Below are 69,842 nucleotides of genomic sequence, written 5' to 3' on the forward strand. Positions count from 1 at the left end.
TATATACCTTTAGTATCTCCAAGCCCCTAACTTTAGCACCTAGAGAATACCATTAGCTCCGCTTGCTGAGGGCTTACTAGGTACCCGGCAGGGTCCGTACATGCTTTCCCTTGAGTCCTCCTCAGAAACCTAGGAGAAAGATAGTAACATCCCTTTCAATCACAAGGAAACCGAGGCTTGGGGAGATGAAATGACTCTGCCTCTCACACCCAGAAAGTAGCAGAGTCAGGATTCAAACTCCATCTCTCCCCCACATGCAAGCTCCTCGCTGGAAAGTGTGCTATTCCTCGCAGCCACTCAGGGAGTACATGAGAGGAGGTTCGAGCCCAGCTCAAATAACAGCTCAGTGCAACCAAGTCCAGTTCCTGGATTTTAGTAAACAGCTGTCTTACTTGCCGGGCTGTTCTAACAGTCATTTCCACTTCCTGGCTATTGGCATTCTACTGGCAGAGATATATAATGTATAATATATATAATATATTATATGCTACTGGCAGAGATATATAATACATATATATTCTACTGGCAGAGATAATATATTATATATATTATATATTATATATCTCTGCCAGTAGAATATATATATTATATATAAATATGTGTGTGTGTGTATATATATATATATATATATATATATATATATTTTTTTTTTTTTTTTTTTTTGCTCTTTGCTTTTTAGGGCTGCACCCGTGGCACATGGAGGTTCCCAGGCTAGGGGTCGAATCAGAGCTGTAGCCACCGGGCCTAAACCACAGCCGAAGCAATGCCAGATCTGAGCTGCATCTGCGACCTACACCACAGCTCATGGCAATGCTGGATCCTTAACCCACTGGGCGAGGCCAGGGATTGAACCCGCATCCTCATGGATCTAGTAGGGTTCATTAACCACTAAGCCATGACGGGAACTCCTCTACTGGCAGATATTTAACTATGTATTGAATGCTTCTCATAACTGTTTCATCTCACCACAACTCAGAGACTATTTCATTTCTTTCACGATGGCCAACTGTTGGTGCTATCTGCTATTAAGAGACAACACAATTTTTTATAGAATTTATTGATAAAAACTGGCTTTACATGGAATCCTTTGCTCCCTAAATTATCATTACAGGTCCTGTTTTTAATAACTGATTATCTCAGACAATTTTATTCCTATATCTACACAAATTCTTGGATAAACAACTTGCCAGCTAAGACTGATTGGAAAGCATTTTCTGATCAGAGAACTGTGTGACATGTATTATGCATTTCAAGGAATTAACACATATTTATGCAGGTTTCTTTATGTGAAAATTATCAGATATGAGTAAAACTGCATCCCCCACACTAAAAACGGTTTGTTTGGGTTTTTTTTTTTTGTCTTTTTGCCATTTCTTGGGCCACTCCCTTGGCATATGGAGGTTCCCAGGCTAGGGGTCGAATCGGAGCTGTAGACGCCGGGCTACGCCACAGCCACAGCAACGGGGGATCCGAGCCTCTGTCTGCAACCTACACCACGGCTCACGGCAATGCCGGATCCTTAACCCACTGAGCAAGGCCAGGGATTGAACCTGCAACCTCATGGTTCCTAGTTGGATTCATTAACCACTGAGCCGCGACGGGAAATCCCTAAAAATGTTTTAAAAGGGAATCTCAATTCTTGAAATCTGCTGGGTAATAAAATCATGCATGTGATGTTCATGAAGATGCAAACACTGTCTAAATTTTTAAGAATCGAACGGAACCTAAATGTTCATCAATTTGGTTAAATATAGTACAGTACAATGAACTGGCAGGCAGCTACTTAAAAGTTTGCATTTCTAAATTAGGTACACAGAAAACTTTTATTCTAATGTCAGATGAGAGAACAAGATACAACACAATATCCATGCTGTGGTGATTACAACTCTGAAAGAATTACATGAATATGTGGACAAAGGCTTGGTGAAACAAGCAAGTGTTCCATTAGCTGTATCACCAAAATGGTCTACAAGAGGGTTTTTTTTTTTTTTGGGTTGTTTTTTTGGGGGGTCTCTTTTTTTTAGGGTCTCTGTTTTTAGGGCCGCACCAGAGGCATGTGGAGGTTCTCAGGCTAGGGGTCCAATCAGAGCTGTAGCCACTGGCCTACATCACAGCTCATGGCAACGCCAGATCCTTGACCTGCTGAGCGAGGCCAGGAATCAAACCCATAACCTCATGGTTCCTAGTCCGATTCGTTTCCACTGCGCCACGATGGGAACTCCTACAAGTGGTTTTATGACTGATTAAATATTGGATTATACATTTTAAAGTGTGAAATGAAACCCTATATTAAAAAAGATTTGGAATGCCTACGTGCTTAAGGGACTCAGAGTTTAAGCAGTTAATCTAGGTTTTAAAGCAATGATGAATTGGGTCTCACGCACTTGCTTATAGTACCAAACACAGCAGGCCACGTGGCAGGAAAAAAAATTCTTTCTTGGGAACAACTTGGGTTGTGAATGGGTCTCAGAGAGAAAAACCAGCCGAGTTAGGAATACAGAGGAGGTTGTCATGCTCCTTCGTTTCTTTACACGTCATCCTACAATTGTGCCTGAATTGCTGCCCTTGCTCGACCCTGGCCCTGTTTTTATCACTGCCATCTCTGGCCAACAATGACGAGCAGCTGTGGAGAGGAGATGGGTTTGCCTAGATCCACAATCTGGAGGCTACTGCTCATATCCTTGGGTCTCATCTTCATTGCTTTAGCTGCAGAGGTTTTTTTCATTATAATCCCATCGTAAAAATCATGTGCCTTTTAAATCTTGTTAGAACCCCTCCCCAAATGGAATACATGCTATACTTTTAATTCCCAAATAAGAAACGTGAACTTTGTGATCCCAAGCTGACACTTTTTGAGGAGTTTTTTAAGCCACAGAATTCCCGCAATTCAAATGTACTCTTTGACCTAATACAAGAAATACAAAAAAGTAAATAAACTGAATAAAAAGCACTAAGTTAATCTTGTCCAAGGCGGATAGGACATCTTCAGAATGATCTTTGCAATTATAATGATTCTCAAATTTTCCTTTAGAAACAAGAGGAAGGACATTGCTGCAGCAAGACTAAGGCTAAAGCACAACCACTGGTTTAAAAACGTTCATTTCAGCTAATAGAGTCAGACACAGCTACAGTTCTATTTGTTTTTGCTAAAGAATAAGAGTTTAAAACCAACCTCTGATCAAGCCACAAAATCGTGCCACCATTTAGGGCTTCTAAGAACAGTTTAATTATAGCATTGCATCCCTTGGGAGTGACTTAAAAAAAAAAAACATTTCGCCATTAATCTTACTATCTGGCAAGGTCTACCAGAACACAACATATGTGTATCCTTGACCCAAATTCTACTCCTAAGTATATACCCCCAAAGAAATACATGTTTGTTCACCAACAGGCATATACTAGAATAGTCACACGAGCACCATTCATGAGAGCACCAAACTAGAAACTACCCAAGTACCCATTAACAACATGATGGATAAATAAATTGTGGTTCATTTACACAATGGAATGCTACATAGCAATGAAAATGAGCAAATAAAATGCAATAAACATAACACTGAACAAAAGAAGCCATTCCTGGAGATCCCATCATGGCTCAGTGGTTAATGAACCCAACTAGCATCCATGAGGATGCGGGTTCAATCCCCGGCCTTGCTCAGTGGGTTAAGGATCCAGCGTTGCCATGAGCTGTGGTGTAGGTCGCAGATGCAGCTCAGATCCTACAATGCTGTGGTGTAGGCCGGCGGCTACAGTTCCTATTGGACCCCTAGCCTGGGAACCTCCATATGCCGCGGGTGCGGCCCTAGAAATACAGAAAGACACACACACACACACACACACACACACGAACAGTCTTACACGTACACACACACACACACACACACACACACACACACAAAGAAGTCATTCCTGAAAAAGTACCCACTACATGATTTGATCTATAAAAAGCTCAAAAATAGGCAAAGCTGATCTATGCTGATAGCGGTCAGTGACCTTGGAAGAAGAGCAGTGGTGGCTTGGGGTTTCAGGGGTACTGGCGAGCTGTTTCTTGATCAGGTGCTAATTACATGACTAGGTTTCGTTTGAAAATTCGTTAAGCTGGGAGCTGCCATTATGGCTCAGTGGTATTGAACCCAACTAGTATCTATGAGGATGTAGGTTCAATCCCTGGCCTTGCTCAGTGGGTTAAGGATCTGGCGTTGCCATGAGCTGTGGTGTAGGTTGCAGATGCGGCTCGGATCCAGAATTGCTGTGGCTGTGGTATAAGCCAGCGGCTACAGCTTCAATTCAACCCCTAGCCTGGGAACTTCAATATGCCACAGGTGCGGCCCTAGAAAAAAAAAGCAAAAAAAAAATCATTAAGCTATACACTTATGATTTGTATACTTTTGTGCATATCTGTTATACTTCACTAAAAAGTTTGAAAAATAAAACTATTTTAAAAATACATCCTCAGCCCCCCAAAGTCACCGTTTCGTGTATGTGTGTGACCCAAATACTTGGCAATACAACAAACTTAAAACATTCGAGTAACTTCGTTCCAGTTTCACATCTGTTGGCAACAGGAGCAAACAGGCATGAAATGAAGAAAAAAACAAAAACTGGAGGCTACATTTGAATTTTGTAACAGGATGAACACATCAATCCACAAAGACAGAAATCTAGTTGAAGTGATAAAAATGAGAAAGGAGGCGATTTCGCCATCAATAGCAGTGGGTCATGCTCTGCAAAGGACAAAGGGAAGGACAGGACCAGACAAAAGCAGGGAGAATAAAGACTCAAGGCCTGAGAAATTAGAGGCAAGCTCATGGCAGATTTGAAATCAACAAAGGGAATGCCTATCCACAGACACTGAGGTGACACAAAGATGGTGTGACTGTGTCCCGGGCCCTGCAACTGTGTATGTGACACTGTGACACGTTCATAAGGGGTGAGGCAGTGACAGACCCAAAAACCTTTGCTGAGCCAGTGAAAAGGGACAGATGGTGGCGGGAGGAACACGACACCCAATTCAGGATGTAAATATTCTCCTGTTTTGATTCAAGAGTCTCTAGTTGTTCCTAAAACCTCAACTTCACTTGGGCCAAATGATTACAAATTTAAATGGGGAGCCAGCGATACTCAGTGGCCAGAAAATCCTGTAAAATATCGTCGCAATCATTCAGCCTGTCATTCTTTCAGTATTATCTGTTGAATGCTTGCCCTCAGCCATATCTTATGTGGGAAGCTACAGGGATGAAAAAAGTGACCCAAATTCTATTTTAGACAAGGTAAGGGTCACCATTCTGTAATGGACTAGCCCATGGCTAAGTTCTTCCGTTTACTGTAAACCTTATACCCAACAAGTAGTGTTTAAAAGCACAGACTGGGAAGGTTAGTTTTTTGCTTTTTTTGTTTTTGGTTCTGTTTTTTAGGGCCCCAGGTATGGCATAGGGAGGTTCCCAGGCTAGGGATCGAATCAGTGCTGCAGCTGCCAGCCTACACCACAGCCCTAGCAATGCAGGATCCGAGCTGTGTCTGTGACCTACACCCCTGCTCACGGCAACACCAGATCCTTAACCCACTGAGTGATGTCAAGGATTGAACCCGAGTCCTTGTGGACACTAGTTGGGTTTGTTACTGATAAGCCACAACAGGAACTCCTGTGATGGTTAGTTTTGGGGTGTCAGCTTGGCCAAGCTATAGTTGTCAGTTATTCAATCAAACACTCATTTGTTGTACACCTATAAATTCACTAAGTAATTAAAAAATAACCAACATTCGGAGTTCCTGTTGTGGCACAGTGGTTAACGAATCCGACTAGGAACCACGAGGTTGCAGGTTCCGTCCCTGCCCTTGCTCAGTGGGTTAACGATCTGGCGTTGCCGTGAGCTGTGGTGTAGGTTGCAGACGCGGCTCGGATCCCGCGTTGCTGTGGCTCTGGCGTAGGCTGGTGGCTACAGCTCCGATTCGACCCCTAGCCTGGGAACCTCCATATGCCATGGGAGCAGCCCAAAGAAATAGCAAAAAGACAAAAAAAAAAAAAAACCCAACATTCATCTTGTGTGTTGCCGGGAAGGAATTTTACGGATGTGGTTAACATCTACAGTCAGTTAACTTTCAGGCGATTTTCCTCAATCATGAAGGTGGGCTTCATATAATCAGTTGAAAGACCTTAAGAGAAAAACTCAGGTTTCCCAGAGGAAGAAGACATTCTGTCTTAAGGTTAAGCATTATAAGGTCCAGGCAACATCAGCTCCGACCTGAAAGCTTCCAGCCTGCTGGCCTGCCCTGCAGCACATCAGACTTGCCAGCCCCCACAATCTCATAAGCCAGTCCTCACTGGTTCTGTTTCTCTGGAGAACCCCAACTTAAAGAGACCCTAAGCAGATTCTGGATTTGAAGCTTGACTCTGCCGCTTCTCTGGCTGGGTGGTTTCTGTACTTCTGTTGCTTCATCTGTAAAATGGGGGTAGTAACAGTACTTAACTTATAGGAACCAGAACCACACCTAGCATAGAATGAGTGCTTTCAAAGTGCTTGTTAAAAAAGCAATTCTGGGAGTTCCCATCGTGGCGCAGCGGAAACGAACCTGACTAGGAACCATGAGGTTGCGGGTTCCATCCCTGGCCTTGCTCAGCAGGTCAAGGATCCTGCATTGCCATGAGCTGTGGTGTGGGTCGCAGATGTGGCTCAGATCCCTCATTGCTGTGGCTGTGGTGTAGGCCAGCTGCTACAGCTCCAATTCGACCCCTAGCCTGGGAACCTCCATATGCCTCGGGTGCAGCCCTAAAAATACAAAAAGACAAAAAAAGCAATTCTGTGCTGCCACGTTTGTTTCTTAGCTGGAGAACTTGAGATATTTTTAATCCCCACAATTTGCCATCCACCAACCATGATCAGTCTTTCCTCCAAGAACAGAGGAGTCTCCAAACAACAGCACCTCACCAGTTACGGATGCCTGCTTGTTCCTTTAGATGGTGTAGGAGCAGGATGAGTTGCCAGGCCAACTTTATACCCAAGGATGATTTGGCAACGCTGGGGTCAGAGCCCTTCTGGAACATTCTTAACACTGTGAGTCCTCAGCTGCTGAAAACAGCTGTGTTTAAAGAGGCTCAGACTCAGCGCAGAGCTATTCCTACTATTTGCAAGAGTAGGGGCTTCAGCAAGGCATCCAAATCACTCTTTCTGTTCCCACTATTGATACCGCACAGCAGCTTGCTCTGGCCCTTTGGGATAAACGATTCAACAGGGAATGGGCATGCATTCTGGGGGGAGGTTATGATAACAGGTGCCAATGGTCACAACGAACACTTCTTGAGCACTTCCTAGGTGCCAGACTCCGCTCTCAATGCTATGCATATATTAACTCATATAAACCCCATCGTACAAACCCCCAAGAGAAAAAAAACTAACTCTTCTGGGGATAGATGGACAGAAAGTGGCAGAGTTGGGATTTGATCCCAGGCTTTCTGGCTCAGATCTAGGCTCTCCCTCCTGTGTCCCTTGCCTCTGAGTCTGGATTGGGAGAAGGGCGTCCAGGTGGCAGGAGAACAAAACTGAGCTGTGATGGGTGGGAGGGCATGAGGCTCAGGGGAGGCTCCGGTTAAGTCCATTTGCTTACACTGAAGACATGCCAAAGATTGAAACAAATCATACACAGTATTATTACATGAATTTCATTTGTGAAAGGATATAATGTGTCTGCTTTTATACATAAACCTCAAAGCCTATCAAAGATTTACATCAGTATTTGAACCTTTCATCTTCATATGAAAAATTTAAGACAAAGGGATCTGGACATTACTTCTTATTTATTCACTAGCAGGGCAAAAAAACCAAACACCTTCCCACTTGTTTTTCTCATTTGATGTCATTTTATACCAACTTCTCCCCTACTGGTTTTAACATGGACAAAGATCTCCTGTGTTATTGTTCTTCTACAGGATCCTGCCAGCTAAGTCTTAGAAGACGTTTCTGAAATATTTTCTTATCGTTTAGAAAACCAAAATGTATGAGCAGGTTCCGATTGTATCAGAATTTGGCTAGTTTTGACACCAGAAAGATAGATTGGGTCTTACATACTCTTTTCTAATAATACCAACTTCTCTGGCTCTCACTGTTGATCTAAATCCTAATTTCCCCCAGAGATTCGTCCACATTTGTGATGGCCTTTGGCCTGCAGCTCCCGGGAGCTGACCTCTGTGTTGGAGGAGCTATTATTAAGGAGGGCGAATTCTCAGATATCCATGGCAGAGAACAGGAGCAGTGGAGGAACCACAGATGAGGGCTACACCAGGTCCCCAAACCTAACTTTTGGCCAGGTGTGCAGGCTTGCCTTGCTGTGTAACTGTTTCCAGAGGTGAAAACAGTGCATTGAGAATACTGAAACTGCCTGGGCTCACGTCTGCATCTTGGAGAGGCTATGCCGAACATGGGCAGGTGGACATGTCCCGTGAACATGGGTTGTATACCTGGATAAGGTTGGTCCCCAGGGTCAGGGAGGTGGGAGTTAAGACTAGCTCCCTGGAATTCTGGGGACATAAAGTTCTTCTCTGGGGCCACCTGCCTCTCCCCTCTGTCTTCCAGGCATTTTCACAGGAGGCAGCAGGGAGATGCTGCTTTCTCTCTAGCTTCCCCATAGAAATGGGCTGGTCATAGAAATAAGGAATGCCAGCTCATCTATGGACTGACTCCCCATGAGGCAAAGATCGGGATGGACGTTCACACAGCACTTTAAGAGGATTACACCCTTTAATAAATCCATCAAGTTCTTTTAAAAAGAATAAACCAAAACATTCCCTCTTGAAACTTCCATGCCACAAAAACACATCTCCTGCTGGAGTTTTTTTAAATAAGAAAAGCCTTCAGTATCAGATTTTTGGTGTCCTGATATTGAAGTTCCTGGTTTTCACCTACTCTGGAGGTAGAGAGCTCTATTAATTTAGTTTAAAACACCCAATGAACAACACTCCAGCGACTCCTTCCAGACCAGTTTTGTAAATTCCGAGAGACACCTCCTAAAAGCACCACCCTTTAAAACCAACAGGATATAGTCAACTGCGGCTGCCACTGGGTACAGCCCAGACAAGAGAACTACACCTCGGCAGCCACCATTCAGTCTGAGCAAGAGCCAACAGGCACATCACAGCCCCTCACCGTTTGCATCAACCTGGGTAAGAAAGAAAATCCTGAGGTTTCAAGGCTGGGCTAAGAGAACCAAAAGGCTCATTTGTCAACTTTACGCCAAATATGTCACACTGGTTTGTCCTATGATGCTCTGTCATTTAGCCAAGCTTCCTCCACTCCTGGAATAAAAATGCTTCTGCCTTGCCCCCCCCCCCTTTTTTTTTTAAATAAATGACAATTTAAAAGTACACATCTATGCTAAAGAGTCACCCTTAATATCAGCTAGCAATTATCAAAGAAAACCTGTAAAACAGAATGCTGGGTTTTGACTGTTGCTTCCCATGTCAAGACGCTGCAGCCTGACATGAAAGATGCTTAGACAGCAAGCAAGACTCTGAGAGCCTGGAAAGCTCTGTTGAGCCCCTTTTTGTGTTTCCATTTCTGTCCATCTGCTTTCCCATGGGCGAGAAGACACCTCCTATCACAGAACTGTCTCAGTCTTAGGTCAGCAGACAATACTGGAGGAAGCAGCAAAGGCTGGATGCACTGGCTTGGGTGTGGTCACTGGCCAAGAGAAGCACTGGTCCCCTGGCTGCAGGTTCTAAGACGGGGAGCCGCACCCGTGGAGGGTCATCTCCCCATTTTCCCACAATCCGCACCAGCCCCGGCTGCTCCCTCTATGAACACACAGCAGACCGTGGATGTGAGCCGTCTACCCAGACAAAGCCGACCTCTCAGGGAACCCGCTCAGCAACGAGGCGACCTCCACAGGTCGTCCCCGACCGTCTCGGTTGTTGGTCAACAGCAAGGGGCAGGGGGCGGCGCCGCAGCCAGGAGGTAGCAAAACCAGGGGCGGCGTCTGTCTGCGGGTCGCACAGTCGGAGCGGACGCGCGACTCACACCAGGGAACTATCAGCGGGGCTTGGTGGCCCCACACAACCCCCAAGGGATGAGCACGTGCCCTGTGATTTCTCCGGGAGCATTTTCTGCCCCAGAAAACTGCACACTTGAGTTCGGGGGGCGGAGGGGGGGGGGGAGAGGGTCCTGGTTCGCGGTCGGGCGGGTACCAGTGCCGGCTATTGTTCTCCGGGTCTCCCGGGCGGGAGGCGTCCCCCGTCCCGCCTCCCCGGCGGCATCTGCCGCTGGACCAAGCCTTTCAGCTCCGCGAAGGCAAGGGTGTGCCTGCGGCGCTGCAGATGATCACGAAACCCTAAACGAGTCCCTACGGGCTGGTGTCAAGCCGGGAGACAAAGCTCCTCGCGGGGACAGGCAGCTCGGTCCCGGATCCGCCATCCTGGGTCCGTCGCCGGGTCCAAGAGCCACGCCCAGCCCGCCGCAGGCCCGCCAGGCCCACTGGCCGGAGCAGAGGGTCTCCAGGCCCGAGGCCCGCCCCCAGCCACCTGCCCCTCCCTTCCCCGGAGACCTCCCTCCCCAGGGAGACCCCTCCCCTCGCGGCGCGGGTCTCCTCCTCCCAGGCGCCGACCCTCCTCGAACCCAAGCAGTCTCCACCCTCCCGCTGCCCTCCTCCCCTCCGCGTTCTTCGTCAGCCCCAGCCTCGCCTCGCGCCACCTGCTCCAAGCGCCTCTCCTCCGTCCTCAGACCCTTCCCTTTCCTCCCCAAACCCTGCTCTCCTCTCCTCCCTCCTCTCAGACTTGGTCACCTGTCCCCACCCAGTTTCCCCACCTCCCCTCTTTCCTCATCTTTGGTGAAACAGAGGCCTCGTCCCCGCCTCTCCCCATCCCAGCTTCTCTCCAGCTCGGACGCCTGCCTCCTCCCCAGGTCTTGGGGTGTCGACATCTCTCGCCCGCCAACTCGATGCAGCCGGGAGGGCTCCTGCGCTGGGCTCCGGCGAAGGGACCCAGCTTGGCGCCCATTCTGAGCCGGGGAGGGGGCAGGCGGCCTTTGTGGTTCAGACAGGTGCCTCGGAGGCGGCAGGCGAATCGTCCTCGGGCGTCCGCTCCGTTAACCAGGCGGGTGGAACCGGCCGCTGGGTCCGGTCGAGACTGGGCAAACCCCAACTCGGAGGCGAGAGGGACAGGAGGGTGTGTTTGGGGGGGGGGGGCAGAGGGCCGAGCCCATCTAGGGACTCGGACAAGACGCGCCCAGGACCAGAGAAGCCCCCTCCCGGGCTTCCAGCCATTCGCTGCAGCTCGACGAGTAAGGGTGGGCGCCTACTGTGGCTAGGAGTGAACCCCCTCCAACCAAGCCGCCTTCTCACCTCAGTTCTTTGCAACCCCACAAGCATCTATCTATTAAACGCCTACTGTGAGCAAGGCATCATCGCACGGCGCCCTGGGAGCCCTGCGGACTTACAAAGAGAAACCGATTCGGGATCCCGTTTAGCCCGGGATGACCTCTTGCAATCCCAAACCATACCTCCCGGCGCGTCCCCAGCAGCGGGGCCCCTAGACGCACTCCGGCCCCCGCCCTATTGTGCGCCTCTCAGAGAAACAGAGACTGTGTGAGACGATGTCCCAGCCCGGGGAGAAAAAGCCCACCACCCGCCCCGCCATCACCCACTCCTCCGGGAAGCCGCGGCTGCGAGGGTCCGTCGGTGGGTGGGTTCTCCTCCTGTCTCGCCGCGGCGCGGGAGCTGCGGGTGCTCGGGGCGGCGGCGGCTGCACGCGCCCTCGCTCGCTCGATCGCCGCCTTGGCGCGCCGGGAGCTGGAGTCCGAAGCAGCGAGCAGGGGAGGGGACTTGGGTGAGGGCTGGAGGCGGCCTCGGCCAATCACAGTCGCGACGGCTCCTCCCCCAGTGCTCCCCACCTCGCGCGAGCAGGTTAGGGGGAGGCGGGAACCGGCTGCGCCCCGCATCCTCTGCGCCTTGGGACTACAACTCCCAACAAGCCCTGCTGCAGGGCCGGGGGCCGGGAGGGGGCGGAGGGCGCGGCCAGGGAACCCGCCGACCCCCTCGCGCCCTTCTCTGCATTCCTTTGGATTTCCATGGTGACTCCAGACCCTTCACAAAGCCCGGGCGCGCGGACGCGCTGCTGCATGCGTCCCCTGGGAGAGCCACCGCGTCCCCTCCCCCTGCAGAACCCCACCCGAGGGGCTGAAACAATGCCCCGGGCGCCTCTCCTCGGCTGCCGCCTGGCCGGCCGGTCCTTGCAGGCCCGGCTAGAGGCCGCTTGGTTCCAGTCAAGAACCAGTCCGACGCCTTTGAGATGGGTGCCCGGCGAGACTTCAGGATGGAGAGGGCGGGGTGTATAGTTCTGGGAAAATAATCTCAAGTACAGCGGGGTCGGCCACTCGGGGTCAGTGAAGTTCGCCTCTGTCCCCTCTAGGGCCTCGCACCTGAGGTTTATTCGGCGGCGCTGAGCTACGGCTTCTCCATCCGGAGCCCTTAGATCCAGCTGCCTGGGCTATTTCTGACACCTCCTTTAAGGGCATGGTGAAGCCTTCGGAAATGTATTTTTTTTAACAATTTACATTCGCGTCATCCTTTTTCTTCACGTTTTGAACGCCCACATAATTTAACAAAATCAACAAATCTTAAAAAAGGAGAGAGAATCACTACGCCTTTGTACCACCTCTCTGATCCCCTCCCAAACCTTTACTGTATATCCTTTATTTCACGTAGTTGTAATAACAGCTCGGATACGGTTTAGTAATCTGCCTCTTTTCACTTAATGTCACGTCAAAGGCGTTGCTATTCGCATGATGATAACATGCAGCATGGAGTCCTCACTACCAACCCCAAAAAGCGGTCCCTGGGGAACCCCAAGGGGCTGCTGCAGAAGCCCCTTCACTGCCAGGCCTACCGGGTGAAGATGAAGGAGTTCCCCTGGCTGTAGCCGCACAACCACGGCCCTGAGAGATGGTTTTCTCTGCAGTATATTTTCAAACAAAATGGTGCTTCACTACTCCGGAGGGTCCCCTCTCCCATCACAGCAAAATCTATCCGGACGTCTGGCCCCCACAGAACCAGTCGCAATGAGGTTGCCTTGGGCCACTTGCTCTGTAGCCCTTGGCAGTGGGCTTGGAGCCTTCCAGCAGCCCAGGCTGGCATTTGGGACTGTACTTCTGAATTACCCCCATAGAGTCTCCACTTCTCATGGGAGGAAGGCTTACTTCTCTGGCCCCCTCTCACATCCTGAACTTATTCAGGGAGCCCCCAAATGAGCCTAGGGACTACCTCAAACATCCCCAGACAGGAGGAGCCCCGGGAGGTGACTGTGAAAACTAGAGGGGCATGGCTCCTCCTTGCCACTGCTCCAGCTTGGGGCACCGCTCTAAGGATTCTCCCAGGCTGGCCAACTTCTGCGCAGACCAAGGAGTTAGGTAAAACGGGTTGAGCTAGAGGGAGGTGGAGTGGAGGGAGCCCAGACTTGGCTCACCGGAGCTAGGTCTGCGGGCACGTTCCAGGCTGCGCTTTTTGCCTAAGGGGGAGGGAGCCCTCTAGTGGCAGTAAGCGTTTTCTGCAGCATTTAGCGGACCGCAGGTTTGGACTCTAGCCTCTGCTTTTTTGAGCCTTTCTCCCCGCCTGTCAGAAAAGAGCTGCCTGGAGGTTATCTGTTGACTTGGGACATTGCTGAAAATTGCACCTAAACCTGAAGTTGCACAATGTCCCAGCAGTTGGTTTTAGTTGTATTTACTTATTTTTAATTTAGGTTCTCTCTTGGGAAGTAGAAGGTTTGGAGTCAATTCTAGGCTGGAATCCTTGCTCTGGTTTCTGGATAGTTGACCTTGGGCAATTTACTTCGTCCATCAGAGCCTTAGCTCCCCACAGAACATGGGAACCATAATACCTTCTTTTAACCTTGCTGGGATCATTACATGAGGAAATGCATATAAAATGCATAGCACACTCTCTGACATATAGTGTGCCTTCAACAAATGTAACTATTATTATTCATTTATTCAGCAACATATGGTTATCGAACAGTGTGAGGGCTGTAAGACTATGACACCCCCATTACAGCAGCCATAAAAGGCAGTATGTTGTGACTTTTATTATAAATCTCCCGTGACCAACTGGGGTGATGTGGAATGGGAATTCAGACAAGAAGAAATCAGTTCCGAGCAGATCATCAGAGAATGGAGGCATTGAATTTGGATGTCACCTAGATAATGATTTGCTGGATGATTCTAAAAGAGGTCTGAGATTCCAGATTCCAGGGTGAAATAAGAGTTTGTGAGTCGGGAAGCTGAGGGGTGTTAGGAAGACAGCTAAGAATCCCACCATCGCTTGAAAGTCAAGTCCATGAATGGGGGTAGTGGAGTTCCTATTGTGGCTCCGCGGTAATGAACCCGACTAGCACCCATGAGGACTCAGGTTCGATCCCTGGCCTTGCTCAGTGGGTTAAGGATCTGGCGTTGCCAGGAGCTGTGGTATAGGCCACAGATGCGGCTGGGATCTGGTGTTGCTATGGCTGTGGTGTAGGCCAGCAGCTGCATCTCTGATTCAGCCCCTAGCCTGGGAACCTCCATATGCCACAGGTGTGACCCTAAAAAAATGACCAATAAATAAATAAATGGGGTAGTGGGAAGAGAAGGGGGATGGCAAGGAAGGCTGGAGTCGGGGCCAGACTTCACAAAGCTCACGGGTTCCTGCTTTTACAAGCAAATGTGTTTGGGGTTCCAATTTGCCTTAACAGCAAGCTTCATGACAGTGGACAGGTAAAGGGCTACCATTAAAAGGGAGGGAGGGGAGTTCCCACTGTGGTGCAGTGGGTTAAGAGTCCGGCATTCCTGCAGCTCTGGCCTAAGTCCCAGCTGTGGCTTGGATTTGATCACTGGCCTGGGAACTTCCACAGGTGCAGATGAAAAATAAAAGGGGCGGGTGGGGAGGGAGGAAAGACCAGCATGTATTTGTAGAACACATTTGACCCCAACCCTGCACATAGTAGGTAGCACTTGCTCATTTCCTGCTGATGAGGAGAACCGAGCTCAGAGAGCTCAAGACCTGCCCAGAGAGTCACGTTGCTCTAAGTAGCAGAACCATGGCTCCAAACCCCATCTGCCTGATGCAAAGCTGAGCTGTCTCTGCTCCAGCACAGCCTCCCCTGCAGTCTGCCCGAAGGGGACAGACTGTGGTGACCATGAATGACTGAGTCTCCAGGAGACCCTATGCCAAGTCATTGGCACCCAGGTGTTCCTCCTGCCATTTCAACCTGTTCTTCCCAGCGCTGTCCCTGGAGAAGGGGTGACTTCTGCCACTGCCGAGGTCCGTGGTGTTCCCCTTCTTCCTCGGGCTTCTCTTTGGCCCTCATCCTTCCCCATGACAGCCCCGCTGGGGAGAAGGCCTCACGAAGTCTACTCAGCTGTTAAAAGAAATTGTGAGCCAGCAGTTAAATCTTTATAGTCAGGTCAGCACCACAAGGCAGGGGCCAAAAAGGAGTCAGGAAGACAGAGAAATAGACATCGAGAGAGAACAAAGCATAAAGAAGATCAGATAGACAGACAGGGACAGTGGGGGCAAAAGACTGGGAGAGTTTCTGCCCCCAGTGCTGTGGCCACCCAGCCTGACAGGGAGACACAGGAGAGGGGACTCGGGGAGACTGGGGTGGGGGTGAGGGGTGCTTGAGGTGAAAACAGCGAAGTCAGTTGCAGGGTCCTATCGCTACCCTTAAAATGCTGATGAGCTCTGCAAAAATGTAAATCTTTCCTCCTTGGCCTTGGAAACTTTTCTTTTCTTCTTTTGTTTTTAACTTAAAAATAAGGCCACACCTGCAGCACATGGAAGCTCCAGGCTAGGGGTCAAATCAGAGCTGCAGCTGCCAGCCTACATCACAGCCACAACAACACGGATCCGAGCCGCATCTGTGACCTACAACACAGCTCATGGCAACACGGGGATCCTTAACCCACTGAGCAGGGCCAGGGAATCAAACCTGTATCCTCATGGATACCAGCTGGGTTCGTAACCCCCTGAGCCACAGTGGGAACTCCATCTTCGTTTATTTTTAAATTTCAAAGTTAAGTTTTGAAATAAAAATTCGTCTCCTCTTGGAATCAGAATAGTCATAAACCAACATAAAGGAGGAATCACTGGCTGATTCCAGCTGCTCTGGCTCCATCATGGAAATCAACAATTTCAAATTTGCATTTATTTCACATACATATAGAGACTCTTCAAGCCAAAAAGAACCTAGAATTTGCATAGTTTCACATGCCAACATGATACAGATAAGGATAAGGAGACTTTGTTTTAAGCCATTTTCTCTTTGAACAAATAAAACTCATCTATATATTAGCCAGAGTCATAGGTCCAAGAAACACACATATATACAATCACCTTCAGAGAACAAGAGTTACCCTAAGAGCCAGATCTTTAATCATCTTTTGTTCCCCACCTGTCACACTCCACAATGCAATGCTGTTTTGAACCCCTGACCAGGGCTGAGGGGCTGAGAATATTGGAAAGACTCCCCTCACTCTGACCACCAAGTTGGGTTTTCGTTTATAAAAGGAGTCCAGAGAAATAATAAAATACCCGTTGCTGCCTTTACCTGGTTTCTTTTCCCATTAGTCTTTTTCGAAGCCAGCCCTTCTGTTGAGCTAATGTGTAGTGGCTATAATGAAAACCTATCTCAACAGGAATTACAGCAAATATTTATTGAGCATGGCCTGCATATTTTATGTATGTCATTCATTGAATTCTCACAGCAGAACAGGGAGAAATATATGAGAACGCTCACTTTATGGAAGAGGGAAACAGGATCTCGAAAAGCAAGTAACTTGCCCAAGGTCAAACAGGTCAAGACCCAAGTCTGACTCCAGGATCCCTGGTTGTTCCTTTAGACCCCACTGCCTGTTATCAAGCATTATTCGGTTCACATTCGCCCTTTTCTCAAGCCTGTGATGGTCAATTGGAATTCATGCTGTAATTGTCAAGGTGGTGACCATCCCACCCAGCTTGGAGGTTTTGTTGATTAGTTTGCCTCCCCAGTTTCAGGAGAAAAGTCCTGGTGGAGCCTGTGTCTGGTACCAGGGAACCATGTGTCCTGTTGTTTGACCTTACAGTATCTTGGAGCACGTGGAGGACATGGCCAATAGGTCAAGAGCCCGGGTGACCCAGGATGTGTCCCCTCTGCCCGCTGACTCTGCTTCCCAACTGCAGGGCAGTGATCATCTGCTTGGCTACTGTGAGGATAGAACAAGGCAGGATAAAAGCCCCGCCTTTGGATGGGCGGCGCACTTTTGGGACATCTGCCCGATTCACTCTTAGCTGGGGAAACAAGTGATGCTCTATCCCCAAGCCTCAGTGTCCTTTGCTGCACAAGGAGGACAGTGTAGGGCCTCCCCACAGGGTGCTCTTGGGGAGCAAGTGAGCTAATGCACATGAGGGCAAAGTTTTCCACCTGCGAGGACATGGCCATGTTTGTGGACGAGGAGAAAAGTCCTGTGAAGGAGCAAGAAGCTGAATGCAAAGGGGAGATAGTGGGGCAGGAGGATCGAAGAAGGTGAGTCCTGGGACAAAGAGAGAGGGAAAGGGATGGAGAACCCAGGGGAATACTCGGGGGAGCCCTAGGAAGGAGAAAATAGCAAGCCTGACAATGTTTGGAGGTACCAATGTGCAGCAGTGCATGATGGGCAAATCCTCACTTGGGAAAGGCACTCAGGCTCCCCGGGGCTCCCCATCTGTAAAATGGGATCAACCCCCCCACCCCCCGCACACATACCACCCCATCTATTTACTTCCCAGAGCGTGACTGAGGATATGTGCCAAAGCCTTTTGTTAAAACCTGCCGAATTCTAAAAATCTCAGAGGTTAGGTCTGATGTCAAGTGTAGCTCATAGGTGAAATGGCTTTTTCCCTCACTGCCTTCTTTCTCAAAAAAATCTAGAGGAAATTATTTTCAAGTGCTTTGATCTCCTTGGCAGAAAGATACCAAATAAATGTGAGATGTTATGGTACATTTAGTCTCTGCTCAGGAGCTGAGGGTGACCAATTGTATTCAATAGCTAGTGACAATCTGTCAAACGCTTAAACCACCAACTCCTAGCCCCTGAGACTACTGCCCCCCTGAGCCATCCTTGTGTACCTGTCCTGAAATAGGGTCCCTGTGAAGGCGATTTTAGGGCCAGCACCCAGTTTATGTGGCCATGCTCCTGGCTTGGTACCAGGGTGTCCAAGTCTGTGACACCACAGACTGTGTTTAAGCTTCTGCCACATGGCTGCTCAGCCTCCCTGAATGCATTGCTGCACAGAGTCCTCTATGATTTGGGGGTTTGGAACCAACTGTACATTCTTATCAAATGGTTTAGCCAATAATAACAATAGCTATTGTCAGCTGGGATTTAAACATAAATGTTGATGCTGAGTCTGATTTATTTTTCTCCCATGGGGAAGAGGAGATATCACAAAATTTGAAAAAATATTTTATTGAATGTTTAAAATCACAAAACTAATATTGTCATTGTCACATATCCTCCATTTAAGTCCTTTGCTCATTTTGAATTTTTTTTTTAGTTCTCAAATATATGTTCTATTATTCTCTTATCAGATATGACTTGCAAATTTTTTTCTTATTCTGATATTTGTCTCATTATATACATGATTATATATTACTTTTATATATCCTATATATTTGTCACCAATATTTGTCTTATTTGGCCTTTACCTGCACAGAAATGTCAAATTTGTCTTTTTCTTTTATCGCCTGTGCCTTTGGTGTCATATCCCAGAAATCATGGTCAAATCCAATGTGTGAAGCCTTTGTCCTCTGGCTTCTTCCCAGAGTTTCATAATTTTCACACTTACATTTAGGTTTTTGGTCCATTTTGAGTTGCTTTTTCTATAAGGTGTTAGGTAAGGTTCCAACTTCTTTCTTTTGCATGGAGTTATCCAGCATCCCAGAAACACTTGTTGGAAAGACTGTCTTTTCCCCATGGAATGGTCTTAGCATCCTTGACCAAAATCACTTGACCGTATATGCTGGGGTTTATTTCTAGGCATTCTATTCTATGCTATGCTAGGCTAGGCTATTTCTATTCAATTGATCTATCTGTCTTTATGCCAGTGGTCATTCAAACCACTCTCCTACTGAAAACAACTAAAAAAGTTGGACAAATATATTTATTTTTCTTAAAAGTATAAAGCTGCTAACAAGATAGTGATTACTAGGAGTTCCCGTCACAGCTCCACGGTAACAAACCTGACCAGTGTCCATGAGGACGCAGGTTCGATCCCTGGCCTCATTCGGTGGGTTAAGGATCCAGCGCTGCCATGAGCTGTGGTGTAGGTCACAGACGAGGCTTGGATCCTGAGTTGCTGTGGCTGAGGTGTAAGCCAATGCCTGAAGCTCCGATTGGACCCCTAGCCTGGGAACTTCTATATGCTGCAGGTGTAGCCCCCCCCCCAATTTTTTTTTAATTAAAAAAAATAAAGAACCCTTGTAAAGGGGATGTTCCTTCAAAAAAAAAAAAAAGAAGCTAGTGATTACTAATTAGTAATTACTGATCCAAGATCAAAGATAGGATGGAAGTCTAAAGATGAATTTAACGGCCTATGGGACCTAACACTTTCTCGTGGGGATGTTTGCTGATCCTAAAAAAGTTGCTGAGGAGTGAGCTATGCTTTTGGTAACCTTTGGGGTTAGGGAGACAAAGGCTGGCGTACAGGCCTGCCAAGGGGAACCTGATAAGCTGAACTTGGGAGGGCTCTTGGACTTTAGGAATAAAGTGAATGAGAAGCAGTTCCAACCTGACACTGCACCTCGGCTTTGAATCGTCTGGGTGGCTTGGAGCCTCTCAAGCTCTCAAAACTGAATTAAGGTGGTTCTGAATGTACTGGGCCTCCAGGCACCTGGCAGAAAAAGCCGTCCATCCTCTCTTTAGGAAGGTACCATTCCAGGCCTCAAATTATTTCCTCATATAGATGTGTCAGGCATACTATCAAATGCAATCAACACCAAAGAGAAAAAAAAATGAGACTCAACAGAAACCACAAATAGAAACAGATCCATAGGGAGTCCAAATATGAGAGTTATCAGACACAGTCTGTAAAGCAACTATGCTCACTATGCAAAAGGATTTAAAAGCCAAGCTTGACCTTTTCAGCAGGGAATTGGAAACTATAAAGAATGACATGACAATTTGGAAGAGAATCAAAAATTTTTAAATTAAAAATACCATAACTGAAATTAAGAAAATGGTCTGGTTGAAAAGTAGATTACACATAGCTGGGGAGTTCCCATTGTGGCTCAGCAGTAACAAATCCGACTGGTGTCCATGAGGACTCAGATTCCATCCCTGGCCTTGCTCAGTGGGCTAAGGATCCGGTGTTGCCATGAGCTGCAGTGTAGGTCACAGATGTGGCTCAGATCTGGTGTTGCTGTGGCTGTGGTGTAGGCCAGCAGCGGTGGCTCCGATTTGACTCCTAGCCTGGGAACTTCCATATGCCACAGGTGTGGCCCTAAAAAGCAAAAAAAAAAAAAAAAACAAAACCCAAAAAACCCACAAAAAACAATCCTGAAAGTTAGATAGCTGATGGACAAGTAGGAATTAACTTCACAGACCCAAGAGAGTGGAATCTGAAACTAGCAGTGGCAAAAGCTGAGAACCATCACAACCTACATGGCAAAATCTTCATGAAGCTCAGAAACAAAGCGCATCAGGTGCTTCCGCACTGGGTGTGAGGAGTGAGGGTTGGCAAAAATAAAGAGGATTGGTTAGAGGCTGTTTAGGAAACAAGTCTTTAAATGTTCCGCTCCGACCACTCAATCCCTGGGTGGCCCTCCTTCCCTTTGGAGGCTGATTCTCAAGAGAAGGGGGCGGGGGGGGGCAGGGTTTGGGGGTCCAGAGCCAGGGAGTTTAAGGAAACTCCTGCCCAGGGAACTTTGAATGAGGATCTCCTGGCCGCTCCTCCACTCAGCTCCTAGACCCACCCTGCCAGGCCTTTGCTGTCCGGGCACTAAAGGCTGGAGGATTCTCCCCTGGGGATCTGGCTGGCCTGAGAGAGTAGGGGCTCCCCAACAAAAGACCCACATGGCTATCCTACAGTAAAGCTCCAGGTCAGCGGGACCCATCGACCTGCTCAGAACCACCCATTAGGTCTTCTGTCTCCCACTCTTAAACATAAGCCTTGTGAAATATCAAAGGAAAACCTTCTAAGTGAAAGGGAGGCTAGAACAAACCAGAAATACAAAAACAACCCAGAGGAAACATGACAATGAAGCAAAAAGAAAATAGAAACCAGTAACAGGAGTTCCCACTGTAGGTCAGCGGTAATGACACCAACTAGTATCCATGAGAATGCGGGTTCGATCCCTGGCCTCGCTCAGTGGGTTAAGGATCTATCGTTGCCATGAGCTGTGGTGTAGGTCGCAGACAAGGCTCGGATCTGGCGTGGCTGTGGCTGTGGTGTCAGCCGGCAGCAGCAGCTCCAATTTGACCCCTAGCCTGGGAACCTCCACATGCTGCAGGCATGTCCCTAAAAAGACCAAAATAAAAATAAAAATCATAATAAATATCCTCAAATGGTATTGCACCCATGAAACCAGATTGGGATTGGGTGCTGGCAGCACACATCCTGCAGATTAGGTGTCTTTCGGCCCATGAAGCTCCTCCGTAACAAGGGGATGAGAGGGCAACTGCTGGGTTCCCAGACTCCCCTGCAGCTGCTCTGGCTGGCTTCTGCTGATGGCAAATGCTGGTGGGGACTGGAAGGTGGGAGGAAAAGGAGACATTTCTCCGTTGTTTTGGTAGGGCCTTCGGCAGCCAGAGCAGCAGCGGATGACAGGAGCCACCTCTGTGCAGCAGTGGCAGCGTCCTCTCTTCCCTGTGGCTCTTCCCTCCCCCAATGTCATTTAACCAATTCCTCCCATTACCTTCTACTTAACTTGAACTAGCTAGATTGGTTACCTGGTTTTTTGAGTAAATACTGACTGCTTAGGATGCTACAAAAAAGAGATTCAAAAACAAGAGAGTTTCTGGATATTAAGAAAGGTGAAAACAGAAATAAGCTCAATGGAAAAGCTAGAAGCGAATGGTAGAGGAGTCACCCAAGAAAGACGAGAAGAAAGTAAAACTCCAAAATCATCAGCAACCGTGAGTGCTGTTTACAGTCAACCGCAACAGCAAACAACACAGGCAACAGCAACAGTCACCCTGTGAATCACTTATTCTCATGTTACCGGATACTCACGGTGCTGAGAGCATAAATCCTGCCTGCATCTGAATGTGACACGTGACCATGTGCTGCAGGGCTGTCCTGGCTAATACAATTTTAAGAAAACAGAGAAGTGTCGATTTAAAGAAAACTAGGGGGTTCCCATTGTGGCTCAGTGGGTTACAAATATGACTAGGATCCATGAGAATGTGGTTTGATCCCTGGCCTTGCTCAGTGGGTTAAGGATCCAGCGTTGCTTTGGGCTGTGTGGGTCCCAGATGTGGCTCACTTCTGGTGTGGTTGTGGCTGTGGCTGTGGCCGGCAGCTGCAGCTCCGATTTGACCCCAGCCCGGGAACCTCCATATACCAGCCGCCCTAAACAGCACAAAAGAGAGAAAGCAAGAAAGAAAACTAGAGGAAGAGAATAATCTTCTGATTAATAATCTCTGACATTAAATATATTAATGGACAGAGAAGCTTTATTCAAATGTCTACATCGAAGTGAGTTGAGGTTGAATAGGAAAAGGTTTTTCCAAAGGGTTAAAATTTACCAAACAACAGAATCCAGTGGTTCCCTTTCGTTGGCTGACACATGATCGCTGGATTGCTGGTATCTGCCCCTCACGAATCATTTTTACCACACGCAAAATCCACAAAAATCTAAAAGTCTTTCTTGGCTGGTACTTCCATGTCCCTGGAAATCTCTTAAACCGCTTTCAGTCACAACAGAAAGGCCAGGTTTTTAATCTGCTCATACTCTTGGCCAGTGGAGGCCAAAAGCACCCCCCCCCCGTCCCCAGTTCTCTTGTTTAAATTGCAGCCGTTGGCAAACAGTGTCCAGGCGAAGAAGGCAGCGCTACCACGAGAGAACACAGTACAATCGCCATAAAACAGTAGCACCGCTTTCAATTTTTCTCATTAAAAAATTTCTTTTATTATTATTCCCTCTCCACAAAGAATTTATAAAAAAAATACCTGTAAAAACATCGCAAAGGCACTTTAAAATCCTGGAATGAAACATTCTAACGTATAAACTATGATATATCTTCTCTGATTTTTCAAAGGAGAGTAAAATTCCACGAGCGCGAATTTCTGAATGATTTTGATAGAAATTTACCAGAAGGAGCCAGGACATCAAACCTGAACGATTTTCTATTTTCATCCCACTGAGTTTTTTGAAAAGCTACGATCTGGTGACAGGCACAGTCCACAGAGGAAGTGGCTGCTGCCACTAAGGATGAAATCAATCTGAAGGACAGAAAGTTGTATGCTACCTGAGCCAGGCTCTTCCATGCAACTGCCTGAGGTGGTCTTCTTTTATCTTTTCCCTTGTGTTTTAAATAAATGTAAATAGACATATGGTAAAAAAAAAAAAAAAAAATTACATGGTACAGAAAGATCTAAAATAATCAGTAAATATTCTTTTCTCCCATAACCTAGAACACCTGATGTCTTCAAAAGCATCCAACAGTCACATGAGTAATTTTCAAAGTGACATCAACCTTGGAGTCTCTTCATCTGAAAAATTTTTCTCAGGACTTGTGGAATGTGTTGATTCTCTCATACCTCACCTTGGTTACAGAGGAAAGCCATATGGTCTTCTCCACCTTAAAAAAACGAATTACAAAAGCAATGCGTGCACACAGCTCTGGGACAGCAAGTCCAGACGGCATCTCACACGTCCTCCGCGGATCTGGTCCTGCAACGGGCAGAGTCCTGGGTATCATCTCTGAAATTCAGGAATCACATTTATTAACAAGGCATTAAAAAAAAAGAACTTTCTTTTAATCAAAATGAGGTCATCTGGTCTTTGTGAAATGGAGAGGATCACCTCTGGCAGAGATGCACGTGGTCTGGTCATAAAGTCAAGGAGAACGATCTTTATTTAACATTGTACAAAAGAATCCCAAGCACTCAAGTTAAATCTTAGTCGGACCTTTTCCAGAGAACAAAGGGCAGGCGGGGCAGCAAAGGACCAAGGATGGAGAAGGCAAATTCCTTCGGAGGTGATGGGAAGCTGGGTGGTTTTCCCCCAAGTGCACTCACTCTCTGGGGGGGGCAGGGGAGGCTTCCAGCGACACCGGCGGCGGGAGCTCAGCCGAGCCCTTCCTGAATGCCTCGGATCCTCCTGGCCAGCTGGATGTCCTTGGGGAAGAGAGTCACGCGGCCGGCGTGCAGGGAGAGGAGGTAGGCGTCCTCAAAGAGATGAACGAGAAACGCTTCTGCCGCCTGGGGACAGAGAGGGAGGTAGAAAGGCTGAGGGACGGAGGCGGGCAGGGGGCACCTGCTAACTGAGTCTCTAAGGGCTCAAAGGACCGTGGGAGAGACTGTTCGCCAGCCAGCATGAATCCACCCTTCAACCCCCGGGTGTTCCCTGTTGCTCTTTGCAAGGAGGTGAGGCGTTCCTTTGTGGCGCAGCGGGTGAAGGAGCTGGTGTTGTCACTGCAGCAGCCTGGGTCACTGCTGTGGTTTGGGTTCGATCCCTGGCCCGGGACTTAGGAACTTCCACATGCTGCAAGCGGGGCCAAAATAAATAAATAATACATGAATAAAATAAAATAAAAAATAAAGGAGGTGAGATTCAGCGCTGCCTTTCTCCCACATGCACCCCTCACCCAACTGGACCTGGGCCCCCTTCTCACCTCTTGTAGGGCCAGCAGGGCCTGGGCTTGCCAATTGAAGTCCACACCACGAGTGAACTGAACACATATTTCTCGTGCCTGGGAAAGACGGGGGATGGCGAGCAAGCGAGAAGGGGAGCGGGGAGGAGCAGAGAGGAAAGGGAGATTCAAGAGAGGACAGCCTCTCTCCGTGAGGCTCCAGGAATCTCCGTTTCCGCTTTTCCTCCCCGGCCCTTCGTCCGAGGACCTGACTAGTGGCTGGGGTCAAGTCCAGGGAGCCTGGAGATGGCATGTCTCTTCTTGTGGGGGGTGGAGCGGAGGAGACCATGTCCCAGGGCGGGGCAAGGGATGAAAGGGTGGCTGGATGAGAGGGTTCGGGTTTGCATAATCAAAGGACATAATGTCTCTATGAAGCTGGATTGTGATGTCATCGTACAGCATAAATGTAATGAATTCATTGGGTAATAAAAAAAAAAAAAAAAAAAAAAACCCCAAAGAACATAATGTCAAAGGTGGTGGGGGGATGAAATCAATTCCATAAAGAACTGGAAGGTGCCCCTTGCGGGGGCCCATATCTTCTGAAGATGAAGATGGTTAGAGGAGTGGTTCCTTGCCCTTTGGGCAAGAGACGATAGGGCCCCAATACCCGGGACATTTAAAGAAAGGAGGCGGCAGGGGGGTGGGTGGGAAGCTCCCTGGAGCTCACCAGGCGGCAGAAGGGGTTCTTCCTTAACAACAGGTGCGTGCTCTTCTGAAGAATTCGGATCTCCCTCAGAACGCGGTGTCTCCGGGGACCTAGTTGACGGGAGGAAGGGCCTGAGCAAATAGAGGCGGGTCACAGGGTGAAATGCAGTGGAAAACAGGTGGCGCGTTGCGACCTGGCTGTCAAACTGCCAGATCATAGATGGTAAGGGGACCCACAGAAGAGGGGTTTTTGTCGGTAGCATTCCCTGCGGTTCTCTGCAGCAACGGGAGAACAGCAGAGACACGCTAAATAAATATTTGTTAAACAAATGAACAAATGATCCTTTGAGGGTCTTATTGACCTTCACAGTGATGAGCCTTTGAGGGTCTTATTTTATTTTATTTTACTTTGTTATTTTTTTTGTTTTTTTGCCTTTTCTAGGGCCGCTCCCGCAGCACATGGAGGTTCCCAGGCTGGGGGTCTAATCCGAGCTGTAGCCACTGGCCTACACCAGAGCCACAGCAACAGGGGATCCAAGCCGTGTCTGCGACCTACACCACAGCTCAAGGCAACGCCGGATCCTTAACCCACTGAGCAAGGCCAGGGATCGAACCCGCAACCTCATGGTTCCTAGTTGGATTCGTTAACCACTGCACCAGGACGGGAACTCCGAGGGTCTTATTTTAAATATCAACTGTCGATGCAGCCTTTTCTGACTCCCATTCGCTTTCAAATCCATGGGAAGGGTCGGCTGCCTCCTCTGGGCCCCACAGCACTTTGTGCACCTCCTCTGCCCTTCCCACCTAGATCAGAAACCCAGTTACTTTGTTTTGAGGTCTTTTTTAAGAGCTGGAAGGATCTGAGAGATTACCTAGTACAGCTCCCCTGTCTCTGTTGTCCCAAGGCCCAGAGAGGGGAAGACAGTTGGCCAGAGCTCATGAGCGGCCAGGTGTGACCTCAGAAGGGGCAAAACTCAGTGCCAGGCCTTTGGGCAATGGAGTCAGAGCCTTTGGTTCGAAGCCTCATTCCAGCAACAACAAACAAGAAAAGAATCTTAAAAGCATTCCCCAAAGTAAAAATTGAAAAAGTCAAACTCTCTGATCAGAAATTAAAAACACAAGAATACAAAAAATAAAAAATAAAAAATACTTCTAACGCTCATGTTAAACTTCCCTAAAATTAGACCAGAAATGAACAAAAATAAAAAGTCTACGAGTTCCCATTGTAACTCAGGGGTAACAAATCTGACTAGTATCCATGTGGACGCAGGTTTGACCCTGGTCTTGCTCAGTGGGTTAAGAATCTGGCGTTGCCGTGAGCTGGGGTGTAGGTCGCAGACATGGCTCGGATCTGGCGTTGCTGTGGCTGTGGCACAGGCCAGCAGCTACAGCTCTGATTTGGCCCCTAGCGTGGGAACCTCCATATGGTGCGGGTGCGGCCCTAAAAAAACAAAAATAAATAAATAAAAAGCCTACATCTCAAAACTTATGAGATATAGTCAAATAGTACTAAAGGAAAATGTAAAGTCTCAAGATATATCTGCTAGATAAAAGATAACTTAGCTGAGTGTTCAACTCACTTATAAGGAAGAGACATTAAAATAAACCATAAGAAAGTCGAGTAAAATAAATTTTAAAGGTAATAAACGAAGTTAATGAAAAAGAGCGTGAAACAAAAAGCAGGAAAGTCGCTCCATAAATTAGACCAAGGACCAATAAAAACAAATGAACTTCTGATAAGCAAACAAATAAAAAGAAAAAAACACCAAAACGAACATTTTTGAAGAATAAAAATCACTTCAGAATGTTATTCAAGGTCTAGCCAAGAAAGGAGAATCCACAGCAAGTAGCTGAACAGAAGGAACTTTAAGGAGTTCCCCTGGTGGTGCAGCAGGTTAAGGACCTGGCATTGTTACTGCTGTGGTGTGGATTCGATCCCTGGCCTGGGAACTTCCGCATGCCACAGGTGTGAGCAAAAAGGAAAGCAAAATTTAAAAAAGGAGAGAAGGGATTTAATACAATGAACTAATTACCAAGCATTAGAAGAGTTGCAAGAGCAAATGGGGACAGAGATGCTTGGCAGTGGAGACTTAATCTCAAAAGCAGCAGGGGACTTTCTAGGAGAAAGAGGAGAGGAAGGCACTATACCCAGGAGATAAGCTACAGGCACCTGGCGCCCTCCTCACCGCCAGTGTGCAATTCACAGTGGCTGGAGGCAGCCTTAGTGATCAGCAGAAAAAGTAACGCTGAACACAACCCAAGATTACCAACAATTTAATAAGGCCAACACCATGAAATGAAGGGATCAAACTCAAAAAATATAATAACCAATTCCAGATTTATTAGAGAAAAAGAGAGAGAAATACACATAATAACTTCAGAGGGGTGAGGGGAGGTGTGACGTCTGTGACCAAGAACAAGCGCTTATGCCAAGTAACCACTGCGACATCACGGGGAAGAACTGGGGTTAGGCGTTCTATGGTTGGGTCTTGGAGTTCCTGTTGAGGCGCAGAGGAAACGAATCCGACTAGGAACCATGAGGTTGTGGGTTCGATCCCTGGCCTCACTCAGTGGGTTAAGGATCCGGCGTTGCTGTGAGCTGTGGTGTAGGTCACAGACGAGGCTCAGATCCAGCGTTGCTGTGGCTGTGGTGTAGGCTGGCAGCTACAGCTTGGATTAGACCCCTAGCTTGGGAACCTCCATATGCCACAGATACAGCCCCAAAAGGACAAAAGACGGAAAAAAAAAAAAAAAAAAGTTAGATCTTGAAATGCCAATGTACGGAGTAGGGATATAATCGGAGGGGAACGGGAAGCAGGAGGGATGATCCACTTACATTTAAAGATCATTCCAGCTGCTGTGTAAGGAGAGACCTGAAAAAGGACAGGAGTGGAAGAGGGTCAGGGTGCTGGGGGCTTGGACACGGCTGGTGGGCATAGAGGAGGCAACGAGGGGCATGATTCGGGTGCCATCTGGAGGTAGAACTGCCTGAGCTCACATTTGGATTAGATGTTACGTGGGGTACGATGAAACATCGCTCTCAGGTTTCTGCCTTAAACAACTCTGTGCCATTTACTGAAATGGGGAAAACTGGGAATGAAGAGGCCGGAGGGGAGTAACCAAAAGTTCACGTTTTTTAGGGCCACACCTGTGGCATATGGAAGTGCCCAGGCTAGGGGTCAAGTCAGAGCTGTAGCTGCTGGCCACAGCCACAGCCACATGGAACCTCAGCCACGTCTGCAACCTACACCGCAGCTCACGGCAACGCCAGACCCTTAAGCCACTGAGTGAGGCCAGGGATTGAACCCGCGTCCTCGTGGATACTAGTTGGGTTCATTTATTACTGAGCCATAACAAGAACTCGCCAAAGTTCGCTTCTGGGTGTGTTTGGTGTGATGTGCCCAAGAGGCCTCGGGCAGAAAGGCAGTTGGACATAGGTGTGCGGGGTCAGAGGTGAGATCTGGGCTGGAGCTGTTAGTGTGACAGCCGTCAGTGTATGAAGTGCTATTAGAGTCACCGGGAGGGATGAGCCCACCTGGGAAGGGGAAAGAAAGGAAGAGGAGACCCCGGAAGTCCAACGTCAACTTGCAGAAGAGAGGTGGCACAGGCAGTAAACGACGAGGAGCAGAAACTGCAGAGCGTGTCTCCTGGAGCCAAGGAGATGGAGTGTTTCCAGGAATAAATGGCCCACTGTGTCCAGTGCTTCTGAGACAGGGTAAGGACACAGGCATCTCTCATATATTTGGCGACACAAAAGTAGCTGGTGACCTCGATAAGAGCAGTTGGAGTGCACTAGAGGTGGGGTAGTGACTGTGGGGAGTCAGGCTGGAAGAGGCTGGAGGGTGACTAGGAAGAGGGGAAACAGACACACGTGTGTAGACTTAAGCCTGGCTATTTGAAGAAGGGTAGGTAGCTAGGAAGGGCACCACAGAGGAATGGGGGAGTATGACAAAGACGGGGGTGTGGGGACAAGGAAACACCCCTGCCCTTTTCTTTAGATCAGAAATGGCAGAGCGCCTTTGCAGAATGTCAATGTAAGGGGTCTGAATTTAACTCTAAGCGCAGGCGGACAAGGTAACAGAAGCGACAGAAGATGCCCCAAAGCTCAAACATATTCTCTTCAAAAGGGGAAGTGGCTTTTGAGGGCAAGAACGACACGCAGGATCTCTGCTGTGAGAAGATAAAGGGGAATCCGATCTGCAGGCTTCTATTTCCCCAGTGAAGCATGAGGCAAGGTGAGCATCGGCTGGGAGTAAAGCAGGGGCTGGAGGTGTAAAGATGCTTCTACCTCCGGAAGCGACAGCGGACATGATCCCTAATACTAATCCTGTTAAAATTACAAACGAGACCAAGACGACCAAAACGTTGCTCTTATTGCAACGTTTCGTCTCAGGGCCTCACTAAAGTACGATAAGAAATAAAATGCATAAAAATGAAAAGAAGATTCAAAAGTCATTATTTGCAAACGGTATAATAGCCCATTTAACAATTTCAACTAAAGTAACTAAAAGACTACTAAAATTAACAAGAGAATGCAGCAAGTTAGCTGGATGCAAAGGTCCTGTGCATTTAGGAAAGAAAAAAAATCCCATTTACTACAGCAACGTCATCTATAAATAACCTATAGTGTTTTCTTCACCCAGCTCTTGGCTACGTAGTAGAAGACAGGTAAAGCAGTTGTTACCACAATGTACTGTTCTTGTTTGTGGCTCTTCCACGCACCAGACCACAACACAGAAACTGAAGACCACAGACCACTCCCGCCCCGCACATCACCTCCAGAAGGGAACAAGGTGAGAGCACTCCTTGAGTTAGAGCCCAATAGAGCCACTCACTGAAGGAAAAAAGAAAAAACCCAAAGCAGACCAAAAACCCTCCAAAGACCTGGAAGGGCACCTTCTAAAAGGAGAATTATTGTTTGAAATGGTCGCAAAAAGCAGTCAATAATTTTGCAATTTAAAAAAGCACAAACACTAATTAAAAAAAAAAAATCCCGTGTCTTCCAGAACAAGCTGTATGACCTTGTTCAAGTTCGCATGTCTGTGCCTCAGTTGTCTCATCTGTAAAATGGGCACAATATAAAGTCGAGTTAATTCACGTAAAGAGTTGAACACCATGCCTAGTTGATGGTCGGCACTCAATACATGGGTAGTAGTATCAAGAACTCCTCGGAACTGCCTTCCCCAGTCCCTTCCCGGCCTTGGAATTCGGAGCAGAGGCTGGACGGCACAATCCGCTTTGGCTCCCTGAAGAGGAAGGCCAGCTGACCGGTAGTTGAGAGGCTGGGGCTAGATCTCAGGCTCAGCGAGCGAGCCTCGGTTTTTCCGTCTGTGAAGTGGGCACGCGGACCCGGCCCTGCCCACCTCACAAAGAGGCTGCAAGGACCCCGGCTTGGAAGGAAAGGGATCGCAGTGGGTTACCTAAGGAGGGGCCCCGCCGGGGGGCGGCGGGAGCCGGGCTCGCGGGGCGCCTCCGTGGAGTTTCGGGCTTGCGTCTCTGGCGGCGCGGGCCCATGGCGGGAGCGCAGGGTTGCGGCCCCGCGGCTCCTTCTCGGCCTTCAGGGCTGAGCGGCAGCGGCTGGCGTCCAGGGGAGGGCCGGGAGAGCCCTGGCCGCGTGCCCCTGCTGGAGCGTTCAAATTGCCCGCCCCGCCGCTGATTCACTGCCGGCGTGTTTTGAAAACCGAATCCAGCGACTCCCAGTGGCTGCCTCTGGAACACTGCTGGCGCGAGCGACTGCGGGGAGGACCAATGAGAACACAGGCAGAGTGGCTAACGGCGGCGGTGATAGGAGGAGACGGTGAGGGCAGGGGAGATAGACGGTAGGAATCGGCCAATGGGGACTTGGAGAAATAAAAGGACGGGGAAATGCTCCTGCCCCGCCGCTCGCGGCGGGGAGGTCCCCATCTAGGATGGATTGTCTTCCCCGGCCTTCTAGCCGAAAAAGGAAAGCTCCATTCTGATGATGACGCGTGTGTAGTATACGTTTCTCTGGAGGAATCGCTTTGCGCAAACATTTTGTGTTTTGCTCTATCAATCCTGAAGTGGCTTTTAAAGATGAAGAGACAGACCTACGGAGAATGTGACTAAACCATGGCTCGCCTGTGACCAGGAACACTTAAGAACATGACTCAGAAGTCGGCTTAACTGCATGAACGTTTTTGATGATTAGAGTGGTGGAACAGGCGTGACGGGGGGCTCTGATCTTGAGGTCAGGCAGGTCAAGCCTCAGCTCTATTCTTGGATTACACTCTCCCCAGCATTTCAATAGAAGCATCCCAGGGAAATGACGCCTTCCCTTCCAGTTGGGGATAATAGGCATTGAGGTCACATGTAGAACCGGTAGTTAGAACAAAGGAGATTTTATTTTTTACACTTTGCTTTTTTGCACTTTCTAAATGTTCCATAGTTAATGTGTACTGTAATCAGGAAAAATGTTACAAGTCGGTGATTTTATGGAACCTTGTTCACTGCTGGTGGGAATGCAAAATGGTGCCTATGCCATAGTGGAAAACAGTATGGCGATTGGTCAAAAAATTAAACAGAGTTACCATCTGATCCAGCAATTCTACTTCTGGGTATATAGTGAAAAAAATTGAAAGCAGGGGCTTGAACGGGTATTTGTACACTAATGCTCATAGCAGTGTTACTCACAATAGCCAGAAATGTCCAAGTGCATGAATAAATAAAATGTGGTATATACATACAATAGAATATAATTTAGCCTTAAAAATAAATTTTGATACATATTATAACATGAATGAATCTTGAAGGTGTTAATTGAAATACACCAGGACTAAAAGGACAAATACTGTATGATTCTGCTTATATGAGATACCTAGAGTAGCCCAATTCATAGAGACAGACAGTAGGATGGCGGTTGTTAGGGGTTGAGAAGGGCATTCATGCTTAATGGGTACAGAGTTTCAGTTGGGAAGATGAAAGAGTTCTGGAGATGAGTGATGGGTGATGGTTGCACAACAAATGTGAATGTACTTAATACCAATGAATTGTACACTTAATTATGGTCAATATGGTAAGTTTTATACTGTGTTTATTTTACCACAATAAGAGAGAAAGGCAAAGGAAAGGAATGTTTGATGGAACCCATTGAGAGACAGTCCAATCAGGAAGGGTGGTTGTTTTTCAGGGACACAGAGGCAAAAAGTCCTGCTACATTTGTCCTCAAGACTTGTTATCAGACAAAGTAAATCTTCACTCACTAATTCTGCTTTAGGCATAGAGCACCTTCTTTGCTCTATTAGGAGTAGAAAACAAGATAGAAAATAGAGAGGATTTTTTTTTTGATTCTACATGTAATTGAGATCGTATGGTATTTGTCTTTGACTGACTCATTTCACTTAGCATAAGGTTCATCCATGTTGTTGCAAATGGCAAGATTTCATTTTCTTATGCCTGAATAATATTATATAATAATAATATAATTATATAATAATAATATATGATAATATATAATTATATATTACTTTAATATATATATTCTTTATCCATTCATCCATTGATGACCACTTAAGTTGTTTTCAAATCTTGGCCATTATAAATAATGCTGCAGTGAACACGAAGGTGCGTATATCTTTTCTGGTTAGTGTTTTTGTTTTCTTTGAATATCCAAAAGCGGAATTGCTGGATCACATGGTAGTTCTGTTCTTAATTTTTTTGAGGAAGCTCCACACATTTTTCCACAGTGGCTGCACTAATTCACTCCCACCAACAGTGTACAAGGGTTCCCTTTTTTCCGCATCCTCACCAACACTTGCTATTTCTTGTTTTTGATAATAGCCATTCTAACATGTGTGAGGTGATCTCTCATTGTGGTTTTGATTGCATTTTCCTAATGATTCATGATGATGAACATCTTTTCATGTACCTGTTGGTCATCTGTATGTCTTCTTTGGAACAATGTCTATTCAGATCTCCCGCCCATTTTTAAGTCAGATTGTTTGTTTTTGCTATTGAGTTGTATGAGTTCTTTATAGATTTTGAATATTAATCCCTTATCAGATATATGGTCTGCAAATATTTTCTCTCATTGAGTAGGTTGCCTTTTTATTTTGTTGATGGTTCCCTTTGCTGTGCAGAAGTTTTTTAGTTTGAAGTAGTCTCACTTGTTTATTTTTGCTTGTGTTGCTTTTGGTATTAGATTAAAAAAAATCATTGTCAATACCTATGTCAAGGAAATGACTGCCTATGTTTTCTTCTAGGAGTTTTGTTATAGTTTCAGGTCTTATGTTCAAGGATTTACTCCATTTTGAATTAATTTTTGTGTATGGTGTAAGATAGTGGTCCAGTTTCATTCTTTTGCATGTTGCTGTCCAGTTTTCCCAACATCATTTACTGAAGAGACCATCCTTTCCCCATTGTGTATTCTTGACACCTTTGTCTGGCCTCTTCTATTTCTTTCTGGAAGAGTTTGAGAAGTACTGATATTAATTCTTCTTTGAATGTTTGGTAGAATTCACCAGTGAAGCTCTCTGGTCCTGGACTTTTTTTTTTTTTTTTCCTTGGGAGATATTTGATTACTCATTCAATCTCCTTACTAGTTAATTGATCTGTTCAGATTTTCTATTTCTTCCTGGTAGGTTGTATATTTCTAGGAATTTATTCATTTCTTCTAGGTTGTCCAATTCATTGGCAAATAATTGTTCACAGTCATTTCTTATGATCCTTTGTATTTCTGTGGTATTAATTGTAACATCTTTCATTTTTTGTTTTATTTATTTGAGTCTTCTCTTTTTCTTGGTGCATCTAGCTAAAGGTTTGTCAATTTTATTTATCTTAAAGAACTAGCTCTTAGTTGCATCGATCTTGTCTATCGTCTTTGTAGTCTCTATTTCAGTTAATTCTGCTCTAATCTCTGTTCTTTCTTTCCTTCTTCTAATTTCGGGCTTAGTTTATTCTCTTTTCTAGTTCCTTGAGGTGTAAACTTAGGTTGTTTGAGACTTTTGTTTCTTGAGGTAGGCATTTGTCACTGTGAACTTCCCTCTTAGAAGTGCTTTTGCTAGACAAAGAAGAAACAAAAACAAAAGCTTTTGCTGCATCCCATAAATTTTGGTGTGTTACATTTCCATTTTTGTTTGTCTCAAGGTATTTTTTCCATTTCTATTTTGATGTCTTCTTTGACCCATTGGTCGTTCAGCCGCATGTTATTCAATCTTAAAGTGAGAATAGATGTTTTTGAAACCCGAACCCACACACTGACTATGATGATCATTCCTTATTTATTCTACTCAAAATCTTTGAGCTGTATGGAGGCAAGGCAGGGAGATAACAGATAAACTAGATTTAGTCCCTGCTCTCTCAAGGTTTTATTGTGTCTAGTACCGAGGTCATTATTTAAGAAAAGAATGCATTCTCAAACACATAAGAAAGTCAAATGTACGCAAGTGGAATGATAACCATAGGTGCTATATGGGGGGCTGGGGCCAGGGCTGGATTTCACTCCTAGACAGTTGAAAGATATTGAACTTTTAATCTCCCCTTGCTTTTTAGATAGTGTTTGTGGATATATTCCCAACATGTCATCAGTAGTCTTCAATTTTGTTGTTTCATAACTGAACACACAGTGGCTGGTTTCAGGGAGTGTCTTGATTGAAGCTCAAGAAGGGTCCCTGCCTTCAAATAAACTGGAAAAGAGATGAATAATGACTTAATGACGAGGGAGGAGTTCCTGTTGTGGCTTAGTGGTAACAAACCCAGCTAGTATCCCTGAGAACATGGGTTCCATTCCTAGCCCTGCTCACTGGGTTAAGGATCCAGTGTTGCCATGAGCTGTGGTGTAGGTTGCAGATGTGGCTCAGATCTGGTGTTGCTGTAGCTGTGGCACAGGCCGGCAGCTGTAGCTCCGATTCGACCCCTAGCCTGGGACCTTCCATATGCTGCAGGTGTGGCCCTAAAAAGAAAAAAGAATAAAGAGAAAAAAAAAGACAAGGGAAAAACAGCCAGCCCTTCCCATACTCACAGATCCCTACTGGGATCTCAAAGAAGGGGCTTGAGAGATGGAAGCTAGAAGATTCTTTCACTTCTTTTCCTTTGGTGATCCTCCCAATGCCAGAAAGAGCTTTTGCCCTGACAGCTCCTGGCCTGTCCCCAGGGAGATTGCTAGGAACGTGGAGGAGTTACCACGGCATCTTAATGGAGCATGAGCTGAGGACTCACAGGGCGTGGGGCCTCGGAGAATTGGTGGTTGTAGACAAGACCAAAAAGAGCAGCAGGGAATGGAGACAAAAGCCTTTTTTTTTTTAAGCTCCTAAAAATTCCAATTTTGCATTCAGTGTCTAAGCCAGATGAACATTTGGACTGCCCCAGGGAAAAAACAAACTGAGTGTGCAAGAGAGACAAGTTACCTAATTGTGAGGTGACCCAACCAGCATCAAAGCAAGGATCAAAATGAGCATCAGGACCATTATCCTGAGAGCAGGGTCCAGCACTGCTGGCAGAATGAGAGGCTGGCCTAGGTTAGAGACTTCTGGTTTCTGGACCATGGGGCTCAGGCTGGCATCTGGCCAGGTCTTATCACCCTTCTCACAGTAAGTGACGGGATGCTGAGTGAACTCAAAATGGCCTCATTTTCTTTGGGCATTAAGGTCAGTCGTGAACACCAACCACACTCCTGGGTGCCTCTTCCTGGTCAGCTATGGAAGGATCTCTACAGACAAGTAGAGACAAGACCATGGACTCCTGGGACACCCGGGAATATATGTGGTTCACTTGCTTTATCTATGGGACAAGGAGACTGATGCCTGGGAGGGGAAGGGGCTTCTCAGGCCACCAGTTAGGGTCAGATCTGGAACTCTGGACTCACGGTCAAAAACTACCCACCGCATTGAGCTGCCATAGAGTCCGAACAGTCTAACTCAAGCCTTTACCTTGGATTGGAGGACAGAACCTGAGAATAATACACTGCATTGCCTTTGGTGGCCATTTCCTCTCCTTCTATTTTTCTTACAAGTAAAAGTGAACCCTGTTTTGTACTGATGACTTTTGGATGATTCTGTGATGCCCATGATAACAGGCCCTGTAGCTGTTCCAGAATTCTGGTGGGAGTTCCTGCCTATCTCAAGAAGGTAACAACTAACTCTCAATAGTGGGCCCACTGGATCGAAGTGGGTCTCCAGTCCTGTAAAGCAGAATATTTGCTGGCTGGAGCTGTGCTTGGGGATAGTCAGCAGATCCGCTAGCGATGGGGGTAAGTGAACAAGTAGTCTGGTCCAGAAGGCCCATTCTTTGGTTGCAGCTTACACAACAGAAGATCCTCCAGCCAAATGCTCTAAAATACAAGTCTGCTCTTAGACAGGGAATGGCTCTCATATTCATCCTCTGTGCCATTTCTCTAGCTCAGACCCTGATTAACCAAAGGTGGTTTTACCGGTCTCTGCCTTTAGTACCTCCCAATACTAATCAGACCTGTCTCTATACAACCAAGTGATCTTTCCAAACAGCAGTTTGGGTCACGCCACTTCCTTCTTAAAACTCTTCATGGGACTCTATTCCCTAAGGATAAAGTTCTGGTGCCCAAGCAAAGCCTAGAAGGCACAGCACTACCTGGGTACCTGTGCCCCTACTCTGGCCTTGTCTCTTGCTACCGCCTGTGTTGTACGCTCATTGCCAGCAAACCAGTCCACTTACCCGCAGTCCTTGAATGCATTCCCTGGTTACACACTTGCAGATTTCTGTGTTTTTTACAAGCTGTTCCTTCCTCCTAGAATATGGCTTTCCTCTCCCCGCCTCCCAGCCTGGAAGACGGCTTAGCCTGCAGTGTGGGCTCAAGGGGGGCTGATGGCTCTGGGCGCTTAACCACTGTCTCCTGCACCATACAAGGCCCCTCTTTGCACGTTGTGTTGGGCCGGAATCCTTCTTTACACATGCGTCTCCCCTGTTTCCTCCGATGGATCCAGTTCTTAGAGCACTTCAGTTCTCAGTAAAGTTTGCTGAAGTCTGAAATAGAGATCCCTTGGGTTTTTTTTTTTTTGGGGACAAGAGTTCTTAATGAAGAAACGGGAGTTCCCTTTGTGGCTTGGCGGTTAATGAACCCGACTAGGATCCATGAGGATATGGGTTTGATCCCTGGCCTCGCTCAGTGGGTTAAGGATCTGGTGTTGCCGTGAGCTGTCGTGTAGGTTGCAGATGAGGCTTGGATTCGGTGTTGCTGTGGCTGTGGTGTAGGCTGGCAGCTGTAGCTCCGAGTTGACCGCTAGCATGGGAACCTCCATATGCTGTGAGTGCAGCTGCAAAAAGCAAAAAAACAAAACAAAAAAAAACCCTTTATGGCTACAGAGGGAAACTTCTGCTGATCTTGGGTTCTTTTTTTTTTTTCTGAGGCATGTGGAAGTTTCCAGGCCAGGGACTGAATGCGAGCCGCAGCAGTGATAGGGCCAAATCCTCAACTGCTAGGCCACCAAGGAACTCCTGTTGGGTTCTCAAAGGAAGTAGCCAACAGAAGGCCAGAGGGCTCTTAACCAAAGGAATTGTGCAAGAATGGCAGCAAGCCGTGGGCCCGTCAGGAACGCTGAGACCCTCCTTTGTGGGCAGCCAAGATCTCGAGAGGTGCCATCCCTTGTCCAAGGTCACCCAGTCAAGGGAGAGGTGGGGCTGAGGCCAGAGCTCTCGGACTCCCGCTTTGGCTTCTTTCCCCCACACCACGTGCCCATTTGCCCCAATCCTACTGTCCTCATTAGGGGACTCTGACCTCCTGGAGGGCTGTTTGCTTGTTCAAGTACAGAGCCCTTTGGACAGAGTGAAGGCAATCAGAAGCGCCTGGCATGGTCCTAAATCTCTCCTGTGGGCAGCTTGCTGGTGGAGGGGAGCCTGCGGCTACTCCACAGCCTAGACAGCCGTCCTGGAGAAAGCCCCAGCCTGAGAGGTCCGGGGGGAGGCAGGCTGGGGCAGGGGCTGGTCCGTGCACTATAACGCAAGTGGTCTGAATCACCGATGTTTACACGAGTCTGTTACCAGGCAACTCTAACTGGGGGTCCGGGACCCCCTTCCTTCACTCAGAGCAGAAGGCCACGGTCAAGAGACATTGCTTACCACCCTCTCGACTCAGCAGGAAAGTGATCGGCCTTAAACACCACCCTCCCGTTGCCAGCATGACACAGCACAGCCTCTCAAACGCACCCTCCGAAGCAGCCCTGACAGGCAGGTTAGACTGAACACGTGTCCGGGGTCTGGATGGGTACCTGGGGCCAACATAAAAATTCCACGAGGCGTCCTGTTTGATTGTGTCATCAGTGTGAGATTTACTCCTTCCTCCACCGTGGTACCTTTTAACAAAACATTTCTTCCCCCCCAAGCAAAACTGATGCTCCACCCCAGGGCTCTGCTGGGACTTCTGAGCCGACAGGTGCCCCCGGGCAGTGGGCCGTGCAGCCTCCGGGACACTCCACTGCCCGCTGGCATTTACAGGGGCTTTCCACTTACTATCTTAGGTGACGCTCACACCCATCCTGGGAGGTGGAGGCTGTCCTGTTTTAAAGAGGCGAAGACCCAAAGCTCCAGGGGTACAGCAACTCGCCTGAGCGGGTGGTAGCCCTGATCATGAGTCCCCCTGTCCTCTCCGTGCTCTGCCACCTCTCGCCACTGAAGGAAGTCCCATTATAATCCCCCCAACCCTCTGATGTTAAAATCCATACCATCGCCTTGGCAGCACCGAAACAAAGGCCAACAGCTTCCCGGATGCCGTCTTAAGCGTTTTGCACACTTGAGCGCACAGGCTGGGGCAGCCCCTGCAGAGGGCCAGTCCTGGACTCTTGGTTTGGAATCCTGGCTACGCTCCGATGGGAAAGTGGACCGGACAAGGACTGAGGACCTTTGCCAGACCTAGGCTGGGTGTCCTTGGGAAGTTTTTTTCTCTCTGGGCTTTACTTTCCCTGAACAAGGCCAGGGGGACTGGGTGGCTTCTATGCTTTGATACAGTGGAGCCTTTTCTTTTTTCTTTTCTTTTTACGGCCACACCTGTGGCCTGTGGAAGTTGCCAGGCTAGAGGCCGAATTGGAGCTGCAGCTGCTGGCCTATGGCACAGCCACAGCCACAGCCACACTGGATCTTGAAGCAACACTGGATCCTTAACTCACTGAATGAGGCCAGGGATCGATCCCGCATCCTCGTGGACACTCTGTTGGGTTCTTAATCCCTTGGACTACAATAGGAACTCCCACTGGAGCTGTTTTTATTCCAACATTCTAGATATTACATTCAGGAATGTCCTCACCCTTGTGCTCCTTCCCTTTCATTAAAAGAAAAAATTGCTAATTTTCCTTTTCCTTTGAAAAATAAAGCCCTGAGAAAGGCCCCAGTTGTTAGGACAAGGCAGCTGCAGGGCCCATGACCTTCGCTTCACTTCCTCATTCCTGTGATACACCTTGAGGTCCAGAGGAGCTGTGGCCCCTGGGTCTGGGGGATGGAGGATCTGCTGGATTCTCACAGCCCGAGGGTTCTGCTTGTCAGAGATCCCTTCCCCCAGGATCCACTTTAAGGAAGTCCTCTGGAGTGTGGATTTATGATCGTGCCACCCAGGAAAGTGGTCTGAGGCTCCACAGAGGGGCAAGTACTGGAATGTAGGGCCCCTCAGCTCCCTGGGGCCCCTGATATCAGTCCCTCTTCCGGGTGGGGTTACCTGGAGGACAGCAGCACAGGATACCTTTCTCCCTGCCCCAGAGAGTGCCCCCCAAAGACTTCAAAGAGACCCGGGGTGGAAGCGGGGGAAGCACAGGTTTGGGATCAGGCAAACCCAGCCTGGACCCTGGCTCCACAAGGAAGTCACTTAACGTCTGGGCGACATTTTTCTCCTCTGCACCCACCTGCACAGGTTGTCCTGCAAGAGGACAGCAAAGCACCTAACACAGTGCCTGCGATACCAGCGCCACGCTGAAGGGTTAGACTCCAGCTTTGCCCATTGCCCCGTGCGGGGGCAGGGGATTTCTGTCGAGTTTGGCTGCTGGGGGTAGGGCCGAGGCACGGAAAGTCCCTCTTGCCAAACAACTTACCACTCTGGGCCTCAGTTCCCTCATCTTTCAAACGGAAGGTGAAGAGGTCAGAGAAGCTGTTATCAAGGCCTGGGGTTCCCCGTAACCAGGGCAGGGGTCCTTTCCAGCAAACAGGCTGGCACACCTTCCCCAGGTTGGTCAAAACCACAGGCCCACAGAAGGGGCCCAACTGGGCTGGAAGGCGTGGAAGCCGCAGTGGTGACACCTCCCACAGGGTAGGATGCCCAGACCCGGGGCGACCGGGTACACGCTGAGTTTGCAGCAGGGCCCCGGCAGAAACCTAGGTCTCCAGACAGGGCTAGGGGCGATCTTACAAGTTTTAGAGTTGACGGAGCTTCGTTCTTTGGAATCTGCTCAGTGACCCTCCTCCTGGGAGAACCGCATCTGGCATCTGATTGCAGAGGGAACCCAAGGGCTGTCAGTTCCCGCAATTCCATGCCATGATTTAGTGCTAGTGTTATCGGAGGGGCTGGGGGGCCTGGTGAGGGTCTGTCACTGCACTCAGGTCTTTTGGGGGCTGGATAACACCTCTCTACAGGGGGTGGTGACAAAGGAGGACCTGGGCATTGTCATCTTCTCTGGCAGCAGCTGCCCAGGGCGGGGGTGGGAAGGGTGGGGGGTGGGGGGCGGGGATTGCTGGGAGGGGGCAGGGCGAGGCCTTGGGGACCGGGCACTTGAAGTTCACCAGCCCTTGTGGCCTCAGCCTTGGGGTGAACAAGGAGCGTCCCGGTGGCGGCAGAGGCTCAGCTGGCATCGTTGATGGCAGTCCGAGAGCCCCCTAGCAGTCTCTCGTGCTCGCCCTCCTCTGCCAGGGGCCGGCCCCTGGACAGACGGGCCAGCAGTGGGCGGTGCAGCCCATTGTAGAGGGCGGTGCCCGTCAGGAGGATGAGGAAGCCGAGGATCTGCAGCGGGTGGAAGGCCTCCCAGCCCAGGGCCAGGCTCAGTGCCCAGATGACGATGGTACGCAGGCTGTCCAGCACCATGCGGGTGGTGGCGCTCAGCTCCTTGGTGACGCTGATGCCCGCAAAGTTGAAGAAGGCGATGCTGCTGATGTTGCCCAGCAGCGCCAGGGCGATGAGCGGCTGCCGGCCCACCTGGCAGAAGGCATCCAGCACGTCCTCCAGCGTCCCGCGAGGGTTGCCACTGAAGGAGCCGGCGGGGATGTAGTACATGGGGACCAGCAGCAGGGAGAGGATCACGAAGCCGAAGAGGCCTGGGGGGCGGGGGGAGGGAAGCAGGTCACCTCAGGGCTGGGCCCCAGCCTCCAGCCCGCCCTGCCCGGCAAGGGCTCCACCGATCTCCTGGCCGCCCCGCACACCAGCTCCTTCCTTTCAGGTCCCTGAGCCGGCTTGCCCATCAGGAACTCACGATGGCCAGTAGAATGGGCCGAGGCTGCCCCTTTTCCACTTCAATCTGCCTTTTCTGACCAGGTCAAGAAATACCTTTTATATTGTGCCCAATATATATATATATATATACAAACCTTCATGAAACAGCAGCCAGCTTTACGACGTGCAATGCTCTCACACACATTTAAGTTCGATCCTACTCATTTACAGCAGGATTGCTGGCTGCAGACACTACCCTGCTCTCTCAAGGGTGGAAAACACAGCTCTCTAATTCAGTGCTATTGGCCTGTAAGGAGCAGGACCAGAATGCAAATCAACGCACTGAGTCCCTCCAAAAGTCTTGCTGGAAAAAAAAGAGTGGAAACAGACGGTACGCTTGATGATGAAACTGACTTAGGTGGTTCACGTTCTGCTGCAAGTCCTCAGCTCACAGGGGACCAGGCACAAACGGCTGCCTGACCAGTCCCTAGGTCACACTTGGGGAATTTCCACTGTGGTGCAGTGGTTTAAGGATCCGGAGTTGTCTCTGCAGTGGCTTGGGTCATTGCTGAGGCGCAGGTTCCATCCCTGGCCTGGGAACTTCCATATGCCATGGGTGTGGCCAAAAAAAAAAAAAAAAAAGTCTCATAGGTTACACTTTGGTAGCACTGCTCTAATCCACCCTGTGAGTTTCATATACAGACATATTTTGCTTTTTAGGGCCACACCTGACACATATGGGGCTGAAACGAAGCCACAGCTACTGGCCTATGCCACAGCCATGGCAAGGCCAGATCCAAGCCGCATCTGTGACCTACACCACAACCTGTGGCAAAGCCAGTTCCTTAACCCACTGCGCGAGGCCAGGGACCGAAGCCACATCCTCATGGATACTAGTCAGGTTCTTAACCTGCTGAGCCACAACACGAACTCCATTTTCATACTTTTAAGGCGTAGTTCTGATTTACTTCCCACTCAAAACCCTTTGGTGGTCTTTCCTTGCCTGTCACTTAAAGTCCAAATCCACCTGCCTGATGTTCAAGGGTCTCCATGCCATGAACTTGATGTACACAATTCCTGCCTGCTTCCTCCACATCGAACCTGTACCTGCCCCCCAAACCACCCTCAATGGCTTCCGGACTCATGTCCAGCTTCCCACGTCTCCTCTGTGTCTGGAGGTCCCTCCTTCCCACTCCTGTCTGTTGAAATCTGCAGCTTGAAGGCCACCTTCCCTGGGCCATGACACTCAGATTTGCTTGGCAGTAAAAGTGGTCTGAGCTAAAAGGCACTGCCGGTTCCTTTCTTGCGGGCCAGTCCCTTTAGAGTGGGGCTTGCAGCTCCCGCGTCCTTGTCCTTGTCCTCGTCCTACCGTAGCTCCTGGCCGCGTGCACAGCAACTTGGCCACACGAACGTGGTGAAGGGAGGAAGGAAGGCGGGCGGGAGGCTCACCCCTCCCAGCGGCCCCGGCCCCACGCCCGCACTCGTGCATGCCCTCCACGTGCCACGCCGAGGTGTGTGCCGCCCGCCACCCCACCCCCCAGCCCGGCGCCCCCGCCAGCCCTGGGCTCACACACCCTCGGTGCCGACTGCCCGCAGCGGGTGCACGTTGTGTTTGTAGACGAACTTCTCCTCGAGCACCATCTGGATGGAGACGATGATCTGGGCCATGATGATCAGCAGGTCCCCTGTGGGAAAGGAGGACCCCCGGGTGAGGAAGACGGCCCCGCGGGGACGGGAGGGCCCCACGGCCCCCGACTCTGCAGTCACGAGGCCTGGTCATGACAGCCCCGAGCCCCATCTCCCGGGCCCCAAGGGGTGGGGCAGGCCAGCAGCGCAGGCACGGTCAGCCTCTCGGGGCTGAGGCTCCAGAAGGTCCGGGGGCCTGCCTGGGGCTGAGGGCTACCGGGCCGGGGTAAGCAGCTCTTTTGAGATGCAACAGGCTTTGAGACGGACGTCTCTGGTTTCATCCGGCCTCTGAGGGACCAGGGTGGCCACTTCCCTGTAAAACGGGCTGCGGTGCTGCGTTTCTGGTGCTGGGGTTGGGGGGGCGGTGAGGACAACACAGTACGCGGCACGGGCTGGGCGCTTGGTAGGTGCTCCATAAACACCCACTCCTTTCGTCTCCCAGATGCAGCAGCCTGTGCGGCTGTAAGCAAGTCGCGGCACAGGCCCCCTCTCGCCCCCTCCCTCATGCTGCTTCTCCCCCTCTGGTCTTCCTGCCCTCCTTCCATCACCTCGAGAGCAGGTGCACGGCCACATCAGCTCCTCCCCCAGGGCTTGGCAGACAGCAGGCCTTGTAAAAGTTTACTGAACGAGGAGTTCCCGTCGTGGCGCAGTGGTTAACGAATCCGACTAGGAACCATGAGGTTGTAGGTTCGATCCCTGGCCTTGCTCAGTGGGTTAAGGATCTGACATTGCCATGAGCTGTGGTGTAGGTTGCAGACGCGGCTCAGATCCCGCGTTGCTATGGCTCTGGCACAGGCTGGTGGCTACAGCTCCGATTTGACCCCTAGCCTGGGAACCTCCACATGCCGTGGGAGCGGCCCTAGAAAAGGCAAAAAAAAAGACCAAAAAAAAAAAAGTTTCCTGATGGTGCCGGGATCCCCAACTCTGGCCTCACCTGTGATCACCTCGCTGAGCTTGTGCTGACTGTCGTGCTTGCTCAGGAGGTCAGCCAGGCCCACAACCACCAGCCCTGCGATGGTGGCGAGGATGCCCAGCCACTGGCTCAGCACCAGCCTCCGTCCCAGGAAGGCCACCGAGAAGAGGCCTGTGAATATGATCACTGCTCCCCGCAGCATCTGGAAGCTGGAGGCACTGGTCATGTTCAAGGCTAGGAGAAGAGACGTGGATGCCATTAGTTCCTGGGGGCCCAGCCTGTCTGTCCCCTCAGGGCTGACGACACACTTGGCACTCAGTAAACCCAGGTTGAGTGTGTGTGGCAGAGGGGTGGGGTAGCTGGGGGTTGGGGGGGGTGGCTCTTTCCTCAGCAGCCCCCCCTGGGTCCCAGGTTTCGCTGAGCCCTTCGCAGCCTGGCCTGGCGACGTACCCACATACATGATGCTGGTCCCGGTCATGTCGCAGAGGGCTGGGGGCAGGAAAAGAAGGGGGTTGAAGGGCTGCTGGGGATCCGCGTTGGTGTCTGGGTGGCCCGCAGCCCTGCACTGGAGCAGGTAGAAGGCGGCCAGGCAGGAGAACTCCCCCAGGAACATGCCCACTGCCTGTGGAGATGGAAGCAGGGTTCAGAGCTGAAAGCAGCATCATCTGCAACTGAATTTCTCAAACACAACCTTTCTTTGAACAAAAGTTCACTCATAAGTCCAGCACGTAAGACAGACAAAAGCAGAGCTGCTATGTGTGGCAGGCCAGGTTCATGCCTAAGCCCCCTACACCCCTCAACACAACCCCCGAGGCTGTGGAGACCCTGGTCAGAAAACCCACCCATTTAGGCCGATCCTTGCTCAAGTTCCGATGGAGAAACTGAGGCCCCGAGAGGCGTGAGAACTTATTTAAGTCGCAAAACAAGAAGCCGGGCTGAAATCAGAGTCTCCTGCTTCCCAGTCTAGCCACAAGGTCCCTTCCGTCTATGGCGTCTGTCCTGCCCCAGGAGGGGTGGGCTCCTTGTTTTATTACAGGCTTGATTTTTCCAAGTGCCCAGGGTGTGACCATTCATCGGGGCTTGTGCTGGCCTCCTACAGGGGACTGTGCCCTCTGCCCCCTCCCAGGGGCCCCTCACTCCCCAGTCTCTGTTCTGGGGAGGGAAAGAGAGGGGCAGGTGGCTCTCCAGGGAGCCAGGGAGGGCTCCACTTCTGGGTCCAGAAACAGCAGGGCCTCAGGGGTGCACCTGCCCCGAGGCCTGGGAGGTGGAGGGGGTTGGACAGGGGATGGATACCTGGAGGAAGGGATGCTGGAAGCTGTGTGCCTGGCTTCCTCCGCACCCTTGGGCCACAAAGTTGTCCGCCCACCTGTAGCAGAGAGAGAGTGACGGTCAAACCCTACAGCGTGGTGGGCTCGCCCCCTTGTCCTGGGGCCTGTGGGGAGCTCATTCCTCCCCACGCCAAGAGGCCAGACTTAGGGGACTCAGCCCAATGTGAGGCTCCCTCTCAAAGAGGCCAAGCTCCAAGGCAAGGAGACGTCACCTGGGTGTGTGGACAGAACATGGGGGTCTGGGAATCTCTGGCTAAAATTTCATGAACTGCTAACAGAAATTTAGCATCTCCTCAAATTCTGAATGGAGGACTGCAGGACCTGGGACTTTGTCACCTATGGAAATCAAAGCTATTCTCATGATCACATCAGAGTCACTGCAGATATTATGAAGTATCGTTTACACTCAATCACTACTCCGAAATTACTGCCATTCAACACACCGCTTATCATTTCAGGTGTTAAAGTGTGTGCACGCATGCACAGCGCCTATGGTATAATTTTACGGCTTTAAAAAAAATTTTTTTTTTCTGTCTTTTTGCCATTTCTTGGGCCGCTCCCACAGCACATGGAGGTTCCCAGGCTATGGGTCTAATCGGAGCTGTAGCTGCCAGCCCACGCCAGAGCCACGGCAACGTGGGATCCGAGCCGCGTCTGCGACCTACACCACAGCTCACGGCAACGCTGGATCGTTAACCCACTGAGCAAGGGCAGGGATCGAACCCGCAACCTCATGGTTCCTAGTCGGATTCGTTAACCACTGCGCCACGACGGGAACCCCGCATCTGCACATTTTTAAACATTATTCTAGATGTCACCAGACTATCAAAGGGACTCATGGCACAGAAAACATGGAGAGTCTCTGGTCTACGAGGTCGCACGGGCCCTGGGAAATGGCCACCTGACACAGCCCGCCCAGTCACCTTCAAGCAACCAGAAGGGTCTGGAGGCTCCTCCTAGCCCTGGCTCTGAAGCAGGTGGCAAGTACATGGCACCTGGGGGGTGGCATGCCAGCCAGCACCCTGGCAGATGGGCCTAACTGATTATGGCAAGCTTCCCCAGAAGCTGTCACAGCACGGTGCCACCACCAACCACTCTGCACTGACCAACGTCTGTCCCTAAAGCTTCCGCCCCGAATTCCATTCTTGCTGGGCTCGGTGACGTCCGTGGGGTCTAACCCCTCTTTCACTTGAAAGCCCTTCATATATTTGGAGACTTGCCCACCTTCTGAAGCTTCTCTTCTGCTTAAGCAGCCCCAGCCCTCCCCAACCTTTCACTCCTCCGACTGCTGACTTCTAGAAGCGCTCCAGTGGGCCCAGGCCCAGAGCCAAGGCCATGTGACCTGGCCCAGACCCAGCCGGGCAGGAGGCAGCCCCTCCCTCTCTCGTGTTGGACACCCTGGTTGGTTGGCTTGGAGCACATCCGCCGTATCACACGGCTGACTCAAGTCAATGCAGACCCAGGGCCGCCTGCTGTGGGTCACTGACCTGCCCCCTGCAGCACCCTGTGTGTAGGTAGTAGCTGTCCCCGAAGCGGAAGACTCAGGACTCCTTCTTTTTTAAGGCCCACACCCATGGCATATAGAAGTTCCCAGGCTAGGGGTCGAATCGGAGCTGCAGCTGCCGGCCTTGGGATCCAAGCTGTGTCTGTGACCTATACCACAGCTCACGGCAATGCTGGATCCTTAACCCACTGAGCGAGGCCAGGGATCGGATTGAACCCACAACCTTATAGAGACTAGCCGAGTTCTTAACCTGCTCAGCCTCAATGGGAACTCCTATATGTATCCCTTCCTGGTTCCACAGTCACTGTCACTGGAGAAGGTGTGAGCTCAGCATCTAGCAGCTTCCACAGCTCTCCATCTCCTGCTCCTGGCACATTATTACAAAGAAGTTCAAACGCTTTTTTTGTTGAATGAATGGGGCTTCCAGACCCTGCTAGACAAATAGGCAGGTACTACAGTCCAAAAGCAAGGTCTCCAGCAGTCCTGATTTCCCACCTGCTCTGAGGTGCCCCCTGCTGGCGGGACCAGCTGGGCCTGCCGTTTCCTAGGGAGGGGCACTACTTGGGGAGCTGGATGCAGGGCTGTTACCGAGCTCCCTTCTCCTCCCCTGCCCGTCTCCAGCTCTCTGATTTCTCCAAGGGGTAGGTCTGCCTGAACAGGCTGCAGCTGGCAGGTTCCCAGCAGGGGAAATGGAATCTTTTTGTACCTGAGGGCCCGGGGCAGGTTTACAGCCCTGGGGATTGGGTGTCAGGACAGGCTGAGCCAAACCCGGGAAAAGGTTTGGCTCACGGTGCAGTGGCAGGAGGATCCCAGGTAGTGCAGAACAAGAGCCAAGATCCAGCCCCACTCATCTCAGGATGCCGGCAACGACTCCCCAGTGGGATAGCATGTGTCTCTCTGCAAAATGCTTCATTAACATGTTTTTATAAATGTACCATTCATTGTTAACTGACTTCCTACCAGGCCTGTGCTGAGCACTTCAGGTTTAAGCCTCACCACAAGGATCCTCATTTTACATTCAGGCCTTGGGGTGGAGAGTGCTGCGTTCAGGCTCCTACACTTAACAACGGGCGGATCTAGGGCCCAAGCTCATCTGCTTATTTTCAGGAAGGGTGGCAGGATGCACAGCAAAGGAAACCATACACAAAACGAAAAGATAACACACAGAAAGGGAGAAAATATTTGCAAACGAAGTGACCAACAAGGGATTAATTTCCAAAACAGACAAACAACTCATGCAACTTAAAATCAAAACAAAGAACCCAATCAAAAAATGGGCAGAAGACCTCAATAGCCACTTCTCCAAAGAAGACATACAGATGGCCAACAGGCACATGAGAAGCTGCCCAACGCTGCTAATTATTAGAGAAATGCAAATCAAGATGACAATGAGGTATCATCTCATACCAGTCCGAATGCCCGCCATCAAAAAGTCTACGAACAATAAATGCTGGAGAGGGTGTGGGGAAAAGGGAACCCGCCTACACTGTTGGTAGGAATGTAAATTGGTACAACTACTAAGGAGAACAGCAGGAGGGTTTCTCAAAAAACTAAAAACGGAACTACTACATGATTCAGCCATCCTACTCCTGGGCACATATCCACAGAAAACCATCATTTGAAAAGATACATGCATGCCAATGCTCGCTGCAGCACTATTTACAGTAGCCAAGACATGGAAGCAACCTAAATGTCCATTGACAGAGGAATGGATAAAGGAGCTGTGGTACATATACACAATGGAATATTACTCAGCCATAAAAAAGAATGAAACAATGCCATCTGCAGCAACATGGATGGACCTAGAGATTGTCATAGTAAGTGAAGTAAGTCAGACACAGAAAAACAAACATCAAATGACATCATTACATGTGAAATCGAAAACCAAAAAAAGGATACAATGAACTTATTTACAAAACAGAAACAGACTCGTAGACTTCAAAGGTTAGAGATTTCTCACCTATAAAATGGGGGAAATAATGCCAACATTGATGAACTGGCTAAAGTAACAGATAAGATATATGATCTGGCACAGGGCAGGGAGTCAATAAAAATTCCTTCCCACCCCTTCTCCCCCGCTAAGCAGGAGCCTTCTCCTCTGTGCGGGGTGGGCGCAGCTCCAGCTCTGCTCCAGCCCGAAAGCTTCCTGAGAAGCCTCCATCCTCCATCCTGCGGGTGGAGGCAGAGGCAGCTGGAAGGTCCTAAGGCTGCGGCCCCTGCAGGTCCGCAGAGCCACAGAGCGCTGAAAGAGGACAGCAAACTCAGCCAGCGTCTCTGGAAGCTTCTTATTTGACAGACAAAAGACCCAGGGACCAGAGGGCTTGAGGGCCACAGAAAAGCACCAGGAGCTCGGGGCCTCTGCCTCCTGTTCAGTGCTCCTTCCTCAACAACGATCACCTTCTTTGTTTTTTTTTTTGTTGTTGTTGTTTGTTTTTTTAGGGCCGTACTGTCAGTATATGAAGGTCCCCAGGCTAGGGGTCAAATCGGAGCTATAAGCTGCTGGCCTATACCATAGCCACCGCATCTTTGACCTACACAACAGATCGCGGCAACACTGGATCCCAGACCCACTGAATGAGGCCAGGGATCAAACCCGCATCCTCATGGATGCTGGTTGGATTCGTTTCCACTACGACACAATGGGAACTCCCCCATCACCTTCTCACTGCAGATTTCACTCCCCTAGCTGAGGAGGAGAAGGTCAGCCTTGCAGACAGGCCCTCCCGTCTCTCTAGACACTACATCCTAGGGAGGCAGGATTTCTTCTTCTTCTTCTTCTTCTTCTTTTTTTTTTTTTTTTGCTTTTTAGGGCCACACCTGTGGCATATGGAGGTTCCCAGGCTAAGGGTTGAATTGAAGCTATAGCTGCCAGCCTACACCACAGCCACAGCAACGCAGGATCTGAGCCGCATTTGCAACCTACACCACAGCTCAAGGCAAGGCTGGATCCCTAACCCACTGATCGAGGCCAGGGATCGAACCCGCCACCTCATGGTTCCTAGTCCATCTGATTCATTTGCGCTGCGTTACAACAGAAACTCCCAAAAGCAGGATTTCTGCGGGGACCCACCAGGCTCAGGCCAAGGCTGCGTGAGGAGGTGCCTCTACTGGCGGAGGCTGGCTTCCTTTAGAGCTCCCCAGGGCTCGGAGGGCTGCATGGCGGGCCCCCCTTGCTGGGGGTTGAGTCACTCTGGCGTGGCTCTGCCCTCACAAACTCAAAGCTCAGCATTCTGAGAGGTGCGTGTGTCTGTGTGTGGCCGGGGGTGGCGGACAGAGACTGAGGAAGTGGCTGGTGTGGCCGCGCTGCCCGAGTAGCTGCGTGTCCCTTCCCTGCAGAATCTATGCCATTTCCTCTCATATCCTGGGCCTGTTGGGCCCCGTGAGTCAGCTTCTTTTTTCCGCCCAGGATGTTCAAAAGGCCACAAGGCTTCTCCACTCCGTGGAGGGTCGCCGCAGGTGGCCCTGGCTCAGGCTGAGGTAAATAACCAGCCCGTTCGTCTCTTCAAACCCTCCTCAATAGATCTTACCGTGTGTCTGTGAAGAAGGTGGCGCAGGGATTATCACGCCCATTTTACAGATGAAACTGAGGCTTGGAGAGGCCCAGCAATTCCTCTAATTCTACTGCTTCCAAGCCTTGTGCTCCTTCCACTACTAGACTGACTTAAGGCTTTCTCCAGCTGGCTTGAACCCCTTTGAAACTCATTGAACCTAAGGGGGGTGGGGGGCCCTGTCCTCCACCAGTTAGAGCTGGCACAGAAAGGATGCTGAGTCCTTCTCTAAGAGAGGCCCCGTGGTCCCAGGCCTCCTGCCACCCTCCTGGCAGGATCCCTGGACCCAGGGAGCCTGACTGCTGGAGAAATGACCTCCGTGCCCCCTTGGCAGCTGGGTGGAAGATTCGGAGGGCACCTGAGCCTTACTGAGCAAGCGTCTCCTTAACCCTGGCTCTTCGTGTGCACAACCCTGGCTGGAATCAGGAGAGCGGGGCTCCAAGATGGGCGCTGGTTCAGGCAGAAGGCCTGGGGAGTGGGGAGAAAGCAGCCACAGAAAGGAGAAGGTGCCGCTTCGCCAGGTGGGGCCCTTTGCCGAGACCCAGGGACAGGGCTAAAGGGCCAGCCTGCTCGGTGACTTTCCCTCCTGTGGGTGGGTGACCCCAGGCTGTCTCCCTGCAGTGCACCCAATCCTGCCACATGGGCAGCGACCTCCCCCAGCAGAGAGCTGACCTGTGGTCCCAGCGGAGCAGCAGCACGTGCTCGCGCCCACTTCCTCATCCGCTGCCTTCGATCCTTGCAAGAACCCGGGGACGGAAACTACCCTCACTTTACAGGCCCAGAAACTGCAAGAGGTTAGTAGAGACTCTAAACTTGAACCTGAGTGACCTCTGGCTCCAGGGGGGAAGAAGGGCGAGTGCACGATCCCCTGGGCTGGGACAGAAGTATCAGATGCTTGCCACCCAGTCCCAGAGGGACGGCACTCCGCTGGCGGGGAGGGGAGATGTCATGTCTAGTGATTACACCTCCCATGGGCACATGCTTGTCTGTTCTTGTCTGTGGGGGAGATGTAAGAGGAAACCCCAAGGAAGAAGGGGTTTGGTTTTTGTGGCTGCGCCCTTGGCATGCGGACATTCCTGGGCCAGGGATCGAACCCTGGCAACCCGAGTGACCGCGCCGGGTCCTTAACTTGCTGAGCCACAGAGGAACTCCGGAAGAAGGACTTTTGGGTATTGCAGTTGTAGGCGGCCAGGACTGGGCTAAAATGCTGAGTTCTAGGTTCTGGACACCAACCAGCTGGGACCTTTAATGTAAATTGCGGGGATTAGAAGTTGTTTCAAACAACTCTAATGACGCCAAGAATGACTAGAGAAGACCCCGGCCTCACCCGTATTAGAGGTTAAGAGGACAGATGCTAGGGCCAGGCGACTCGGGCTCACATATAAATTGTTTGGGACTGGAGTTCCTGTCATGGCGCAGTGGTTAACAAATCCGACTAGGAACCATGAGGTTGCAGGTTCGGTGCCTGGCCTCGCTTAGTAGGTTAAGGATCCGGCGTTGCCGTGAGCTGTGGTGTAGGTTGCAGACGCGGCTTGGATCCCACGTTGCTGTGGCTCTGGCGTAGGCTGGCGGCCACAACTCAGATTAGACCCCTAGCCTGGGAACCTCCATATGCTACGGGAGCGGCCCAAAGAAATAGCAAAAAAGACAAAAAAAAAAAATTGTTTGGGACTTGAGCAAGCAAGTCTATCTTTCCAGAACTTCAGTGTCCTTTTCCAGGGACAAGGACTTTATCTACCTGCTAGGGTGGTTACGAGAATTCACTGACCTAACTCTTGAAGGGTGGCCAGGGCAGGACCCGGCACAGGGAGCTCTCTGTGCATCAGCTGGTTAGCACAGGTCAGAGGGTGACTTCAAACCGATGATTCCCCATCGGGACGCACGAAGCTGTCCTCCTACATCCTCTCTCTGAGAGCATCCTTCTCACAGTCTGGCCTTGGAACACGGGTTGGGGGCCAGTACAGGGGCCCATCACAGGCAGGCAGGCTCCTGAGAGGGCCCCCCATCAGGCCACAGGGTAGGGAACAGAACCAAAGGCTGGGAGCCTCTTCCTGGCCTCTCAGGCATCCTCGGAGCGCAAGGCCCAAGGGCCTCCCAGGGCGAGAATTTCCCAGCTTCTCACCTGACCGGTTTGAAGCTTATTAAGGAAGGAGCTGAGTCAGCCCAGTTTATTGCAGTAGTAACTAGCCAGCTCAGCTCTCCTCGGGGACCACAGCTTCTCTCTAAGCACTAGACTGAGGCTTTGGCTCGTGGGACGGATGGACAGATGACTCGATCTGCTGCATTCAGATCCTTAGATGAGAGCCCTCAGGTTGAGTTTCCTTTATAGCTAAGGGCTCAGCAGAAAGAGCACCTTTCAGGTGGCCTCAGGGCCCAGGAGGCCAGCACAAGATAGACACAGGTGGCCAGAGCCCAACCACAGAGACAGGTGGGCCCCACCCGGAGCTCAGTGGGACAGTGGGATGGCTGAGCGTTTACACATCTGTCTCCTCCACTGCAGATTCTGAGCATCTCAAAGGCAGGGACCTTCCATTGGTCACTACTGTTTCCTTCCCTGAGTCCAGGCAGTGCCTCACGCACTGCAGGTACTGCCTACCTGTCTGATGAATGAACAGGCTACTTCTCTCCCAGACCTCTCCCTCTCTCTCTTTCTCTCTTTTTTTTGCTTGCTTTTTAGGGCTGCACCATGGCATATGGAGGTTCCCAAGCTAGGGGTTGCATTGGAGATGTAGCTGCCGGCCTACACCACAGCAATAGCAACGTGGGAACGGAGCCGGGTCTGCAATCTACACCACAGCTCACGGCAACGCCAGATCCTTAACCCACTGAGCAAGGCCAGCAATCAAACCCGTGTCCTTATGGATACTAGTCAGGTTCTTGACCCACTGGGCCACAACAGGAACTCCCTCTCAGACCTCTCTTCCAGGGCATTTCTCACGTGGAGGAATGGAGTATGCTTCAAAAGCGAGTAAGATACAACCATCCCCACCACCCTGGGGGCCCGGAGCACAACCCAGAGGGTGACTGGGGTGACTCCTCTTTGCTCTAGAGCCTGGCAGGGCCCGGGGCGGGGGGAGTGAGGTCTGACTGAGAGGGGGCCACTGTCCTGGCCTCCTTGGAACCGGTTCAGAGAAAGGGCCAGGCCCTGGGTACTGCGGCTCCTGGATGGTGAGCAGAGGGGCAGGAGGGCCTTGCTCTGAGGTGGGGGCAGAGAAAGAGACAAAGGGCCACCAAGGGAAGGGGCTGTGACTTGGGCCTTCCCCTTGTTACAGAGCAGAGGCCATGCTCATCCCCATGACAGTCCCAGATCCTTAATCCCCAACTCCTTGAGGACTGCCCCTCTGTCCCACAGGCACCGCATCCTCTTTCCTCAAAACCACACTGCCCCCGCTGCCCTGGGGGTTGATGACACTTCTCCCAGGAAGAAGCTCGGGAGATTTGATCCTGTGGGTCTGGCCTGTGGCTTCCTTCTGCAGCTGGTCTCTCTGGCCTGTCCCTTCCCGGCTCACTGCCACCTCCTCGTTCCCCTCACCTGCTATGCAGCAGCCCTGGAGTGGTTTGCCCTGCACCGAACTCCTCTTCCCTTTGACCACCACCTTCAGCCTCTCACTTGTAACAAGTCACTCGTCGTTGATTATGGGATAAAAATCCAGCCTGGGCATCTGGTGCTAGTTGCAAACCACTTCCATTTGGCCTTGCTGTTCCCGCCTCCACGTCCCCACCACAAGGAGAAATTCCACGGAAGCTTCAAGACCCAGATGTAATCCCTTCCTCCATGAGGGGCCCATGGGGCACCCCCTTTTCTGTCCCCACAGCCTTCCATGCTCACTGGTCGCTCGCCCGCATGGCTGTCTATTGTCGTCCTCCCCGGCCCACAGCTCCTGCAGGGCGCGGCCCCCGATGCCAGCTTGGAAGGGGCCCGCGGAGAGGAACTGCCTCCCGTTTAAAGATGAGGAAACTGAAACAGAGTCGGGAAGTGATTCGCTGGGATCAAGCACAGAGCGAATCAAGGCCAGGGCTTGGATCCTCCAGCCACGGATACCGCCCCGCCCGGCATTTCCCCAGGCTCGCACCCCTTGGGTGGTCCATAAACAGCGTGGACTGCGCTGGCTGGTGAAGCCAGGAAAGGAGCGAAAGGGTAGGGAGCGGAAAGTGCGAGCGGGTCGCCAGTGCCCCCGTGGGCGGCGGCTGGTCCGGCGGAGCCCTCTCCCCTCCCGGCCAGGCCCGGACTCACTTTGCCGAGAGCGTGTTGATGGAGCCGGTGACGAGCATGAGCCCGGCCAGGAACAGCTGGTACTTGGTCCAGGCCATGGCGGCGGATGCGGGGAGCGCGACGCTGGAAGGACCCCCGCGACCTCCGCGCTGGCTGGAGGTGGCAGCTCTCGACCCGGTCACCTGGGGGTCTCCAGTGCGAGCGCTTCCGGGCCGGGAGTCACGTGACCCCAAGGCCCCGCCCCGCGCCGGCTCGCTCCGCCCCCAGCGAGGGCGCCGGGCCTGCTCGCCGGCCCTGGCGACGGTCCTGGTGCCAGTGCTCTCCAGCTGCAGAACCGCGAGCACTGGTCTCCACTGGGTGACAGCAGCAAGACAAGGGCCCGGGTCTCCCCATCTGCAAAACGATGCAAGACGACGAGATGAGAATGCTCGTGGATATTAGAGCGTTTTGTAAACTCTTTGGAGAGATTGATCTGAACAATGTAAGAGGCAAAACACGAAATGGAACCGTTCAGTGTGGGAATCTCCTTTCTGCAGGGTCCGGAGGGAACTCCCTGGAGGCCTGGGTCGTGTCCCTAGGGATCCCTGCCCCCAGTGTTGCTCACATCTTCCAGAAAAGTGGCGTAGGAATCTGGACCTGCTCCCTGGGAGACCATTTTATAGCTAAGGAAACTAAATTGAGAGAAGCCAGGTGATTTGCTCATGATCATACTAGTGAGTGATGGACTGGGGGTTTGCATGCAGATTCTTCAGTCTCCCCCAAATCCGTGCCTTCTGCTCAGCCCCTCTACCAACTCACCCCACTGCTCCTTCCTGGCGTCTCCCAGACGCTGCTCAGAAGTATCCACATCAGAAAGACCTAGGTTTGTGTGCAGAAGTTTTCCCGTATTAAAATCCTACTCTTAGTTCACAGGTCCCAGTGGCCTTCAGTCCTCACCTCTAGATCTCTGTACCCCATGTCCAGTCACACACTGACTGGAGTGAAAATCTCCCCAGGACCTGCTTGAGACCCAGTGAGTGTGTTTCCCAGTTACTGAAGATCTCATTCCTAGAGGTGCAGAGATAGGATCTGCCTGCCTCCTCCGCCCGCTTGCCCTAAGACTGCCTTGACTTTATGAAATGGCTGGTGTTGAATCAGAAAAACTCTCATGGGGCTGGAGCAGACCCTTTTATTGCAGGAAGACCTGATGAAGAAGGTGCATAAGTGGGGTGGTGGGCAAAAGTAGGCAGTCACGGGAAGTTCCCATTGTGGCTCAGTGGGGTAAGATCCCGACTAGTATCCCTGAGGATGTAGGTTTGATCCCTGGCCTTGCTCCGTGGGATAAGGACCTGGCGTTGCCGCAAAACATAGGTGCTGATGTGGCTCTGATCCCGCATTGCTGTGGCTATGGTTTAGGTTGGCAGCTGCAGCTCCAAATCCACCCGCTAGCCTGGGAACTTCCATATGCTGCAAATGTGGCCCTAAAAAGAAAAAAAAAAGTAGGAAGTCCCAGGATAGACAGGGTAGGGCCATCCCAGAGGAGGGACTGGCAGTGCAATGGCACAGAAGTATGAGTGGGCACGGAGAGTGTCTGGGGCCCAGAGGCCACCCAGGAACTTTCCTACCATATGGGCTGTTCTTTTCCATCAGTGGGGAAGCTGACTGAACAGTCTCTGAAGAGACTCAGAAAGAGGTCTCTTTGGAGCTTCTTGTCCTCAGCACCACTAGTTTCATGTAAAGGAATTAATTCAGTTATCCAGCAATATCGCCAGAGATGCTGGGGCCTGTAGAGGTGAATGAAACACAGCTTTGTCCCAAAGGGCAGACCGGCACGGTGGGACTCCGGATTGTTTTCCCCACATCTGTCCAAGGCAAGGGGACTGTCCTGAAGTAAATATTACTAATGACCAATGTTGTCACCAGCCTGACGTGATGTCACTAGGAGCACAGTCTTTGTCTCCATAGCCACATCATCATGAGAATTTAATTTAAAAAATTTTTGTATTTTTATTTATTTTTTATTTTTTTGTCTTTGCTTTTCTTGAGCTGCTCCCATGGCATATGGAGGTTCCCAGGCGAGGGGTCGAATCAATGATGTAGCCACTGGCCTACACCACAGCCACAGCAACGCGGGATCCGAGCTGCGACTGCAACCCACACCACAGCTCACGGCAAGGCCAGATCCTTAACCCACTGAGCAAGGCCAGGCACCGAACCTGCAACCTCATGGTTCCTAGTCGGATTTGTTAACCACCGCGCCACGACGGGAACTGCCATAACGTGAATTTTAATTGATCCCGTTGTTCTGATATTTACCAAACTGCTGTCTCTGAAGCCCTGGAGACAGAAGGATTTATTGGCAAACATGCACGGAGTCTACTAAGTGCCAGGCCCAGAGCCAGGTATGGGACCCCAGAGACAAGCAGAACCAGGTCGTCTCTGACCTCAAGGAGTGTGGGGATTTTATGGAGCAGAGGAGTGAGCTCGCTAGTAACCACACAGCAGTGTGAGGACATGTAAGAGGCAGAGGGGTCGGGAAAGGGATGGGTTCCTGAGAGGGGTGGGAGCACAGGCACCATCTGACAGTCAGAGCTGGATCAGGCACCCCGTCTGTGCCCGCCTGCGCCAGGAGTTTGACCTGTGTCCTCAGTTCTCGAGGCAGCCTCACATGCTCAAAGTTCGGGGAGATCGGAGCAGGGGCTTGAAGGCGGATCAGGATCATTTTGATAGGGATGGGGTAGCCACAGGTAGAAATCTCAGTAAGGGACCATAGGCAAAGAGGGAGACTTGGAGGACTCTGGGAGATCACTATAAGATAATAAATTGCTCAAAAAAGCCATCGGAACATGGCAGGCTTGCTTGATGAGTGGAGGTGTGAGAATTGCTTCAGGTCGTTGGGTGGGGGATGGGATGAGGCCTGCGTTCAGATTCAGACCAAGGGCAGGAGTTTGAGAATGGACTTTCTGCTGATTTGAACACACACCCTATTGGATGCTAAGGTGGAGATACTGCTGGAAGAAAGAGGAAGAGGCGGTCTTTTCCCACCCCCACTCCCCTTGGATGCTAAAACTGTAGCCCACCTAATCCTTGGGGCAGAGCCTCCTCGCCTGCCTGCTTGCCTCTTTCACAAGCGTCCTATGTTAATAGATCTATTTCTTGCCTATCACTTTATCTCTCGCTGAATTCCTTCTGTGCGGAGGCAGGAAGAACTTGAACCTCAATAAGTCCAGACATCGGGTGAGTGATTCCAATTTAAAATGTGGGTTCAAGTCCCAATCTGGATTTTGGATGGGTTCGAGTCCCCATCTGTGTTCTGGCTAGGTTCCGGCTGTCAGTGCTGCCAGTGTCAGTTTCAGGTGCAGAAGGGCCTGGTTCATGGGTGACCAGCCAGCCCTCACATTGGGAAGTCATCCTTGGTGAAGTTCCAGGTGTCTTCCAGCCTGGCTAGATTGCACTTTCCAGGTGAAAAGTAGGGTTGACCTTAGTGTCCCCAGCCAGCTGTGAGTCATATGGCCTTAGGAGACAGGAGTCCTGAGAAAGGCAGAGAGAAGTCAGGGTGGATATTGTGGACAAAGACTGTTGCCCGGCATTTCACTAAACAAGGATTGTGGCCAGTAAAGCCCTTAGCCACTGCAGCTGCCCCCAACTCTGTTCCCCGAGGGCACTCAGGATGGAAAAAAACAGGATACTGACCCCAGGTAGTTCAAGTGTGTGTCAAAGGAATTATTTCAATAAGCCCAGAGTCTCGCTTCACCCCATATAAAGAAAAGCTCTAAAATCCTTAAGAGGTCTGGGTTGTTTTTGTTTGTTTGTTTGTGGTTTGCTTGTTTATCTGCAGTGTGGTTAGCAATAATCTTTTTTTTTTTTTTTGTCTTTTTGCCGTTTCTTGGGCCGCTCCCGCGGCATATGGAGGTTCCCAGGCTAGGGGTCGAATCAGAGCTGTAGTCTCTGGCCTACGCCAGAGCCACAGCAACGTGGGATCTGAGCCGCGTCTGCATCTTACACCACAGCTCACGGCAACGCCGGAACGTTAACCCACTGAGCGAGGGCAGGGACCGAACCCGAAACCTCATGGTTCCTAGTCGGATTCGTTAACCACTGCGCCACGACGGGAACTCCCCAGCAATAATCTTTTGATGTTCCACCACATTTTTGGTTTTTGTTCTTTGTTTTCTCCCCCAGCAAAAAATCCTATGTATCCTGGCTCCTCCCTTACCACTTAAGAACAGTTCCTCCGAGCTGTCGGAGAGGCTGGTTCCCAGGCTAGAGTTCTCAGTAAGATCATTGAATAAAACCTTTAGGTTATGTGTGATTTTTTTTTCAGTTTATAGTATATTCATACACTGGCTTTGCAAAATCCTTTAAATCTTTATTCGATGATATTCAGGGATGGAGCTTAAGGTGTATGTTGGATACACATTTGCCTCATAATTTTGGGAGTCCTGATTTCTTGAGTTTTTTTAGGGCTGCAGTTGTGGCATATGGAAGTTCCCAGGTGAGGGGTTGAATCAGAGCTTCAGCGGCCGACCTACACCACAGCCACAGCAACGCTGGATCCAAGCCTCAACTGTGACCCCACATCACAGCTCACGGCAATGCCAGATCCTTAACCCACTGAGCGAGGGCAGGGACCGAACCCGCAACCTCATGGTTCCTAGTCGGATTCGTTAACCACTGCACCATGACGGGAACTCCAAGCCTTTGTATTTGGCCTGGATCTCTATCCTCCTAAATTCATGGGGAGGTCTGGTGTCCTTGAGGATGCTGCCAGGGGAGCCAATGAGGACTTTGGTGGCTGGGGGAGGGGGAGACAATAGACGGGGGGGGGGGGGGGGGGCAGGGAGATTTGAGGGCCCTCTGGGGCCTTCTCTCTTCCTCTCTGAGCCTTTATAAAGTCAAAGGTGGGCCAGCCTTCTCTGTGTGCTGGTCTTGGCCATCAGAGGAGCAGGTGTCTCTTAATTTTTCAGTTTTGATTTTCCTGACTATAGCTGGCCCAAGTTACATGAAAGGGAGCAAATTGAGCAAATTTTCAGCCAAGGGAGGACATTTACTGAGTGTTAGGGGTGTGAATGGGGTGGTGGGAAGAGATAGGCCTATTTTCATGTACCCCTAAGAGTGCAGAATCTCCAGGAGTGGAATGATGTCTGTGCAGGATGCCCCAGGCTGGGGCAGAGAGGCTGGGTCTGCCACTTCGAGCAAAATGATGGGGTTCTGTTGCTTAATCCCTCAGGCCCTACTTTCCTATCTGCAAAATGGGAACAATGATGTCCTCAGCTGCTCATGTAGAGGGAAGGAAGTACAGCCAGCCAGAGGCTCGGGGAGGGTTAATATAGTTGCTATGAGGTCAGGGATGTTCTAGCCAGGTACCCAGAAGGATCTCAAGCTGTGCATTAAAAAGCACTTCTCATGATTTGCATAAGTGCATGATCCAGGCTTCAGGCCTTTTCTCCCAAAGTCTGGGACATTTGGAACAAATTTGCATGCTACCTTCAAAGAGCCTCTAATTTCCGGAGTCAGATAAAACACATCACTGCCAACTCCTGCATTTGTATTCGAAGCATACTGCCTGCCTGAGGCTTGTCTGCAAGACTGAACATTTTCCTAATCAATTTAATCACATTTTGGATTAGGAGATTTATTTCGCCTTGGGAAGGACAGCGATACATGCATAGGCGAGACAGGCCAGGTCAGACCTGTTTTGATTCGAACGGGTTTTTGCTGTATGTCTTTGGGGCATTTTCCTCTTGTGTAGACTGTCCCTCTGCTAGAAGCTGCCCTCCTTTGGGGTAGGCAACCAAACATGGGTCAGACTCCTGAACCTTCTCCTAGGCTTTTCTGTGCATTTTCTTTTTGTCTTTTTTTTCTTTTTTTTTTTGGACTTTTTTAGGGCTGTACCTGTGGCATATGGAGGTTCCTAGGCTAGGGGTCTAATCGGAGGTGTAGCCGCCGGCCTACACCACAGCCACAGCAACGCCAGATCCGAGCTGTGTCTGCGACCTACACCACAGCTCACGGCCAACGCCGGATCCTTAACCCACTGAGCAAGGCCAGGGATCGAACCTGAAACCTCGTGGCGTTAACCGCTGCGCCACGATGGGAACTCCCTCTGTGCACTTTCTTTCTTTCTTTCTTTCTTTTTTTTTTTTTGTCTTTTTTGCTATTTCCTTGGGCCGCTCCCGCGGCATATGGAGGTTCCCAGGCTAGGGGTCGAATCGGAGCTGTAGCCGCCAGCCTACCCAGAGCCACAGCAACGCGGGATCCGAGCCACGTCTGCAACCTACACCACAGCTCACGGCAACGCCGGATTGGATCGTTAACCCACTGAGCAAGGGCAGGGACCGAACCCGCAACCTCATGGTTCCTAGTCGGATTCGTTAACCACTGTGCCACGACGGGAGCTCCTTTGCATTTTCTTATAAAATCTAGTTTAATCAAGAACCTTGCTCAGCCTGGTTAACCAGACCCTCCCTCCCCCTTATCTGATCATCTCCCAGGGGAAGTCCGGTTACTTTATCTTCGGTAAGAATTCTGTTCCGTTGGTTTAGCCAGCATCCCCCTTACCCCCGCTGTTTCCTCTTAGTAATTTTCCTACCACTGACCCTGCTACACATTCCCACTTGCGCCGCTCTCTGCAGAGTCAGGCCTTGTTCTATGCTGAGGTCCCTTCCTTGCTATTGGAAATGTCCTTAATACAATCTGTTCTCATCACTATACGATCTGGCTCTGGCTTTTCTTTGACTTAGACCTGGGTGTCTAGGTGCCCATTTCTCCCTAGAGGGTGGGCATGGCAGGGCAGAGTCTGCGGCTGTGGCTGGAAAGAGGAGGAAGGGGTTGGGGAGGAGGAGCGCAGGGTCAAGTCCCTCCTGGGGGAGAAACTGAGACCATGGAACCAGGACCTCGGAAGGAAGGGCAGGTGGATGTTCTCTATTGCTGCAGGCGGGCGGGAAGATGTGCGCGAGCTCTTGCCGGCTGACTTAAAGCTGGTTTCTATGGCGACCAGAGATGATGCGATTAGGCAGCACCTGCTCTTTCCAGCTTCAGGTCTTCCTAAGGTCATTCTCAAACCTTCCCTCTTCCTCTTTCATTCCTAACGTCTTCTCTGGCCCCTGATAACCCTTCCCCTCCATGCTGGTCACTAGCCTTCGGGCAGGTCACTGGGTCCTGGAAGGTGGTGTTTGGCTTGGTCCTCTGGGAACAGGTGAAGCCTGCTAGTTAAATCTGATTTCAGATAAACCGTGAATCATATATATATATATTTTTTAGTATATCCTCACTATTGTTCGTAGGCATGCTTCTACTGAAAAATATAGGTCATTGTCAGTTCAGATTTCATGGGGCATCCTATATTTTGTTGGGTCAGATTGGCAACCCTACTGGCCTGGCAGCCAGCTCAATGCCCTCGCTTAGAAAGGGCGGACCGTGACGGCTGCCTTGAATTGGTGTGTTTGGGGCAAATGTCTTCCTTTAACATGCAGTTGAGTAAGTGGGTGCTGTTTTCTTCGTCTGACTCTGTTACCTCTCTGCACCGACACCAGCCCCCTGAGGGTGAGCCTCATCCTGGGGAACCCCCAGACTCCCGTGTTTAACACCCTTCTGACCAGGAGGGCAGGGCCGGGGGCGTCTGTAGGAGATGGTGAGGCAGCCAGGGTCGAGCACCCTCCTTTCTCTGCACACAGCACCAGGGCCTTGCCGGATCCCAAGAGGCCCAATGCGGACCCCCACCCCTGCCCCAGAGGGAACGCATTATCTAGTCCGATGCTCTTGCTTTTCAGACTAGGAAACCCAGTCCCAGAAAGAAGGCCACTTGCTAGGGTCAGTGGTGAGTGATTTGTGAGCTGTGTTTATTTATTATGTATGTGTTTATTGGGATCAGTTTTTAATAATTTAGTTTAATTGAAGAGTAATAAACAAATGACTGGCCCTGCACATGCTTAATTACCTCTGCTCTGGAGTGAGGCAAGCCTGAGTATGATATAAAAGCTTGCAGGGGGTAAAAGCATATATCAAATCAAAGCTCTATGAGAAACTAGGAAAAATATTTCCAATTCGTGTCACAAAGGGCGAATTTCCTAGACATAGAAAGAGGGCTTAAAAATCAATATAGACATTTCTATTTGATAGACATTTCTCCCAAAGGGTGTATAAATAGCTAAGGCTCTGGACCGTGCGGAATCACTAGGGACATGCAAATCAAAGCCACCAAGAGACGCACTTCACACCTACTAGAATAGCTATAATTTAAAGAATGGAAACTAACAAGTGTTGGAGGGGATGCAGAGAAATCCCACCTCATACACTGCTGGTGAGAATGTAGAAGAGTGCTGTTGGTTTGGAAAATGGTTTGGCAGTTCCTCACAAGGGTAAATATAGAGTCACTGTAAGACCAAGCCATCCACCCTGTGCCTCTAGCAGGGAAATAAAAACACACGCCTACCCCAAAACTTGTCCTTGGCTATTTATAGCAGCATTATTTATGACAGTCAAAAAGTGGAGGAGTTCTGCTGTGGCTCAGCAGATTAAGAGCCCCACTCGTATCCATGAGGATGCGGGTTTGATCCCTGGCCTCGCTCAGTGGGTTAAAGATCCAGTCTGGTGGTGAGTTGTGGTGTAGTTTGCAGATATAGCTTGGATCCTGCGTTGCTGTGGCTGTGGCGTAGCCCTGCTGCAGCAGCGGCTCTGAGTCAACCCCTAACCTGGGAACTTCCATATATCTCAGGTGTGGAAGAAAAGAATTAAAAAAAAAGGGGGGAAACAGCCCAGATATCCATCAGCTGAAGAATGGGCAGATAAAATGAAGACTACTCACACAAGGGAATATCATTCAACGATGAAAAGGAGTGAAGTCCTGACACATGCTGAACCTCGAGAACGTTATGCTATGTGAAAGAATCCAGCCTCGAAAGTCTGCATATCATATAAATCTGTTTCTGTGAAGTGTCCAGAAGAGGCAAAACATGGAGGAAATAGATGAGTGTTTGTTTAAGCCTGGTGGGGGCGGGGGGAGCATGAGAGCAGAGGTTGGAGGGGGCGTGACTAAAGTGAGTAATGGGTTTCTTTTTGTGGGGGAGACCAAGATATTCTCAAATTAGGTTGCGGCCATGGTTACCCAACACTGTGGCTAGACTAAACCCCTGATCTCTACACGCGATGTGGGGGAACCTTATGGCACATGGACTGGATCTTAATAGAGGGGTTAATAAAGATTCAATACCAACAAAGCCAGAAACATCAAAGGAAAATGGACGATGAACTTCCAGACAATCCACGGAAAAGGAAGTAGCTCCTAGACTCTTGAAAAAAGTTTCAGCGTCACTTATGATAAGAGAAATAAACATATGAAGTACAATATAGACCATTTCTCTTATTCGATGGGAACATTTTATTTTTTATTTGTTTATGTTTGGTCTTTTTGCCTTTTCTAGGGCTGCACCCGTGGCACATGGAGGTTCCCAGGCTAGGGGTCCAATTGGAGCTGTAGCCGCTGGCCTACGCCAGAGCCACAGCAACGAGGGATCCGAGCCACGTCTGCAACCTACACCACAGCTCATGGCAACGCCGGATCGTTAACCCACTGAGCAAGGGCAGGGATGGTACCTGCAACCTCATGGTTCTTAGATTTGTTAACCACTGAGCCACGACAGGAACTCCGATGGGAACATTTTAAAGAAAATATGATAATGTGATGCTGACCAGGCTGTAGGGAAATACTTTGTACACTGATGGTGGAAATCAAAACAGTGGACTCTCTGAGGAGGGCAATTTGGAATATCTGTCAAAATTACACAAGCACACTCTGGCCTCAGGATGGAGTTGCCATGTACCTCTGGACCACCTGCCTCTAGACTTGTTTTAAATGAGATAATGGGGCCTTAAGTATTTAAGTTCTATTTTTCCTTTTTGGCCCCATCCTGGGCATGTGGAAGTCCCCGGGCATGTGGGTCAAACCTGACCCAAGCCACTGCAGTGACAATGCCAGATCCTTAACCCACTGTGCCCCAAGAGAACTTCTTAAGTATTTAGGTTCTCGTGATGTGGGTTTTTCTGATGTATGAGACCAAAATGAATTACAACGGATACTCCCAGCAATTCCTCATCCAGGAATTTATTCTCAAGTCGATTTCCCATATATATTTGTTAAAGCAGCGGATTGGCAACCACCTAAATGTCCATCCACAGTAAAGTGGTTAAATGGTACCTTCATATACTCCCCACAGGGGATACAGTGTGGCTTTAAAGGGATAACGATGCTCTTCATATACGGAGGTGCAACGACCTTCAAGATGTCTTGTTAGGAGCCTTGCATAGGAAATGCTACTATTTGTGTAAAAAAGTAACAAAATATATATCTTTGTAAATTACAGACAATCTGGACAGACAAGTAGAAACTGATAGCTCTGGAATGGAATTGGTGGCAGAGGGCTGTAAAAACTCAGTTTTCGCCATGTACCCTTTTGCAACCTTTCGGATTTGATTCCATGTGTGCCTTTACCTGTTCAAATGATAGAGAATAAAGGATGCAGTACCAGGAAGATGGCGTCCCTGTGAACAGGACACCTCACTCTCATAACTGCAAGAACTGAGATGTGCTCCCACCCAGCACACTGCTTCCTTGGAACACTAAGGAAGTTGGGGAAGCACGGTCTTGCTGCTCAAGAACTAGGTTATGGTCCTGGAGACTGAAAGCTAACTTGCTGTGTGTCTGCAGACTGGTCACTCTCCCTCTCTGAACTTCAGCTTGACCACCTGACAACAACCGAAGGGCCTCTTGGATGCCAGGCTCTGCTCCTGCACGTTGGCCAATGCGAGGTTCACCACACAGCCACTAGATGGCGTGCTGCCCCTGCTGCTAAAGGAGGGATGCTGGGCCTGGGGCCCGCCCAGCTTTTAAAAATGATTGTGAGTCACCTGAGGAAATTTTAACATCAAAAAGCAACTCCCAGGAGTATCTTGGGCTTTGTCAGGTGAGTGATTCAGAGAGATGTAGAATAACCAAAAGAGGGGCTGAGGGCTCTGCTTCTCTTGGGGTCAAATGGTGGAGGATGCAGTCACGCATCCTCAACCATGATGGCAGGTGGGCCTGCTTAAGAGGTTGGCAGGACCCCAGGCCTAGAGGAAGGTTCCAGACTCCCTGTCGGTTTAGGGGTTCACTGTCTGGGTCAGAGGGCCTTGAAGAGCATGAGCATGGGCTCAGTAGTGAGTAGATCTGTTGACCTATCTGAGCCTCTGTTTCCCATCTGCAAAATGGGTATAATAGTCATAGCTACCTGTAGGGTTGTTCTGGCAAATAAACTATCATCTGTAGTTCTCTTAGTAGTCTCTGCCCTTGACACATCAGAAGAGCTCAGGAAATGTAGCTGTCATGCATATAAAGAGTGGAGACTCTCGGCTACTGTGAATACTGCTGCTATGAATACAGGGGTGCAGGTAACTTTTTTTTTTTGTCTTTTGTCTTGTTGTTGTTGTTGTTGCTATTTCTTGGGCCGCTCCCTCGGCATATGGAGGTTCCAGGCTAGGGGTTGAATCGGAGCTGTAGCCACCGGCCTACGCCAGAGCCACAGCAACGCGGGATCCGAGCCGCGTCTGCAGCCTACACCACAGCTCACGGCAACGCCGGATCGTTAACCCACTGAGCAAGGGCAGGGACCGAACCCGCAACCCCATGGTTCCTAGTCGGATTCGTTAACCACTGCGCCACGACGGGAACTCCGGTAACTTTTGAATTATAGTTTTGTCTGGATATATGCCCAGGAGTGGCATTGCCAAATGCTCATCAACAGATGAATGGATTAAGAATATGTGGTACATATATACACAATGGACTACTACGCAGGCATAAAAAAGAATGAAATAATGCAGCAACAGGGAGGCAACTAGAGATGATCATACTAAGTGAAGTCAGTCAGAAAGACAAATACCATATGATATCATTTCCATGTGGAATCTAAAATATGACGCAAATGAACCTATCTACAAAACAGAAACAGACTCACAGACATGGAAAATAGGCTTGTGGTTGCCAAGAGGGAGAAAGGAGAGAGTGGGATGGGCTGCGCGTTTGGGGTTAGTAGATGCAAACTGTTACATTTCGAAAGGAGAAGCCGCTAGGTCCTACCGTACAGCTCGGGGGACTATATCCAGTCTCTCAGGATAGACCGTGATGGAGGATAATGTAAGAAAGGGAATGGATATATATGTATGACTGAGTCACTCTGCTGTGCAGCAGAAGTTGGCACAACATTGGAAATAAACTATACTTTAAAACGTTTTTTCAAAGAAGTGTGGAGACTCAGACGCGTCTACAAAGGACATCTTTTTTTTTGGTCTTTTTAGTTTTGTCTGGATATATGCCCAGGGCATATGGAGGCTCCCAGGCTAGGAGTCTAACTGGAGCTATAGCTGCTGGCCGACCCACAGCCACCACAGCCACACCGGATCTGAGCCGCATCTGCGACTTACACCACAGCTCCCGGCAACACCGGATCCTTGACCCACTGAGCAAGGCCAGGGATCAAACCCGCAACCTCATGGTTCCTAGTCGGATGCATTTCCACTGAGCCATAACTGCAACTTCAACAAAGGACATCTGTGGACAGATATCCATGGCACGGAGCCCAGACGGGAGGCAGGAGGGCTTCTTGGAGGAAGGAGCTCCTAGTTTGAGGCAGCAGCGTTGGGAACTATTTTGCAGATGGAGCTAATCACTGCTGGGCACAGAAGGCATTCCCCAGCCGTCCACCGCAGACGCTTCCCAGATTTTACTTTTTATGGGGACATGTCAGGAAAGTACTGCCTATCTGTGTTTGAAAGCGGTTCTGTTTAAATGTTATAAAATGTAAACGCTATGGAATAAGAAGGGAGGATGGCCTTTTAAAGAAGTTTTTGGCCAAAGCCAGCATTTGAAACTGCTGGAAATCTGTAAGGCTGTTAACGTGTAATTTTCAGCGACTCCAGGCAGACCTTTTTCTTGACAGCAGAGGATGGGTTTTAGCCGGGAGGGGGCAGGCAGGGCACGTAATCCGGAGTGGGAGGTGGCCTCGTGGGCGGGGCCTCGGCGCCTCCTGGCTCCGCCCCCCACCTGAGCAGTGGAGGTGCCTGGAGGAAGGGGCATCTTCCCCTCCCCGCCAAGGGGAAGGGTTTTCACCCCCGGAAGTTGTGCCTCCCAGAAGGCGCTCCTTTTTGATTCCACACCCCCCGGGGGGGGGGCGGGTGGGAGGCGGGGGAGGGGCATCCAGCTCGCTTTAGCCCTGAGAGAAGAGACTGCAAATAGGTTTTCCTTTCTCCAACCTGGAGAGACCTGGGGAGGATCTTTGCTGAAAGCAGCAGATGCCAGTCTTTCGCACTTTCTTTCTCCAAAATTGTGCTTCCGGAAGGCTCCTGTTAAAATGCAGATTCCCAGGTTGGTTCCCTGGAGATTCTCAAGTTGTGGATCTGGCGAATTGCTCCTGGCAGGCCTGACTGCCTCTGCACTCTCTGATGAGGGCAATCTTGGGTGAGGGGCCAGGAGTCAGCCCTGAATGATGCCAGATGGGGGCGCTGGAGAAGCCCAGCGGAAGGACCCCTGAGACCCCATCTCAGGGCTGGAGGCTGAGCTGATGAGCTGCGGCAAGTCCCCCCCCGGCAGCCCAGTAGCCCAGGCTGAGGGGAGTGAGGGTGGTGGGAAGAATGCTGCGTTTTTTCGTCTGGGCTCTGCTCCTTCCTACTTGTGCCGTTGCGGAGGTTGTTCAACCTTCGGAGCCTTGGCTTCTCTGCAAAATGGGGAGGGTGACGCCTGCCTCCCATCGTGCCAGCACCTGGTGGCTGCTCTCTTCCCTGTCCTGGAGAATTTTAACGTGGCCTTGGCTTCAGGGGGACAGGCTCAGCGTGTCTGCCTGTGCTATGGGAACGAGGGATGGGCTGAGCCTGCACCCCTTGTAACTCTGCCTGTGCACCCTCTGCCGCCGTCAAGGACCCCCAGGGCCAGCCGGTCCGGGCCGCTCCTAGATTCTTAGTCTCTCAGTTCCCAGGAGCTTAGAGTACAATTTCCCATGACCGCCTCCTTGGTCCTTCTCAGGCTTCAGTTGCCTGAAGGGTGAGACGAAGCAGGCTGAGATGCCTGTGGGGTTCCTTCTAACTCTGACCGGATCTTGTGCAGTGATGTGTTCTGCCCTGAGCTGGCCGCAAGCTTCCCGGTGAGGATCTGTCTGATCCTCATGCTTCTGGCCCTTTGGCAAGCTGACTTGGAAGCTTTAAGTTCCCTCCCCCTAAACGTTAGCTGTGGGACCGTAGACAGGTCCACAGGCCCAGCTGAAGTGTGAAACCCTTATCTGGAGGGTGGGCATGATTTTAGCTGCTTCACAGGATCAGGAAGGAGATGAAGGGGTTGACTGTAAAGTGCTGTGCCGGGTATGGTAGATTACAAGCTTCATTTTCACGCCCCAGAGAGGGATGGAGTGAAGGCAGGGGCTGTTCATTTTTGATGATTGAATTGGGGACAGTCTGACAGCGGTCTGGTCCAGGCAGACAGCGGGCCCATCATCCTGGGAGCCTATTCGTTTGCCCAGAGCTGGCCCTGGGGGAGGGGCTTGGGTCTTCTGAGCAGTTAGGTGGTGGAGGAGCCAAGTAGACATGTTGTACTTGCCCCTCCTGGGCCCAGCACACTCCTGCAGGCCTGTATTCCTCCTTCCTGCCCTGGAGGCAGGGCTGCTGGGGCTACTGCCGCTTCCAGAAGATATGAGCTGTGGGTTGGAGGTGCCTGTGAAACGTGAGGACAGGGAGAACCAGGGAGAGATTCCATCACAGAGTTTTGGAAATCTTTGCCCTTCCTGGCTGCGCCACAGGCCCTTGTTGGCCTCCCTGGGAGGCAAGGGGAGTAGCTTGTTCCCTGCTCTGGGAGCAGAAG

At 50.2% G+C, this 69,842-nt stretch overlaps 2 protein-coding genes and 1 long non-coding RNA gene across 6 annotated transcripts; all 3 read right to left on the bottom strand.

Moving 5' to 3' along the window:
- Nucleotides 1–22,620: 22,620 nt before the first annotated feature.
- On the bottom strand, nt 22,621–31,124 carry CENPA (centromere protein A). 3 transcript variants are annotated; one of them, XM_047782457.1, is made up of 5 exons: nt 30,887–31,124; nt 25,489–25,577; nt 24,804–24,881; nt 24,208–24,390; nt 22,621–23,860 (listed from the first exon to the last, which is right to left on the bottom strand). In XM_047782457.1, exons 1-4 carry the CDS (start codon nt 30,978–30,980, stop codon nt 24,256–24,258), a joined length of 396 nt encoding a protein of 131 aa, XP_047638413.1. In that variant the 5' UTR covers nt 30,981–31,124; the 3' UTR covers nt 22,621–23,860; nt 24,208–24,255. The 3 variants fall into 3 exon arrangements, with proteins under 3 accessions (XP_047638413.1, XP_047638412.1, XP_047638411.1); XM_047782456.1 differs by having other exon boundaries at nt 22,621–23,890; XM_047782455.1 differs by lacking the exons at nt 22,621–23,860; nt 24,208–24,390 and adding an exon at nt 24,397–24,673.
- A 3,650-nt stretch (nt 31,125–34,774) lies between these two features.
- On the bottom strand, nt 34,775–37,526 carry LOC125126867 (uncharacterized). The gene is made up of 2 exons (XR_007134809.1): nt 37,110–37,526; nt 34,775–35,107 (listed from the first exon to the last, which is right to left on the bottom strand). It is a non-coding gene; the product is annotated as an uncharacterized LOC125126867 (long non-coding RNA).
- A 1,168-nt stretch (nt 37,527–38,694) lies between these two features.
- On the bottom strand, nt 38,695–55,207 carry SLC35F6 (solute carrier family 35 member F6). Of its 2 annotated transcripts, XM_047782458.1 has the most exons (6): nt 55,007–55,207; nt 45,686–45,758; nt 44,843–45,014; nt 44,414–44,626; nt 43,368–43,478; nt 38,695–41,678 (listed from the first exon to the last, which is right to left on the bottom strand). In XM_047782458.1, exons 1-6 carry the CDS (start codon nt 55,081–55,083, stop codon nt 41,209–41,211), a joined length of 1,116 nt encoding a protein of 371 aa, XP_047638414.1. In that variant the 5' UTR covers nt 55,084–55,207; the 3' UTR covers nt 38,695–41,208. The 2 variants fall into 2 exon arrangements, with proteins under 2 accessions (XP_047638414.1, XP_047638415.1); XM_047782459.1 differs by lacking the exon at nt 45,686–45,758 and having other exon boundaries at nt 55,007–55,074.
- Between the last annotated feature and the right edge of the window lie 14,635 nt (nt 55,208–69,842).

The sequence above is a fragment of the Phacochoerus africanus genome, chromosome 5 (genome assembly GCF_016906955.1).
Source record: "Phacochoerus africanus isolate WHEZ1 chromosome 5, ROS_Pafr_v1, whole genome shotgun sequence".
Classification (NCBI taxonomy): domain Eukaryota; kingdom Metazoa; phylum Chordata; class Mammalia; order Artiodactyla; family Suidae; genus Phacochoerus; species Phacochoerus africanus.

Excerpts from the sequence above, each read along its gene's own strand:
- CENPA (XM_047782455.1), bottom strand. The coding sequence starts at position 30,980 with ATGGGCCCGCGCCGCCAGAGACGCAAGCCCGAAACTCCACGGAGGCGC. Across the intron at positions 24,882-25,488 it reads AGAACCCCTTCTGCCGCCTG|GCACGAGAAATATGTGTTCA; the intron begins GTGAGCTCCAGG and ends CGTCTTTCCCAG. Across the intron at positions 24,674-24,803 it reads CCCTGCTGGCCCTACAAGAG|CATGTGGAAGTTCCTAAGTC; the intron begins GTGAGAAGGGGG and ends CCCCGCTTGCAG.
- SLC35F6 (XM_047782458.1), bottom strand. The coding sequence starts at position 55,083 with ATGGCCTGGACCAAGTACCAGCTGTTCCTGGCCGGGCTCATGCTCGTC. Across the intron at positions 45,759-55,006 it reads ATCAACACGCTCTCGGCAAA|GTGGGCGGACAACTTTGTGG; the intron begins GTGAGTCCGGGC and ends TCTCTGCTACAG. Across the intron at positions 43,479-44,413 it reads GCTCAGCGAGGTGATCACAG|GGGACCTGCTGATCATCATG; the intron begins GTGAGGCCAGAG and ends CCTTTCCCACAG.